The sequence below is a fragment of the Glycine soja genome, chromosome 14 (genome assembly GCF_004193775.1).
Source record: "Glycine soja cultivar W05 chromosome 14, ASM419377v2, whole genome shotgun sequence".
Taxonomy (NCBI): Eukaryota; Viridiplantae; Streptophyta; class Magnoliopsida; order Fabales; family Fabaceae; genus Glycine; species Glycine soja.
Window position 1 is genome coordinate 27265899 of NC_041015.1, and position 60948 is coordinate 27326846.

Here is a 60948-nt window from a genome sequence, read left to right on the forward strand (position 1 = left end):
ACAAATTTGCATATGAAGGGTCAAAACAAGTCATTCATCGTGGCTTGGAAAGTGAACAGTGCATTGCAGAGTCCAAACGGCATGACAACGAACTTGTAATGCCCTTGATGGGTGCGGAACACCATTTTGGAGATGTCGGATTCCACCATCCGAATTTGATGGAAACCTTGTGCAAGGTCCACCTTAGAAAACCAAGTGGCATGACCCAAATTTTTTAAGAGTTCGTCAATGGTAGGCAAAGGGAACCTATCCTTGACGGTAATGGTGTTTGAGGCCCGATAATTGATGCAAAATTGCCATGTGTTGTCCTTCTTCTTAACAAGCAAACCTGGCGAAGAATAAGACTGCGGTTGGGTCGAATGAGGTTTCTTTGGAGTATGCCTCGACTTGTTTCTCGATCTCTTGCTTCTAGAAATAGGGGTACTAGTAGGGTCTAACATTCACAGCCTGGGAATTGGGCACTAGGTGAATGGTGTGATCAATTGGTCTTATTGGGGGAAGGGAAGTAGGTTGTCTGAAAAGGGGTGAACATTGGTCTAATAGGTACCCGAGTTTTAGAAGAGGTAGGGTGGTGGTAGTGTTTGATAGGTTGGTGGTATCTTGGAGTTGAAGGTGGAAGAAGGTCCTCACTTGGGCTATGTCCAATAAGCGCTTCACTTGGCCATGCGTAGCCTCTGTTGGGCCAGGCCCAGTGCACCCCTGTAATGTGATGTTCTAACTTCTCCATGAAAGAGACATCACACTTAGCTTTTTGCACTCCTGGGCAAAATAATAAAAAAAAAAGCAAGGGACAAATCTAGAGACATTAAAGAGAAACAGACAGACACAACAACAATTACATATTTCTCAATATCTCGAGGAATGAAAAGAATGGGTAACATCCAACACGTAAAGAGTTAAAGAATCAAGGTCGTCATGAAAATCATCCAAGCATCTCAAACATGGCAAGATAGTCAATCAGCTCAAGAATGAAAAGTGATAAAGCCTCACAAGATATGCACTCTATCTCTCAAGTGTCTAGGCTACTGTTTACTCTCAGAGCACCCATGAAAACAAACACCACATCGACTTGGCAAGACTCTAAATTTGACAACCACATCACAAGCACATGCACATGATGATCAAAAGGTCTTTTAAGGTTGTAATGAGGCCAAGGACAAGGTAGATGAAAGTATGGGATAGTAGCTAAAACCCAAAGGAATAGAGGAGCAATGAGGAATAATTGGGAAGTAAGAAAAAGTAGTAAACCCCAAAACCAAAATTAAAAATTAAACCCAAAACAAAATCAACCAAGTCCTTAAACCAATCCAAGTCTTCAAACCAAGACCTCACTTATTTAATTTCATTCTTTTTCTCTTTTTTTTTCTCTTTTTTTTAATATGAACAGTAGCAATTGAAAGCATTTGAAAAATAAAGCAATGCTTAGGCAATATATGTATATACATCAAGCATGGCCAAAATACATCATCAAGCATAGCCAACAAAAACACATCATCCAATGAAACATACCCCCCCCGCCCCCCCTCACACTTATTCCCAAAACAATTCCAAAGCTCCAAAATTCCTTAAGGATAAGGTGAAATCATGGTTTTTCACTTAAGGCTTGTAATGAGCTCAAAACAAAGAAAGGGGAGCATAGGCTCAAAGGGGCTATCAAAGGAATTAACTCAGGGTAGACTCATTTGACTAGAGGCTTATAAGAATAAAATGCCTAAATCATCTCCCAACATGCATGTGAAGCAAGAAGTATCAACAAGAGTCAAGCCAAGGCTATTGTGCAAGCAATCAATGGGGGCAAAACACACCGAATAAAATAGATGATGATGGCTCAAAATTCTCACCAAGGGTAAATCTATCACCTTCAATTCGAACCTTCAAAACTAACTTGACATGTAGAGGAAAACAAGGGTTTCAATTCACAAAATGTCAAGAAACTCCTATTTCAAAAACAATTACCCATTACCTGTACATAACCCAAAATTCAAAGAGGAACATGCAATGTTGTACACAAAACATAAAACCAAAATAACAAAATTAACCTAGAACCTAACAAACTTAAACTAGAAAACCTAATAAAATTAAACTAGAATACCCAACAAAATTAAAGAACAATCTTCTCTCCCCCCTCACACTTAAACAACACATTGTCCTCAATGTAGCACAATCATAAGATCAAGAACAATCAAAACAATCAATAAATTTGGACAAGTGCAACAAAAGTAAAGAAAGAAACAGAAAAAGAAAACTCCCTAAGTCATGGCGGAAGAGAAGTAGGGTGAAGTAAGGAGGTCTTTTGAGCAAGGACAGCCCCTAATGCGTAATTGGATACATCGCACATTAGCTCAAATGGGGCTGTCCAATTAGATGCCTGGATGATAGAGGTGGTAGTCACCACACGCTTGAGGCAATCAAAAGCCTCTTTGCACCGATCATTAAAATCAAACTCCACCTCCTTTTGCAGCAGATTGGATAGTGGAAGGGCCACTTTGCTAAAATCCTTGATAAAGCGCCTATAAAACCCTGCATGACCAAGAAAAGAACGAACCTCTCGCACGCAAGAGGGGTAATGCAATTGTGAAATAACAACTATTTTTGCAAGGTCTACCTCTATGCCCCTATTGGAAATGATATGCCCTAAAACTATACCTTGTTCTACCATGAAGTGACATTTTTCAAAATTGAGCACAAGGTTAGTTTCAATGCATCTATTAAGAACTCTATCCAGATTATCCAAACATCTATCAAAAGAGGATCCATAAACAGTAAAATCATCCATAAACACCTCTATGCAACTCTCTAAAAAATCACTAAAAATGCTAAGCATACACCGCTGGAAGGTACCAGGGGTGTTGCATAGGCCAAAGGGCATCCTCCTATAGGCAAAAGTGCCAAAGGGACAGGTGAATGTGGTCTTTTTCTTGATCCTCAGAAGCAATATAAATTTGTAAATAACCAGAAAAGCCATCAAGAAAACAGTAATGAGACTTACCTGCCAAGTGCTCAAGCATTTGATCAATGACAGGCAGGGGAAAATGATCTTTTCTGGTTACCTGATTCAGCCTCCTATAATCAATGCAAACTCGCCAACTGTTCTGCACTCTTGTGGGGATAAGCTCATCCTTCTCATTCTTGATCACTGTGAGGCCTGTCTTCTTAGGAACTACTTGGACTAGACTCATCCACTGGCTATCAGAAATGGGGTAGATGATTCCAGCTTGTAAGAAGTTGGTGACTTCCTTTTTCACCACATCTAGAATGACGGGATTGAGTCGCCGCTGTGGCTGCCTCATTGGCTTAGCTCCATCCTCTAAAAGTATCCTATGCATGCATGTAGATGGGCTAATACTAGGAATGTCTGCTAAAGTCCATCCAATGGATTTCTTGAGAACTAGCAACAACTTCTCCTCTTGCTTAGCATCAAGGGAGGCAGAGATGATCACTGGAAATTTTTCCTTGTCCTCGAAGTAAGCATATTTGAGGGTTGCTGGTAAGGGCTTCAACTCTGGTGTCGATGGTGGCTGAATAGTGGGAGGAACCATGGTAGGAGAAGAAGAAGGTTTCTCAGCCTGTACCTCATAAAGCAAGTCAGAAGTATATGTACTTCCTGCAACATGGTTAGTGCATTCTGGCTCTAAAAAATCAACATCAAGAGGTACAACACCCAAAAAATCAGAACCAGACTCAAATTCAGATTCATTCTCAACATAAAAATCAGACACATGATCAAATTCAAACTCAGATTCAGATTCAATGCATAAGGAATGACAAGTATGCAAAGCAGATAAAAATGGATGTTTCCTACCATGAAAAACATTGTCAAAATCATACATATAATCATCAGCAATCTGATCAATTATCTCAACACGAAAAACAGAATAATCCTCAGATGAATGTTTCATGGCATCAAGAATGTTAAAATGAACAACAATATCACCAGATTCCATAGACAATGTGCCAGCATAAACATCTATCTTGGTTCGGGCTATTTTCATAAATAGTCTGCCTAAAATAATTGGAACTGAACCATGGGAAAATCCCTCTTCCATATTAAGAACATAAAAATCAACAGGAAAAATAAGTTCACTAACCCGAACCAGCACATCTTCTATGAAACCTGCGGGGTAAGCAACACTTCTATTAGCCAAATGAATCACCACATCTGTAGATTGCAAAGGTTCAAGAGATAAAGAACTGAAAATGGACAGAGGCATGACACTAACTGATGCTCCTAGATCTAGCATGACATTCTCAAATTTACTGTTCCCAATAATGCAAGGTATACAGAAAGTACCTGGGTCCATACATTTCTCAGGAATGTGAGGAACAAATTTACCTATCAACACTGACACATTTCTGCCCATGCTAATCCTTTCATTGCCTTTGAGCTTCCTTTTGTGGGTGCACAACTCCTTTAGAAACTTGGCATATCTTGGAATCTGCTTGATGGCATCTAGCAGAGGTATGTTCACCTATACTTTCCTGAAGGTCTCCAAGATCTTTTTTTCCGCTTCTTCCATCTTTTTGTTTGGAATTGCTCTAGGTGGGAATGGAAGAGGGATAGGAGGCTACTGTAAGTCAGAATTACTAGAAGAAGGTCCACCTGCATGAAAATTTTTGTTAGGAAGCTTTCTCTTTTGTGCAACTATCTCATCCTCTTTTTCAGGTATAGAATGAAGCTTGACAGGTTCAGGTGCAGGTGCTGCTACTTGTGGAGGCACTTGAATTTGGTTGCCATACCTCAAAGTTATGGCACTCACATTTTTCAGATTCTGCACAGTTTGTAAAGGCAATTTGTCAGAATTTTGGGACTGCGCTTGATTCATCTAAGTAGCCATCTGCCCCATCTGATTTGTCAGACTCTGAATGGAGGCTCTTGTCTCTTGCTGAAATTGCATATTCTGGATGGTCATTTGCCTCACTAACTCTTCTAAGAAAGGTTGATGAGGAGCCTCAATTGCTTGTTGTCTTTGTTGTGACTACTGCTGTTGTTGCTGCATTGGAGGAAGAACATATGGCTTGCTTGGACCAGCGACATTCTGAAAAGGAGGGATAGACTATTGTTGTTGTGGAGGACTTGTCCATCTCAAATTTGGATTATTCCTCCAACCTGGATTGTATCTATTGCTTGAAAGGTCATAATTATTTTGCTGTTGTTGGTTTTGTTGCTGAAGAGGTCTATTATAAATGTTTGCAGCATAAGCTTCAGGTTGCTCATTGATTCCAGATTGCTGCAAAGAAGGACAGAGATTTGTATGGTGATCTACAGAAGAACATAGACCACAGACTCTTGCAACAGATGTAGATTTCTGATTCATGGTAAGCTGAGTTACTAGGTTGACCAAGGCATCAAGTTTTCCTTCAAGCTTTTTATTTTCAGTAGATGAAGATGAATTCGTGGCTACCTCATGGACTCCTCTAAGAACAATAGCATCATTTCTTGCACTGAATTGTTAGGAGTTGGAAGCCATCTTCTCAATCAAATTCCTAGCCTCAGCAGGGGTCATATCACCAAGAGCTACACCACTGGTAGCATCAATCATACTCTTCTCCATGTTGCTAAGTCCCTCATAAAAATATTGAAGAAGAAGTTGCTCAGAAATCTGGTGGTGAGGGAAGCTTGCACACAATTTCTTGAATCTTTCCTAGTACTCATACAAGTTTTCTCCACTAAGTTGCCTGATGCCTGAAATGTCTTTTCTGATGACAGTGGTCCTAGATGCAGGGAAAAATTTCTCCAAGAACACCCTCTTAAGGTCATCCCAGCTGGAGATGGATCTGGGAGCAAGGTAGTACAGCCAATCTTTTGCCACTCCCTCTAGAGAATGAGGAAAAGCCTTTAAAAAGATATGATCTGCCTGGACACTAGGGGGCTTCATGGTGAAACAAACAATATGGAACTCCTTAAGATGCTTATGAGGATCTTCACCTGCAAGACCATGAAACTTGGGCAGCAAATGTATTAGTCCAGTCTTGAGAGCATATGGAACACCCTCATCAGGATATTGAATGCACAAGCTTTCATAAGTGAAATTAGTTGCATTCATATCCCTAAGAGTCCTCTCACGAGGTGGAGGTTGAGCCATGTTCTCGGTATGAAAATTAGTAGTGGAATGTTCAAAATCAGAATCACCTTCAACAGAATGCTTAGAATGCTCACAATGCACAAAATGACCAGGATGCACACTATGTCTAACTAATCTATGAAAGGATTTATCTATTTCAGGATCAAAGGGTTGTAAATCACTTGGATTGCCCCTAGTCATGCACTATTGCAACAAATAATGTGTTTCTCAACAAGCACTTAACAAGGGGGTAAAACTACATCTATACTCAAACGATATCAAAATGAGCTGAAATTTTGTGAGGAACACCCTAAAATCATGAAAAGATAGCACAAAAAATTTCAAACAAAAATTCAAAGTCTAACTATGAAAACTACCTAAGCAAAGTTTAGAAAAATAGGACAATAATACTTAAAAAAAATAGTAAACGGCTTATTTTTGGAGTCTGGGAGTCCCCAATCGGCTTCATTGGGTTGCCATAGTATAGGAAATTTTTTTCTACCCCAAATGCATATACAATAATAGTTATTCTGATACCCGGAGCAAAAGTTATGGCCGTTTGAAGTTTTGCTAAACACAAGTTCTCAAATTTTTTTGAATCTCTCAAGTCTAGCCACACCTAGTGTTCCTGGTATTTTTCACACAAAATATGAATCAAAAGAACCTACCACACAAAAATTCAGCCAAAAATAACAACCCTAACCATCAAAACAAAAATCGCCAATTAAATTGTAAATAGTCGTTGCTAATTCAGTCGCTAATGTAATGTTGTGTGAACAGTAACATGGAATTAGTCTCTAATTTCGTCGATAAGCACTATTCACAGCAAAACATAAAACTGAAACAGAGAAAACACTAAACAAGGGGTACTAATAAATTGCAAAACAGGACATCAAATAAAACAGAACAACGCACTAACACAACATACTAATACCACACTAACATGACACAAACACACTAAACAAAAGAAGTAAACGTAAAACAATTAAACATAAAACACGAATCACTAGCTATTATGAACCTTTGGACCACTGCTCCCAGGCAACGGTGTCAAATTTGATCGAGGTCGTACCAAATCAAATAAACATTAAAAATGCAGTATCTAGGAAGTGATCCTAGGTCATCTCCCAACGAGCAATGGTCAACCAAACGTTCATAACAGATTGTAATAAAACAGTAACAAATTAAGGGGGGGGGGGGGAGGTTGTTTGTTTTTGTAAATTAAACAGCGAGAAAATTTGAAATAGAAAATATCAGAATTAAAACACGTTGTTTTCCCTTGATTCACAAGCAAGTCTCTTATCCTAAGTTACGAGAATTTATCCTTTATCAGTTCAACCACTTAATCCAACCCTAAATTAAATTACTAAGTGAAATTTAACATAAGGCATTCATTATGTGATTAAGCAACACATACACCAATTAATCATGAACGATCATTAAGCATGAACGTAAATTAAGCGCAGAGACAATTAATCAAGCACTAAGCATGCATGGATTAATAGCAACAAATACAGAGTAATTGGTGAAGAGGAAAAAATGATTTGAATTTAATAGTAATAATAGAACCTCAAAGAGAGTTGTGCTTGATCCTCAAGAGAAAACAACGCTGGAGACTTAGCCTTCCATTAATCAATAGAAAACGAAGAAAACTAGAATTACTCTTCCAAAACGAAAAAGAGACTAAAACGAATTGAAAGTAGCACTCTAAAACTAAAATGAAAAAGAGAGAGAGAGAGAGAGAGAGAGAGAGAGAGAGAGAGAGAGAGAGAGAGCCCTTAAACTAGAACCTTGGTGCTGTTATATATTCTCAGCCCCAAAGCCTACAAATCTATTTTAAGTCCAAGTCCATAAATAAAATAAAATCTAGACAAGATAAGATAAGACAAAATCTAGATGAAATAATATCTAGATAAGATAAGATAAGATAAGATCTAGATGAAATAATATCTAGATGAGATCAAATCTAGATATGATAAGATAAAATCTAGATGAAATAATATCTAGATGAGATAAAATCTAGATAAGATAAGATTTGGTAGAATAAAATAGTCTGCTCTCTTTAAGTCCAAGCCCAATTCTGGATTCAAGCCCAATTCTTATAATTCTTCTGAAATTAAATTAAAAACACAAAATTAGTCCAATAGGCCCAAATGATAAAACTGCATAATTAATTTGACAATTAAGGCTAATTAGTAATTAAAATGGTGACAAAAAGGGTTAAGAAATAGGAGAAAATGATGACACATCAGTTGTCCTTCTTCTTAACAAGCAAACCTAGCAAAGAATAAGACTGCGGTTGGGTCGAATGAGGTTTCTTTGGAGTATGCCCTTGACTTGTTTCTCGATCTCTTGCTTCTAGAAACAGGGGTACCAGTAGGGTCTAACATTCACAGCCTGGGAATTGGGCACTAGGTGAATGGTGTGATCAATTGGTCTTATTGGGGGAAGGGAAGTAGGTTGTCTGAAAAGGGGTGAACATTGGTCTAATAGGTACCCGAGTTTTAGAAGAGGTAGGGTGGTGGTAGTGTCTGACAGGTTGGTGGTATCTTGGAGTTGAAGGTGGAAGAGGGTCCTCACTTGGGCTATGTCCAATAAGCGCTTCACTTGGCCATGCGTAGCCTCTGTTAGGCCAGGCCCAGTGCACCCCTGTAGTGTGATGTTCTAACTTCTCCATGAAAGAGACATCGTGAGGCATGAATAGTTAGTAGTTATTAGGTCGAGAAGCTTAAGCCATGCCATCCACAAAACCATATCATCACCCCCAAGGGCCATAACGTAAAGGTCTAAGTGAAATTAGTGACCCTGGATCGAAACGGGGTTGAGCAGCCATTCTCACTTCCATTAACAACCATGACAATGAGTCTTTGACTAGGTTGAGCAGCCAGGTTCAGAAAGTGAACCATCCGGTCTTGAACAAAGTTATAGGTACTACCCCCATCGATGAGGACAATCACATCGTGACCATTCATCGAACCTGTGACGCGCAAGGTCGCGAAAGCTGTGTGGCTCAAAAAAGCATGGGGGCTTAATTGAGCCGAAGATGGGGTATCCAATTGAAGAAGGGTAGGAGGGGAAATGATGGGATCATCGTCTTCAGAGGCAATAAGAAGGAAGAATTTCACACGACACTTATGGTTAGGGCCAGAGCGTTCGTTGCAGTTATAACATAACCCTTTCTTGCGGCGAAGCGCTATTGCTGCCGATGTAAGCTTTTTGAAGGTGGTTTCGGTGGAGCCAGGTGAAGTAGTGGAAGTTGGGATAGAGGTAACGAGTTGATGGGAGATGTCAGCAGAGTAATAACTTAACGGTGGCGAGAGTTTCAGCAAGAATCGTTGAGCTTGTCCTCTTGAAGTTTGGCTAGGGTGGCGGCTTGAACCAGTGATAGCGGTTGAAGAACTTGGACCTCGCAATGAATATCGGGCCATAAGCTGGAGATGAAACAACTAAAAATAAACGGAGGAGGAAGACCCATTATTTGATTGGTCAGGGCTTCGAACTCTGACAGATAAGTGTTGAAGGAGCCCTACTGAGAGAGTTTGAAGAAAGCTCTACGAGGGTCATCATAAAAGGAAGGTGTGAAACGCATCTCCAAAGCTTGGAGAATGTTGGACCATGAGGAAATATGATCATTGTGGAACATCCATTGGAACCAACTTAAGGCAGGTCCGTCCAGATAGAAGGAAGCGACCTAAAGGCGGTTGTCATCGGGAGTTCCATGGTAGTCGAAGAATTGAAAGATTTTGAATATCTAGGACATGGCGTCAAACCCATTGAAACGAGGGGCCTTGAAGTTCATACGGGGTAGAGGCTGCCACGAAGAATGGCCAAGGGAGGCAGTTTCGAGGGAGGTGAGACGAGAGATGACCTTGTCGAGTTTAGGATGGAGGGAGCTCTACGTGGTTGTAAGGGCACTCTGGGTCAGGATTGTAATGACTTCCTCAAGCCGAGAGATAGAGTGTGAGCGAGTGCCATCGGCCATGGGGAGGAGGCAACGAAAGCACTATTTGATAGGGGTAGATGGCTAAGAGCCTTCCTGTGTTCGAAGCCAGGAAACACCTCCAGAAAAAATAGATAAGACAGGTTTTGCTTGCTAATACTTGCCCCATTTCATTAACAACTTGACAATTTATAGGCTTACAATTAAGATAATTGCTGAAAAGGTAAAAGACAGAACTGACATAATGGTTAGAGCACTAGGGGACAACCTCTAACAAATTTCAACCAATTAGAATGTAAGTGATGAAAAGAGTGTGTTCTTAGAATTTCTCTTATTCTGATACCAAGTTTCATTGAAGGATAAGTTGGAAAAAAAATTTACTTTTTAGTTGAAATTGGTGCAATTAAACTTGGTTAACTAACTTTCTTTATGTCCCATTCGAAGTGAGTTTCCATTTTTACTTTTGAAATTTTTAAAAATCAAAATTAGTTTTAGTTTTTAGTTTTTAGTTATAGACTTTTTCTGTTTTTAGTTGCTAAAATTTGTTGCAAATTCAAGATGGATAAAATAACTCAACAATTTTATCTTATCTCACTTCATTGTGAAACAATGGTAGTGACAATAGTGACGATGATTGCAATGGATCGGGGGTGGGGATGATGAGAAAGGTGAGAGAAGCAATGGCAACGATGGTGCTGGTGGTGTTGTTGGTGGCGGGGACAAAATGATGGTGGAACTGGTTATGGTGGTGATGATAACAGCAACAACAATGCGGTGGTGGTGGTGGTGACAAAGGTGGCAACGACAGTAGTGGAGATGTTGGGTGGAATATGGTGGTGGTTGTGGAATAGTGATGGTGGTGGTGGAGATGCCGACAATGGAGGTGGCGACAATACCGTGGTGGTGGAGGTAGTGTTGGCAGCGACGAGGACATTGGTGGAATTGTGATAGTAATGAGAGTGTGTTTTTTTAAAACTAAAATTCAAATTCAGAAACGACCCAGTTCATGGTGGTTATGAGTTTCAAATTTTTTTATTTTTAAATGCAATTTTATAAACAAAACACATTCGGCAAAAACAGAGTTGAATTAATTTTTAATTCAATTTCAAAATGGTTTTACATTCATTATCAAAATCAAGAAAAAAGGTTTTTTCAATTTGGATTTTAGTTTTAAAAAACACATTTTAACCACCATCACCATACCTCCACCACCATCGCCCTCCTACAACTGTCATTGTCGTCTCCGCCACCACTATTATCATCACTACCACCACCATTCCACCACTACTATTGTCACTATTCCACCCCATCACTACCCATAATTTTAAAAATCAAACTGGTGATTGACTCAATCAAACCATTGGGCCAATGGTTAAACCTATGAGTCATTAATTGACCTGCATGACCCATTCTTTATTAAAAATAAATAAAATTTATACTCAAGCTTAATTGATCTGCATGACCCAGGCACTTCCTCCCTTGGGTGTGACTTGGCCCAACTCAGTAGGTAACCGGCTTAACCGCAAACCCGACTAAGTCGTACCGGGTTACAGCAGATTAATGCATGGTCGATCCGATAGACAGCTCGATCTAACCAAACCTCTGGGTCATAGTCGAATCGGTCCAACTAGTTGGGTCGATCTAATTTTTAAAACATTGTCGTCACCATTCCTCCCCTACTACCACCATCATTGTTCCACCACTGTCACTGTCGCCACTCCCACTCTATTACCTTTGTCATTGTCATTATTTTACAGTAGAGCAAGATAAGATAAAACAATTGGCTCATTTTATTTACCTTCAATTTGTAACATCTTTTTAAAAATTAAAACAAAGAATAAACCAAAACTCAAATAATTTTGATTTTTAAAAATTTCAAAACTAAAAACGAGAAACCACCTCGAACAAGATCAAAATCTTTTTTCTTGATTTTGAAAATGAGTATAAAATTGTTTTGAAAAATTTAGTGAAAACTCATTTTTGCTCCATTTTTGTCAAATGCGCTTTGTTCTGAATATTATTGCATTTGAAAACAAAAAGTCAAAAAATCACAGCCATCCCAAACGAGACCTAAGTTGCCCTGAATGGATTTTTTTTCTTTATATTTAATACCGAAGTGAGTAATTATCCAAATCCACTTATTATTTTAAAGATACATACATATACACACACAAGATATTGGCATACTTTTCTGTTGTCTTGAAAGCTTTTTTATTTTTTTATTTCTGAATTTACAAAGAAAATAATAATAAAATAATTATTTTTTATTATTTCTAAAAATAAATAAATATTTGTAAGTATTTATAAAAATAAAAAAAATTTCTCTAACTAGTTTTCTTGAACGCTTGGAATTTCATAATAATCAGTAAACTGAATGAAATTTTTTGTTTTGTAACTTTGTATCTGTATTTTGTTTACCTATCATAATGTCGTCATATTGAAATCAACAATAAGGTCTTGTCAACCAGATAATTTTTATTGTAAATTATATGAGATCATATTTAAAAATTATAAAGAAATACATTTTTACGTATTTCAATTAAAAAAATTCTTTTTATTTTCGTAACAGGCACTAATTATGCATTTTTAAGCCAACAGTTAACATCTTCTTTCATTATGTCTATGTACTTGAGAGCAAACTAATAGTCCAATACAAAAGCAACGACAAACAGAGGCAGTATTACTCATAAATTCCATTCAACACCGACTTCTTTTTATTTTTTTTTTATTCCATTTAGTATATTGTAAGAAATGAGTGCTGATTGAAATAACGGGAAAGTATGGATTTACATAATCCTTTGCTAAGGTTATCTTGGACTTTTTACCTAAAGGGGGTTTTTTCGAAAAATTATTACTAAAATGGATGATTTGAAAAGTATTTACTTATTTATCATACATGAGTAATTTTTTGACACGAACATGTGGAAGGTGCCAGCGCGCTTCCTGTTGAGTGGTATCAAGCAGCAGATATGAGTAGTACCATGGAGCAGATAATACAAAATAAATAAGCAAAACAGCAGATAATACAAAAATAAATAAGAAAAAAAAGATATAATATAGATTAGGAAATGTGGCGGCACCTCCTAATTAGATTATATTATATTTTTGCAAAAATTAAAAACGCAATTAATGAATATCAGAGAGTAGGCAGAAGGAATGATCAAATTAGATGGATAGATGATACTCCTCAAGTGGATACTATAAGTTATGATATTTTAAAATATATATAGAATATGATGAATCCTAAACTTTTTTTTTAAACAATAAATTTTTTATAGGTTTTATGGATATTAAGTCAAGTACTAAAGATCACTGATAGTCCACCATCTTTGGATCTTACAAAGATCTTATCTTCCTCAAAGTATCAGTCTAATCGTAAAGGACTTCTATATTTTATAAACAAACATCAAGGACACACCTTTTTATAGGCTTACATATCCTAGGTTTTTGAAGAAAAGAAATAAAAAAAATGTTCGAGTTCTAAATCATATTCACATTTTCTAAATGAAATAACTAAGACCCCTTGAGGGTACATTCGAAGAACTTAACCAGCCATGATAAAGATCATACTTACGATAAGAAGGAAAAGGAGGGAGAGGGGAGAATTCGAAGAACACTGAATATTATTAATACCAAAGTGTATTACAAGCTCTTTCTATTTCTTCTCCTTGTGTTTACAACTGAGCTCTATGGCTCTTTATATAGAGAAAATAAGAAAGAAGAAGACAAAAGACTCCTTCAGTCAAGAATAGTAAAATTACAATTCTTTTACTCTGTCACAAGGTCTACCTTTACAAAAGCTAGAAAAGACTGAAAGCAGAAGATGTTGCCAACAAATAAAGGAGAGATTCCCGCCTTAAATTACAGTTGTGTTTTGGCAAGATGTGTTTGTGCCTTATCTTCAATTTTTTGAAGACTTTGTAATGGTAACACCCTCTTCTTCTTGGATGTTTCCTGAAGATGAACAAAAAATTGTTGGTCAAGTGGCCTTAATAACTTAAGGGGGGGTGAATTAAGTTTTAAATTATTCTCTCTCCCTTGTGCTCAAGATTCTAACAATTCAAGAGACAAACAATCTCTTGATCACAACAATTCTTTTCAAAAAATACATAAGTTTTTCTCTCTTTTAGAGAAGATGATACAAGTTGAAGATCTTAGAAGAACACTCAATTGATTTGTAAGTGTTTGGCCAATGATTTGTTTCTGAGATAATAAGACAATAAGGTTCTGAAAAACTCTAAAGATTTTCATAAACAAGTCACATATTCATAGACCCTTGGTGGCTTTTCAAAAACTTTGGAAGAGATGTGACTTTTTAAAATATTTTTCAAAAATTTTCTTACTGGCAATTGATTAAAGCTTTTTGGTAATCGATTACACAATTTTACACTGAGGGGTCATGACTTTTCAATTTGAATTTCTGAAGTTTCGTTACTGATAATCGATTACAATAAAGTGGTAATCGATTATAGCATTTAAATTTCAAATTTCAAACTTCTTTTTGAAATTCCGATGTGGAAAAAATATTTATTTGTACTTATAAAAACTATTTCAAGTCTTTTTTTATAAAATCATTTGGAAATCAAGTTTTGAGGTCAAACCTTCTTTAACCAATGAGATTCTTTTAACAAATGAACTAAACTTTGTCTTTTTCTTGATCTTGAATTGAGGCTTGAATTAATCTTGTTTTGCTTATATCTTGGCATCATCAAAACCTTCATACACATACATTCACAAAAATATTTTATGAATCTTTCATGGAAAGATCAGTGGATGGGAATGAAGGAGTTTGTTGTCCATGGCAACCAGTGGCCTCATATATTTCTTTATCTTTATTTTCTTTTTGGAAAAATTGAACTAATTTATTGTTATGTTCTATGAGAAAAGATATGAAAATCTTCCCATTGTATGCAGGTAGAAAAAGTTTAGTATCAAAGGTCTCTCTTATTTGGTCAAAATCCTTTTTATCAGATTCTGAGAAAAACCATTGATAACCCTGTGTTTGTGCTCTCATGAGGTTGTATTGGTATTGTATATTGCCTTGCACATCCCAATTCTCATATTCATCATTAAACAGACAAGGAAAATCCCTATGGTCATCTGGCACTAGTTTCACAACATGAGTGGGATAATTTTGTGAGGTAAAATTACTCGGACATGCTACAATTTTGATGGAGATATAGTCCATCATTTCGGCCTGTATAAGGTTTATGGCTTCATTTATAGAGGGATTAAACCCTTCAAATCTGTCTGAGGGAGGGATTAAAATCGATTATAGATAGCCATAATCGAGAAGACTTTTTGTGGTAATTGTTAAGTCTTCAAATCCGAAGGATTTGAATTTGTCTAGGTCTAATCTAGCTTTTCCAAAAAGGTATTTTATTTTACAAGAACAATTAATTTTATCCTCGCAAAATGGAGTTTTATTAGTACACACAAATTTCTGGTTGAAGTAGGCATGGACACCTATGTAAAGGCTAGGAATTTGGGATTGGCTGGCGTGAACCTTGAACAATAATCTTTAGATTTCCTTGAAATTATTAAGGTTCAAATGGTTTATTGGTCCGGGAACATTTGGGCCGACAAAGTCTTTGTAAGTTTTGGGATTAGTTTTGTTTTGGTCAGCATTTATGACTATAGTTGTGGGCTCAGGTTCGAGGGCTTCTTTTATTTTATTTATATCTATAGTATTTAATTCAAGGGCTTTTTCAGCTTCTTCTCTTGAATAAAATCCTTTGTAGATTGGGCTTTGAATACCCTCCTTTGCTAAACAAAGGTCTTTGAAATTGACATAAACACCTTTTATGGGGTCCTAATAATAGGACAAAAGTTGTATATCCTTTCCCGGTAGGAGAGGCTTTTGTAAGGAGAGGAACTCCTTGATTATCTGCTATGCAAAAATTGTATAGGGCACAAATTATATCCTTTTTAACAGAACAAACAAATTGTTCATTGTTGTTTGTATACTTTGGAATATTCCAAATGTTGTCAATAAGATAATTAAATTTATCATTGATAGCTTCCCTACCAGGATAGTGAAACTCATTTGTAAGTACCGATAATTCTTGATTACCAAACTTCATTTTATGATTTATATTTTGATAAGAAACCTTGGAGGCTTTCATTTTGTCGGATACCTGCAAAACGAGAAAGAATATCAGAAGCAACATTCTTAGTTCCTTTTATATGTTCAAAATTTATTTTATTCCATTATCATAAACATATTCTTGGAATAAAAGTCATCTTTTGTGAGGTTTCTTATCAGTATTTATCTGTTGACTAACATAAGCTATTATTGCTTCACAATCAGATCTTATGGTGATTTCGCTTTTATTGATCAGAAAGAGTTTAAATGCTTCTAAAGCATTTATTACAACATTGACCTCATAATCTGTAGAAGTAGAATATACTTGTTGTTTCGCATGATATTTTCCTGGGACATACCTATAAATTTCTTCATCATGATTTTTTTCATATTTCTTTTTCTTTTTCTTTAGGACGACTCCCCATCCTAGTTCACAACTATTGCATTCTATGACTAGATAATCAGAATCTAAAGGAAGTGATAAATAAGGTAAGTTGTTGACCATTTATTTTATTTTCTGGACCAATTTTATATCTTCTGTATTAAATTTTCTTTGTCCAGTTAAAGAAATTTTATTATAAAGGGGAGATGTATATTTCCCCAAGTTTTTAATAAAATTTCTTGCATAATTAAGTAACCCGAGAAAGACTCTTAGAGTTTTTATATCTTTCATTTTGTCTGGAAAAACAAGAATTTTTTTGGAAAATATGAGGTTGAAGCCTTATTTTTCCATTCCCTATTTTTGTTCCTAAGAATGAAATATGGGTCTTACAAATTTTCATTTTTGACTTTGAAATAATCAATCCAAATTTTTCAAAAAATTGGAGAACTTGTTTCAAGTGTAAATAATGTTCTTCCTTTTTGAAAAAACAAGCACATGATCAATATATGTACATGTGAATTCTTTATAATTTCCAAAGATATTATCCATTTTTCTTTGGAAAATTTGTGGTGCATTTTTTAATCCAAAAGGCATTACCTTCCATTCAAATAATTCTTCTGAACAAGAAAAAGCAATTCACTTTATTGAGTCAGGATGCATTTTTACTTGATGGAATCCTGATTTTAAATCAAATTTTGAAAATCATTTGGCCTTCTCTATTCTATTTATTAACACCTCTTTGGAAGGAATAGTATAACCATCTATGTGAGTGTTATCATTAAGTCTTTTATAATTATAGATCATCCTAGTCTTTCCTCTTTTTTGTTTATTCTAAGTGCTTATTAACAATAAAGGCTAGACTTCTATGAGGACTAGTACTGGGTTCTATAACCTTTAAATCTAAGAGGGCTTTTATATGAGTTTTACACTTTTGTTCAAAATTCCCATATTGAATATCTTTGGTTTTAATAATCAGGTTTGGGTTTATAATGTCCAATTTACATATAATTGGATCTTTTTCTCAGTATTTAGTGGGGTCTTCTCCTAATATACTTATTTTATTTAAACCATCTATAATCTGTTGTATATTGTCAAAGGTTATGGTTTTGTTGATCTTAATAGAATTGTAATCAGATTCTACTATAGATAAATCATATTCTAATTCAATTTCTGTTTTTATGCTATTTAAGATAGCTTCTTGATATGTATCTTGAAGTGTATCTAAAGTGCCTATCCTAGAATACTTTTGTGATTCTTTTATCTTACAACTACCAGGTATGTCACAAGGACATTGGGAATTGAGGGTTGGTAGGGGTATCACCACGCTTTATTCATAACTCTGATGTGAGTTCGTCTATTATTGGTGACATTTGTGAGTTTGTAGAGATTAATAAATAATATTTTGTAATAGTAATTGATCTATCATCATGCATAATAAAATCAAGTCCTAGGATCATTTGTTCTTTAGCAGGTTGCAAATCTACTACATTTGTCTTATTTATAAAAATATTTTTGGCAAAAAAGTCACAATTTGTAGATAATTGTATAGTGGAATTTCTAATTTATGTATCATTGGTTATTATATCTCCTGACATAGTTCTAGTCTTGGTTATTATATTACTTCTAAAGCAATTATGTTGAGGTGCAACACTTTTGCATATGGAAGTAAAGGAACGAGTGTCTACTAAAGCTTGTAAAACTACTTCAGTCTGATCAAAATTATTTATTTTAGGAAAATTTAATTTAACCAAAATATGTAGGCTTTTATTATTCTTTTTTGTTGCAAATTATGGGGATACAATCTTTGTTTTGTAATGCCATAAGGCCACTTTTTGATCTTTAGAAAAAGTTGAAGTAGAGGTTCTATTTTTCTCAAAATTTTCGTAGAGAAAATCTACCATTTTTTCAATTTGGTTTAATCTGGTTTCCAAAGTAGAAATCCTATAATTTATAACTTTATTTTCATAATCATTTTCCTTTTTAAATTCTGGAAAATCAGTCTTCAAAATTGTTTGTAAGCAAGTTTTGCAAAAATTCTTATAACATAAGCTACAATGAGCCCTTAATGTTTTATGAAGATATCTTTTGCAAAAATAACATTCTTTATGATCAGCTCATGTATAGAATTGTATTTCATGTTTACAATCATTTAAATTTGTTTTGAACATAATGTTGTATCCCAAATCATCAAGGATTTCTCCATAATGGTTATATTTATCATCCACTGGGTAAATATTAGTATACTTATTTCTAGTGAATTCATTGATGACTTTATAGTCTTTATTAACTTTTCTTCCTTAGAAGTATAGTTAAACCAATTAACTATTGAATATATTTCTGAGTCAGTAGAAACTATTTCGTGTATGGGGATGAGATTCATCCTACAACTTTTTATCAGTTCTGCTTTTCTAGTAAACAGATTGGTCTTGTTATGACAATCTTTGGAATAATGTCCTGGTTGATCGCAAGCATAACATTCTAGTTGCTTTGTATAGGTTTTACTATCCTTGATCTTTCTAACATGTTTGTCTTTATTGAGAGTAGGTTTTCTAGAAGTAAAGGCTCTAATTGAGTATCTACGAGTTGGGTTTTTCTTTCTTGGGGGGTTTCTACTAGGGGGTCTGTACTGAGGCCTTTTTCTTCTGATCTCTTTGTGGTATTGTTGTGGAGTGTAAATCTGTTTACAGATTTCTAAATCAGCCATTTTTATCTGTTTATTAATGGTTATGTTGGTACATGTATCTTCCATTACTTTCATTATATGTTGGATTCTAACAGTTAGATTATTCATGACTAGGTCAATTTGGTCGTCATTCCAACTGTCTTTGATTTTTTGTCCTAATTTACCAGGGAGTTTTAGGAATAATTTTTCTCCCAAATATCTATCAGTAAATCCTCCTGCTATAGAGGCATACATTAGGTAGTCTTGGGTAAATTCTTTTATTTTGCCAAAGTAACTTATAGAGAGTCTTTCTAGGTTACCTAAGTATTTTGTCTAATGGTATTTACATCATTTACAGATTGGGTTGTAAAGATTCTTTGTATTAAACTACAAAAATTGTAGATGTTTGGACCAGGGTCAACTAAATTTGTTTTGATTCGTTCTAGGAAAGCTTGCTTAAAAGATTCACAGCATGCTCTAGCTATATCACCCAAATATGTTTCGGCTCTAGCTATCATGTCTTTGCTAGTAGATACATGACCTTCATGGTTTACCCTATAGTCTCTTTTAATGACAGAAGTCCACTGCTCTATGTAATTTGGAAGTAATTAAGGGTCAATACTTCCTATGTTTAATAGGAGAAAAGGCATATTAAACACTGATTCAATGGGCAATCTTTTCCCTTTTGACTTTATATTATCTCCTAAAGATAAATCTACAGAAGTAATAATTTTTTCACAGGGGATGAACCTCATTCGGTAATCTTCCATACTATAGTCAAATTGTGGGGTAAAATTTGAACTAGTACCATAAGTATCAGCCATGAGGCCTTTGTAAGATTCAGGAAAAGAAACTAATGATTATGTTTAATGATTTTGTTTCATCAATCTTGGAAGTAATTTCTAATGTGTTTTTGAAGTTGATTTCTTTTTCATAAAAATCTTGTAAATCAATCTTCTCAATCAAATCTTCAGTTCCATCGATATCTGAATTTTCTTTATTTATTGTTGAAAACAATTTTTGTCTAAAAATAGAGTCATCATCTTTGTTAGTATCTTCAGAATCTGTTTCATTGTTTTTGAAACTCTGTGCTTGACACTTCTTATCTTGTTCCCACTTTTTAACTGCTTTAATAAGTTTTGGGAAAGAAAAGTTTTTCCTAAAAAAGAATTTTCAGTTTGTTTGGGCTCCTAATAGGGGATATATGACTCAAAATATGAGCAGTGCCATAAATTCATCATAAACATCCTAGAGGGTTCTATCTCTTCTTCTGGAGGGGTTTGTATGTCTTTGTAATCAGTAAATCTTACTGAGAGACTATTTCTTCTGTTAAACCTTACTGAGAGACTACTTCTTTTGTTTGTTATTATAGCTGCACTAGGGGTGGTTATAGCACTCCTAGAGGATCCAGCATCAATATGTGTTTACCATTGGTTATTCTGATTCCTGGAGGAATCAAAAACTTCAGGTGGCAGGAATTGGATTCCATTACATGACAATGTTGTCACCAATGGATTGGTATTTATCCTGTATCTAGGGGATATTTGGTCACTTATTCTACCAATAAATGTAATGTCTAAATGTAAGTTATGCCCTACAAAGTTTCTTCCAAAACCTATGGTCTGGACTTCTAAATTTATGTTTTGTATAAAATCACTAAGATTCATTGTATAATTAGGAGCAATGTATATTACGGAAACTATTTGATTTAAATCTATTTCTATCATCCTTATTATGGCTTGGGAATTATCATCTCTAAATCTTTGATCGAAGAGTACTGCAAAAGCTTTGGCTCCTACAAAAGATCTTGCTAGAGATCTGACACCTATGGCAATTAGTCCTAAGTGTACATATCTTTTATTTGTACTAAGGAGTTGTCGTCCTGTTTGTTCAGAGATTAATCTAATAATCTCATGTCTTCCATCAGGAAGATGAAAATCATCTATTCTCCTATATTTGTATAAATTGATTCTATCTGAACTTAGCCAATTTAAGTTGTATAGTTATCTGGGATCTAATGAGTCTATTCTAGAGTTTGACCCAATATCAATGTTAGACTCTATGTCTACTATTTGTTCTAATTATCTGGTTCGAGAGTTTGTTCTAGTAAATAACCTATCCATGATTCCAGGGTATTGATTTATCGACTCAGTTACAGGGTTGTGTCCTGAAACTCTTTGTGAGGTTCCCGTAAAAGAGATAGTCCTTATTTTCTGAGTTTTGCTAAGATAAATTTATTTGAAGATTGGTTGGTATTCTTTCCTAAAGATAATTTAGAAAGTTGTGTAGTTATTTTGTCAAAATCGTTTGAAGAAAAGCGGATTTGTTGATCTTTGGACTTAAGAAGTTCCAAAATCTTAGTGACCTTGTTTTCTAAAATTTGTACTTTATTAAAAAGCAAATTTTGTGTTTTTATAAGACTCTCCAAATGTTCAAGAAGATCTTCAAGAGTTTTTGTAGAATATTTACTTAGAGAACTGCTAGTATTAGTAAGATCTCTGTGTCTATCCAAAGCAAATGATCCTACTTTTTGTAGAATATTAAAATACTGCTAGTATTAATAAGATCTTCAAGAGTTTTCCCGACTATTTTTTGTTTTTCAAACAACTACTACTTTTGGACCATGTTAAGAAGTTTTTAAGAATATTTTAACTTTTTATTTTAAATTATATTTTTTTTTGGTGAATTTTTTATTTTAAACTTTATTCCCTTTTAAAATTTTAATTTATTATAAATTATTCGATATTTTAAAATATAAAAATATTAATTACTATTTTTCAATAATTATGTAATTAATGTTATAAAACCTAAATATTAATTAACCTTACTTATGTTATGATGTTTTGAATAAGGATACTTTAATTGAAAGGGACTATTTTAATATTGGTCCTGAACTTTTGAAAAACTAACTTCGTTAAGATTATTGATTTTATTAATAAATAGAAATTATTTTTTTGTTAAGGAAAAAATATCATAGTACTATGTATTTTTTATGAAATAGGCAATTTTTCTAACATTTTTTTCATATTTATTTACTTAACCTCCTTTTTAAGGATTGGTTTATTTTTTTGAAGTAAAGGATTGATTTATTAGTGAATCCAATATATTGATTTAAAAATATCTATCTATTTAAATTATGATGTAGTCAAGTTTGGGGCTTAACCCCTTCTGAAGTCTTTAGTGTCGGCTTTTCTTTGAAATATAAAAATATTAATTACTATTTTTCAATAACAGGTAATCAATGTTATAAAACCTAAATGTTAATTAACTTATAATTATATTATGATGTTTTGAATAAGGATATTTTAATATTGGTCTTGAACTTTTGAAAAAATAACTTCGTTAAGATTATAGATTTCATAAATAAATAGAAATACTATAGTACTATGTATTTTTTATGAAATAGGAAATTTTTCTAACGATTCATTTAAAAAAATACTATAGCACTTCATATTTATTTACTTAACCTCCTTTTTAACGATTGATTTATTTTTTTTGAAGTGAAGGATTGATTTATTATTGAATCCAATTTATTGATTTAAAAATATCTATCTATTTAAATTATGATGTAGTCAAGTTTGGGGCTTAACCCCTTCTAAAGTCTTTAGTGTGACTTTTCTTTGTTAGTGTCTATAAATACCAGCAGGAGGCACCACTTAGGCTGGCGCCTTCCACTTCCACGTGTCAAAAACAATTATATTTGGTAAATAGTTTTCAAATCAACCATTCTGGTAATAACTTTTCAAAAAAGATCCATTTAGTTCAAAAAATATATTATCTTGCTTGCTTAAATTTTAGTTCCTCCTTTTCCCTCCTTCTTGGAATGTTCAAGAGTCTATAATCTATATGCAGAGGAAGATTAACTGATGTTGGAATATTAGAGAAGAAAAATGCTAGAAACACATTTGTTGATGCACTATTTTAAATACATACTTTTTTATTGGTTAAAATTTATTAAAAAATAATAATTTTGTGAATCCCGTATCATATTTAGTAATTTTCTCTTCTAATTTTATAATTTTTAATAAATTTTAATTAATTAAAGAAAAAATATTTAAAGAAATGTGTTAAAATATGTGTTTCTAAAACATTTCTCGAAAAGAGAAAGGGTGATACAAACACTTGAAAGAAGGATCTTGGCATTGAGGGAAAGAGTTGTTAGAAGCATTGGCAGAGGTACGAATATGATAGAGGGGGCTGGAAGAAAGTGGGCATCAAATCTATGAAGGAAATTGAGACTTCAAAGTCTTCAACCTTTGGGCTGAGTAGCTTTTAGCTTTTGTGAGTTTCTCTTTTATTTTACATCTACTTCTGATATTTTATTTTATAACTATTTTTGTCACTTAAATTAAATCATTGTGATGTACATGTTCCTATCAAAATCCAGCTTCATTCATGTGCCATAAAATCATTTGTATTAAGATAAGAAAGCTAGTGCATGTTGAAGATGAGGGCAAGAACACACACACTCTAGAGAGAAAATGAGAGGGGGAAAAAATTATTGATCACATAATCACTTGTACTTAGTGTGTTATTTATAGGTATTTATACACAAGTCACTTATATCAAATAGCATAAGAGAAATTACTAAGTTAATCACTCTAACAACTAGTGTTAACCACTTATCAATAAAACTATACTAACTATATACCTAACAAGGTTAAAACCTAAACACACATGAGTTAACACTTTGAATTACTCTACAACACTCTTCTTTAATTAAAAGTTTCTAAAGGTACCACATTCAACATTTTGGTTAACTTTTTAAATCTTCCAATCTTCATAGGTTTTGTTAGGATATCTCCAACTTGTTGTTCAAACTTGTAGAAACACAACTCTAATCTCCCTTTATTAACTAGATCACGAAGAAAATGATGTTTGGTTTCAATATGTTTGCTCCTCCCATGAGCAATTGGATTCTTAGCTAAGTTAATTGTTGATTTATTTTCCACCAACAATTGCATAGCACTCTTAAGTCCCAAATGCATTTTGCCAAGCAAAGATCTAAGCCACAAAGCTTGACATGCTGCATGACAAGAAGTTATGCACTCAGCTTCACATGAAGATAAAGCTATTACATCTTGCTTCTTTGAACACCATGAAATTGGTGCACCACAAAATCTGAACACATATCCCATAATGCTCTCCCTATTCACCTTATCTCCACACCAATCAAAATCTGAGTATCCAAACAGCTCAACTCTGCATTGGTTCTTTTTTTAGGAAATAAAACTCCATAATCTGAAGTTCCCTTCAAGTATCTCAAAATTCTCTTGGTTGCAAATAGATGTGATTGCTTAGGATCCTTCATAAATCTACTGAAAAGACCTACACCACAAGAAATATTTGGTATGCTATTGCACGCATACCTCAAGGAGCCAACTAATTGTTTGAACAAAGTGTTGTCAACTGACTTTTATGCCTCATCTATGACTAGTTTGATGTTAGCTTCTAGTGGTGTTGGTGCTATGTTGTAGTCAACCACATTAAACCTCTTCAAGACTTCATTAATATTTCTCTTTTGATGTAGGATCATCCCTCTATTACTTTGCAGAAACTCCATGCCAAGAAAATATGTTAACTCACCCAAATCAGTCATGTCAAATTCAGACTTCATTTTCACTTTAAAGTTTTCAATTTCTCCTTGATCACTTCATGTAATGATCAAATCATCAACATTTGTTTTGGCTTTCACATAAATTCCATGCTGCATATAACATTTAACAAAGCCCAACTCTAGTAAGAATGAATCTATTCTTTTGTTCCAAGCCCGAGGGCCTTGCTTTAAGCCATACAAGGCTTTCCTTAGTTTGAACACCATATCTTTTTTGCCTTTTACTTCAAATCTGGGAGGTTGTGACATGTAGACTTCCTCCTCAAGAGGTCCATTGAGAAAAGTTGACTTTATATCAATCTGAAACAATTTCCACTCCTTGAAATTTCCCAATGCAACTACTAACCTTACTATTTCAAGACTTGCTACTGGTGCAAACACCTCTAAAAAACTAAGCCTTCTTTTCGCAAAAACCCCTTTGCAACTAATCTTGCTTTATGCTTAGCCACAAACCCATTTGGCTTATGCTTCACTTCAAACACTTATTTGATTGTAATTGGTCGCTTATTAAGAGGAAGCTTAGCCAATTCCCAAGTTTGATTCCTTTCAATTGCGTGAAGTTCTTCAATCATAGCTTCTTTTCACACTCTAGTGTAGATTGCATCATTAAAATGGATTGCTTCTTTTGCAGCCTACAAAGCCAAGTGAACCTATTCCCCTTTAGTTGTGGTCATATTATCAAGAATCATTTGACAATCATTGAGTCTTAATGGTAGCCTCTTATTTCTTTGAGGCCTTAAGTTCTCTAACTAGGGATCATATTCTTCACTCTTTTTTTCTTCATCTATGTGATTCTCAGTTTGTGGAACACATTTTTCACTCCTTTGTTTTTCATCTATGTGATCCTCTCCAAGTGCCATAGGAACATAGGATTAAGCCTTCCAATCACAGTTTCTCTTCTCATCAACAAAAACATCTTTGCTGATTATTATTTTTTGATTTACATGATTGTACAACCTATATGACCCTACTGAATGATACCCAACAAGTATCATTGACTCATTCTTGTCATCCAACTTCTTTCTCTTTTTATATGGAATATGCCTAAAGCACAAAGATCCAAAAACCTTCAAGTGCTTCACATGGGGTTTTCTCTTTGTCCAAACTTCTTCAGGAACCATGGACTGGATTCTCTTAGTGGGATATCTATTCAAAAGGTAAGCAGTAATGACAACTGCTTCTCCCCAAAAATAGTGAGGAAGTTATTTCTCCTTCAACATGCTTCTAGTCATATTGAGTAAAGTCCTATTTCTCCTTTTAGCTAAGCCATCATGCTAATGAGCATAAGGTGCAGTCACTTCATGTTGAATGCCAACTCCCTTGCAATAATCTTCAAACTCTTTAGAGGTATACTCACCTCCATCATCATCCCTAAGTATCTTAATTTGTTTTTCATATTGCTTGTCGACAAGTAACTTGGAATTCTTAAAGACTAAAAAAACTTCTGACTTAGACTTGATTAGAAAGATCCATAACATTCTCCTAAATTCATCTACAAAGGAAACAAAATATATGTTCCCACCAAGAAAAGGAACCTCAAATGGTCCACGCACATCCGAATGCACTACTCCAAGAAGCTTTCATAGGAATATAGGAACTCAATGAATTCCTAGGTTATTTTCTAATTAAACTGTTGCTACAAACCTTATTTGGAGTTTGAATCATAGAAAGTTAAGTCACCATTTCTTTAGACTTCAACAAGCTTAGGCTCTTAAAATTCAAGTGATCGAATCTCAAGTGCCATAGCCATGAATCACTAACCACTTCTATATACAAACACTTATTTTCAACAACATTAATTTGAATCTAAAAGATCTTATTGGTGCCAAGGGAATCCTTAAGATTTTCCTTTGATTGGAGTCAAGAACCTCCAAGTAATCATTTTGCGTGTGCATAGTAAAGCATTTTTCTAGCAAATGTCTCATGTTAAGCAGATTACTCTTCATATTTACCATCTTTCCTTTTAATCATCACATTTCCCACTCCTTCAGCACACAATGTTTTGTTGTCTGTGAATTTGACCTTGCACTTCTTATTATCATCGAAGTTAGTCAACCATTCTTTATGACCGGTCATATGGTTAGATCAACTTGAGTCAAGATACATAGTTTTAGAATTCCAAAAATCAAATTTTTTTGTCACCATAAGAACAACTGGATTTGAAACCAAATCATCATCCTATGCTAAGTGAACCTCATTATCAAATTTTATTTGTTGATTATTGATGTTGTGACAATCATCTGCAAAGTGCCTAAACTTGTGACAATTAAAACATTGCACTTTCTTCTTGTTAAACTTATTTCTTCCACCTTTATTCTAATTTGACCTATTCTTGTTTGATGACCTTTCTTAGTGATCTTGATCAATATTACATTGATCTTGACCACGAGAATTGCTTCCACTAGCATTGTTGCTTGTATTTTTTCACTTTCCCCTACCTTGCTTGCTTCTTTTATCAGCACCACCCTTTCTTAAGACTTGAGCCACAAACTCTTGATCAGTTGATCTCTCTAAACTTCTCTCAACAATCCTCTACTCATGTGCTTTCAAAGAGCCTTGGATCCTTTCTACCTTCACGGAATCAAGATCCTTAAGGTCGTCCACAATAGCCAATATGATCAAACTTAGGGGAAGAGTTTGAAAAACTTTCTCTACAATCTTCACCTTTGGAATGTTTTCACAATAACCTTTCATAAAGTTAGTGAGGTTGATTACTATTGCAAAATAATCCGTTATCTTCTCATCATTTTCCATCTATAGTAACTCACATTGTCTTCTCATGGTTTTAAGATTCACCTTCACCTTTTTAGCACCCTCATGACACTTCTCCAAGATTTTCCATGCCTCCTTCACAATGGTTGTAGTTGTTATCTTGTCGATGTTGGTTGTGTCCACACTTTGGTGCAATAAGAACAAAGTCTCATAGTCCTTCTTCTCATTCTTTGTGTGGGTTGCTATCTCTACAACTGAAGAACCTTCACTTACTTTTTCACAGCCAGACATCATAATGTCCAACGCAACTTGGAACTTCAATAACACCTTTATTTGCACACACAATCTACCCCAATTCTTGTGTTCAAGAATTGGCAATTGTGAGATTTTCACTTTTATCCAAACCTATTCCAGTAAAACCGCGATCCCAGACTCGATAACCGTTGGATCGCCTTCAAATTTGGATTGCATTTTTGTAACCCACATCTTCCTGCTTTGACCGTTGGGATCTTTAAACTAACACTTTCAAACATCTCGATTAACGCACTGAGAGCAATTCTAAATCGAGGAGAAATTACGCTCAACACCAAATGTCATCGCTTTTCGTCGGACCCCCACATGGAGAGGAACATTTTAATCGAAGCGGAATCTACAGAATCCACCTCAAGGATTCGGTAGAGAAACAAGCTCCCAATCCTTTCTTTCATAGTCTCTCTGAGGTAACTTTCACTTTTGTCTTTCTCCAGGTTAGTTTCAGTTTCTCTTCGTATCTCTTGTGTTTTTGGTAGCGTAATAGGATGTTTTTACACTTCCTTTAAAAAAACCCTTGAAAATGAGACATTGTAAAGTTACCTTTTTATAAAATTGATATTATTTTTGTGACATTCGCTGAACCACGGTCACATTGGCATGATCAGAATTTCAAAATGACATTTTTTTATAGTAGAACTCGAAACACCCCTTAGCCCCTTTTATTTTGATAGAGGTATTTGACCCCGAATGTTGATATTAACCTTGTTTTTGAAATCTATACTTAATTGCCTTGATTTGGTATATAAAAATCTGTGTTTGAACTGACAAACATGAAAGGCCTCTAAGCGACGCAGAGAGGAGCTGATGAAGAGCTCATGATAGGTGAGGGAAGTTTATTATAATTTATGGCTTTGATACCTAATTAGGGTCAAAGAACCCAATTATGGGAATGTATGTTTCTCCATGTGCATGTTGGTTTTCAAGAAAGATAATGTTTTCAACTAATGGGATGCATTACATCTGTTATTGATAAATGACATTATCGTTTTATTAGACTTATGTTGTCTGAAGACCTGGGGAGTGTAAATGTCAAGCATGAAATTTATATGTACGTATGTGTGGAATGTGATTACTGATGATTTTGCTATTGATGATAGTAATTGATATGAGACGATGTTGGTGTTTATGGAAATATTGATATGAGATGATGTTGTTAGTGATGATAATATTGATATGAGATGATGTTATTGTTGATAATGTCATCGAGATGAAATGATGTTGAGGTTAATAATGACATTGAGATGAAATGTAGATAATGTTATTGTGATGATGTATGTTGTGTATGTACATGGGGGTGCAGTGACCAAGTTGGATATCTATAGTGGGGGAAATAGAGTGGTTAAAGAGTTTTAAGCATCTTTAGAGTGAAAAGATGGCTTAGAATCTTTAATTATTCATGGTCAGTGCATTGATGGTGCCCATGTGTCATACTTCATACTGCATGAAAGAGTTGATGAATAATTGTTAAGTGTATGTTGAATTGATGGATAATTGTGTATGATCATGGTATTTGTTATTGTTTATCTTGCTAATTATGGCCATTTGATAATTGTTGGTTTCCTTTATAATAAACGCACCCTTGCAATTTTGTACCGCATGGTTGGTACTTGTGAAGATCGCGAACCTTTGTTCGTCGGAGCAAATGGACAGCAGTAGATTACATGGAGGGAGATTCTTTTTGTCAAAGCCGACAAGCCGACATGATGACATTGTGATTATTTTGGGAAGATAGTTGTGTTTTGTTAATCAACTCCATCGTAGCTGGTTTCGTAATTCTTTTTTTGATTTCGGGATGTAAATCACATATTTAAATATATATGTATGAACTAATTTATTTTTCGTCATGTGAATGATGGATACTAGGTTTATATATATATATACACACACACACACACACACATACACACACATATTAAATTAAGTGTTTGTCCATTGTTTGATGAACGTGTATCGTGATAGCTACCAAATTGTTAGAGATGAGGGGAAGAATACACACACTCAAGAGAGAAAATGAAAGGAATGAAAGAAAATATTATTGATCAAACAATCACTTGTATTCATTGTGTTTCACATAGTTATTTATACACAAGTCACTTATATCAAATATCATAACAGAAACTAAGTTGATCACTCTAGCAACTAATGTTAACCACTTATCAGTAAAACTGTACTAACTATATACCTGGCAGAGTTAACCATTAAACACACATGAGTTAACACATTGAATTACTCTGCAACATTATGATGTGTTGGTTCTTAACAATAATCATTTATGGTTTTGATTGGTTAATTTAGTAACGAGTAAGGTACATTTTTAATTTGACTATTATTAGTTGTGTACTAAATGTTAACTAATTGACAACTGAATCAAATCAAACTAGTAGTAAAATGGTAGGACTGAATATCATATTTGATATATCTGGATTAATTGTATTTTGACGAGAGTTTTCATGTCATATTCATGCATTTTGACATATTTTATTTGGCAAAACTCACGGTATAGTTTAAGTTTGAAAAAGGTAGGTGCTTAAGAGGATTCAGGCGAAAAAGAGTTAAATATCCTAAATTTTTGGAGTTAATTAGAAGATCACGATCAGGGTAATTTTGTACAACCGCGATAGTTTTGTACGCATGCGGTAATTTTGTACAGTCACAGTGTATGTGGTCTTTTATGTCACCTGTCACTTAAAGATTTCAAGGATCACCTACCACATTTAAATCCTAATTGATAATATTATTTAATTAAGGAAAATAGAAGAAAATTTTCCACAAAATATTATAAATAAGAAATGAGACCTCTCTCTTTTAGAAGGAGATTATTATTCATTTTTATTCTTATCTTTTACAAATTTAAGAGAACCTAGAGGGCTTTTAAGAACTGAAGAGTGTGGACAACACCACTAGGATGGATCGTGATCATCGTTCATATCTATTGGTATGTCTATGTTTATTCTTCATAGGATTGTTAGTTTTTCTTTGATCATGTGACTAGTCCCCCTAGTCTGGGATTATGATGTAACTGTCCAAATGTACTCCTCTCTTTGTTCTTAATGGAATTCTTTATTGTTTTATGTTAATTAACTATCTTCCTTATTTTAATGTTTATTTAGAACTTGTCATTCTAATAGTCAATTGATTACATAGTAGTAATCATCTACATGTAATTGGTAGAACTAGGTAAAGAATATTTTGCACCAAATTGCATGATCAAACTATTTGGATAACTTCTGATAGATTAGTTAATATTTAATTAATTATTCTTGAAATTAATTTTATCCTTTGACTTAAATTGATAGATTCATGATCATTAGAGTAATGATTTAAGGCAAAGAGCATCTTTTGACTTTGATTATAAGCTTTAGTTGATTTTGGGAATAAGTAATTAACTAGGGAAGAAATTTAAGGCAAAAAACATCTTTTGACTTTGATTATAGGCTTTAGTTGATTTTGGAAATAAGTAATTAACTAGGGAAGAAATTTTATTAGGTCTAGGATTAGAGGAAAATTGGTACCAATGAGTCATAACCCCTAGTCATTCTTATCATAACTCAAAACCTCTCTTTATATTCATTTAATTGTTTTCTTATAAAAACCAAAACCACAAAAATATTTAAATTCTCTTTTTAATCATCTCTACTATTAGTTTAATAAAATTAACTAATTGGGAATACAACTGGTCCTTTGGTTTGATATCCAGACTTTCAAGTTCACTGTTACTATTGCGTAGGGTATACTTGCCTTTGTGTGAATCTAACATATTTTACGCATCAGTATCCACAAAGATTTCATTTGTGCAAGGCAATTTGTGTAAAACCAATTTTCAAGCAATCGGAAAAAAGATAAATTTATTGAATTTTAATGTAAACGTGTAGAAATTTAAAGACTATGAACTACAAGCAATATGTAAACAAAGAAATTTTCACATCAACAAAAGATCAAACACTTGGAATGCAAAAATTGTAAACAACAATTAAATGGCATAGCTGGGGATAATGGTGATACTAGACCAACATCTCAACAATAATGGATGTTTTTTCCTATCTAATGAAGTTCCTATATCATCTCAACTCACTATAATCTTCTAACACCGATCTCTCAATTGCTAAAAGCTAAATCACTTAGCCTCACTCCTAATTCCATAGCAAGTGTAATTAAATGATTTGGTATAGCAAGAGTCATTGAGAAACTAAAAAATATCACTTTATCCTTCGAAGAGATACCCATTAGTTATCATTCTCAAAAGTCAATTTTCAAAGCATTTTCCAATGACAAAGAAAACTAAAAAAAATAAGCATATGGTTGATCAATCCACAAACTAGCATTAAAAACAAATAATTAAGATAATTACATGAGAGTTGCTAGTACTCCAATTCCCAACTATGGGAAGACAACTAACTTCTCATTGACATGAGAGGCATGAAAGGTGGATGATGACAAGAGAAGAGATCAAGAAAAACGAAGAAAAAATGGTGGAGAACTTAATAACATGGTGTTTTTTCGCTCTACACCAAGCCCTAGCTCGATCTCTTTATGATCCCAAGAGAGTGTCCTTTAATATTGGGTCCACGACCCTTGTCTTGTCACTTCACTAGACACACTTCTTGTTGAGCGAGCACAACTTGTTGGGCAAGTTCTTTGCAAAATCCAAAAGGCACTTTACAACTGGCTTTGCTCGCTGGTGGAACCGAACTTGTTGGGCAAGTTAAGATATTGACAAAGGACTTCTTCTTTCACTCCTGAGCTACCACGTGGCCTGCTGTACACAAGCTTCCTTGTTGAGGGAGCATTCCTTCCTGTGACAACTTTCCTTTCCTTTCTGTCTTGGTGTTCTAAAACTCTGTTCAAAACAAAATAAAAACTAATAAAGGTGTAAGATTTTATTTACAAGACTATAGCTCTATGAAAGCATTAAATTTTAACTATTTGGGACAAAATTAAGCAAAAAATTAAGGAAAATATATATAATTATTGTATGTAATGAATGTCAAAAGTAATAATGCACAACAATTATCACTAAAATGACTTGTTGAATTAGTAGTCCCTTATCAAGAATAATCTCCTCCATTAAAGGAGTTTAACTCACTTGATTGAATAAGATACATGAGATGTTATAAATCTTTCGATATATATCTTTGATTCTTACAGATAAAAAAAATATACCCTTCCTTACAAGATAGACATTTACCTTTAACATTCCACAAGGACCATGATAAAATTAATGACATGAGGCGTCAGGTTATGTTTAGACACAGTGATAATTTCCGGTCGAAATCTTAATTATTGATTCTTAAAAATATTTATTCAATCCGTACAAAAAATATTTATTCAAAACATTCATCAAAATCTTGTATACAATTAAGTATGAAACATAATCCTGCAATCTGGTCTAACTATGAAATATTTATTCAAAACATTCATCAAAATCTTGTATACAATTAAGTATGAAACATAATCCTGCAATCTGGTCTAACTATGTGTATATATCATTACATTTACATAGATGGGAATTTTGTGATTATTTCTATTTAGAGTGCATTTTGTTAAATTGACAAAATGAAAATCTTAAATGTATGATTTAAAATAAATGACGAGAAGTATCGTAATAAAACGTGGTAGACAACCTCTTTAATTTTTTTCTCTCAAGTCCACTACCTCCTATATTCAAGTCTCTTGCATATCCAAACACGTCAAAAACATAAGATTTTTATTAAAACATAAAATTTGACTCTGTCTCATGTGATGTACATGATGCATCTAAAATATTTGGAGAGTTTGATGCTTGATGGAGCGAATGCCTCCAAATTCGTACATACTCTCTCCCAGCATCTTCTTATCTCAAAAGAAAAGTTTCATTAAAAATCAAGTCCGTAGAGCCAGTGTTAATAATTGGATTGTACCCCAGGACAGGGACATTGCAATTAAGAAAATTAAAAGCAGAGTACCTGCATGCAGATCCATATGATATCCGCGTAGGTTATTTCAGCACAAATTATACATGCTTATATATACTCGTATACAATTTGGTTGTTCACTGTACTTCAATACAAGTACTAATAAACTAGAAATGGTGATCAATTGGGCAAATAATTGACGGTCTACAATTTCTGCTAATATTAATATGCCCTACCACTGTACCACATGACTCTTGTTTAATTAAGTCTTTATAGCATGCCAGTATATTCACTTCACTATATTTTGATTTTAGTTTTTTAAAGTATTTTTTATATTGGTTTTAATTGGAGTTTATGTTTTATATCAACAATCAGCGTAATTCTTCAAAAAAAAAAGAAAAAAAAACAATCAACATATAAAAGCTTAGGGCCTATTTATTTCTGTTGTCACTTTTAATAATTTATAAAAACTGAAACTTTATTTTTAACTTATTTTTTATTTTCAAACATTTGCAAAGAAAATTTAGAAAAACAGTGAGAACAACCTTTTTATTTTCTTTGTGCATATAAATCTTTGAAAATTGGAAATAAATTTAAAAAAATATGCTAATTTTGTAAATTAAAAAAACAGTAAATAAAATAAAATAAAAAAAGAACTCATGACAAAGGTAAATGCAACTTTTCCTAAATTTTACCTCTGCTTATTGACGCTATTTGGTAGAGAAAAAATTGAAATGAGTAGAGAAAAAATTGAAATGAGATCGAGAGAGATGGAAATTATTTGATTTATTTGGTAGTAAATAATAGAGTGGAAATAATTTTGAAATTTGTTTTCTAGAATGTTCTTACTCATTTTTCAATCCCTCTTCTCTCTTATTTCTACTTTATGTTTCACCTATTTTTATTCATTTATTTTATTTTAATTCTTTTATTTCTATCAAACAGAACTATAAAGCAAAATTTAGAAAGCAAGAATATACGTTAAGTGTGCATTGTGTTATCTGAAATCTGAGTCTATTTTAATCAGGCCGTCTATAGATATTTTAATGTCTAAGACGAAAATGTTAAAAGAGTCTTTTTTTTACAAGAATTTTAAAGAGACTTAGTATATTATATAAAATATCAATTTTTATATTAATCTTCTAATTTTTTTAACTGTAAAATCTGCATATTGTGATATTGGTTAAATAAGACACCTTAGGGGCCCTAAAAAATCATTATTTTTAAGAAATAAAAATATAATTAATTTTTTTATTTTCTTAAGAAAATATATATGATTATCCAACTCAGAAAATATATATATATATATATATATATATATATATATATATATATATATATATATATATATATATTGCCAAATTCTAACTCAATTCTCCCTCTCGAAAAGAATATAGACCAAATAATATAGTATAAACAGCCCAAAAAGTTTCTTATATGTCCTTAAGTTTGAATAATTATCTAATCATATAGCTATCAATATTTGTTCCTATTAAATCCTCAGTGAGACAATATGATGTGGGCATGATTCATTTATCTTGTTAATTAATATGAGAAGCACTTGAATGAACGAAAAAGATATTTGTTATCTATATAGGCATGATAGAGAAATTCTTATCAACTAGATGACTACATGTGTAATTTTTATGTATTTAAACAAGAATTTTCATGCAAGGTTAGAATCGTACGTCAATCGACATTTTTTTTATCAATCAGAAAATAAAATAACGTAATAGAACGAACTAAGAGCGCAAACGCAAAGTGCCTCTAGCACATGACATTGTCAGATTTTGCTTTTTTGGGATAATATAAAAAGGGGTCTTATAAATAAAATAGGGATTTACTTTTTTGGAATAAATAAAATACTTTAAATGACATTAATTATGATATTGGTTAATTTTTAAAAAGATGATATTGATTGACTAATTTTTATGGAAGAGAAAGATTCTAAATTATTTTATTCTGATCAGTTGTGATATTAAAGGAAAGTATAAGGGATTTACTTTTTTGGGATAAATAAAGTACACATTAATTGTGATGTTGGTTAATTTTTAAAAAGATGATATTGATTGACTAATTTTTAGGGAAGAGAGAGATTCTAAATTATTTTATTTTGATCAATTAAAATTTGTTAATAGTTAGTAATAAAAAAAATTTAGGGACCTAAAAAAAATTATTTTTTTTGGGCCTTAGGCTGATGCCTAATTTGCCTTGCATCTTGCACGGCCCTGAGACTAATCACTGTGAATGCGTGTAAAGGAAAATAGGGTAAGGGTTGAAATTGAACGGTTGTTTTCTGTTAATTGTTAGTGTGCACATAGCAGTTGGTTCGGTGAGCCACCCAAGAGCAATTATTTGCAATTACCACCTTGTGAAAAACATTTTGTAAATATATGTATAGATATTAAACTCTCAAAATACCTTGTAAATCTTGAGAGAAAAGACTAAAGTGTAGTGATATATTTATATGTAAGACGATCACGTATTAGTCATAGTACAAACTTCCAATGAATCTTATTAATTTGTTTAGAGCCAACAATGACTTGGTAGGATAAAGAATATTAGGTTAAAGTCAAGCTTGGGGTAGAGCTTGTCTTTGTAAGAGGTAGAAATGATAGTGAAGAATATTTGTAACTTTTGATAAGTTAGTGGAAACTTTGTGGGTTATCAAGAACGGGAGGTAGTCTCGATGTAGAGTATAACTTCCTGTGTGTTATTCTTTACTACTTTTCTTTGTGTTGACTGACAAAGGATTTGAATTTGTTTTTAGATCTTATATCTGTTTTTAATCTGTTAAGAAAATTGTTTTCTCATCGTCTGGTAAAGTCTTTCTTAAATATCACTTATCTTTTTTTTAGTTAAATCTACATAAGACAATAAACATGTTTTTAGTCTAAGAAAAAGTTTAAAATTTTCTAAAATTACAATTTAATCCCCCTTGTTGTGTTATTTGCTTCTACAACTATTAATCTAATTGATTCATATTTTCAAAAATTATAACAATTAGATCTATAATATGCATTATGTGTGTGTGTGTGTGTGAGTGACAAAAAAAATGTAATGGTGATGGGTATGTGTATGGTGGAGTTAGCCTTAATAGTCAATCCTCTTTCCCTTTGTGTTTGTGTGTGTGTGTGTGTGCGTGTGTGTGCGTGCATGTGTGTTTTTATATATACATGATGTATGTCAATTATTATGATATTAATTGTATAGCGTAATAATGTCCTTAGAATAAGTGATTTGTTCATTGGCAGATCAAGTCGAACTTCATTGTGACTTTCATTAAATATTGAAACGTTGTTCTAAAATTATCTGTAGTCAACCATTATTGTTGACTAAGATGAAAACAATGCATTGAGGTTGAGGCTATTGTGTGAATAACCTGATGACCACGTCTCACAAGTCAGTGTTTCACATTTAGCAATGCATCGCTACCACCCATCCCATGAGAAAAAGTGATGATTCGATTTCAACCTTACTGGTAGGGGTGGGAATAGGCTAGGCCGGCCTACAGGGGCCTACGACCTGGCTTACATAAAGTCTGGCCTGACCTGGCCTATTTAATTAAAAGGCTAGGTTCAGGCTTTTTTAAAAGCCTATTAAATTAAATAGATCAGGTTTAGGCTTATTAAAAAGCCTTATAAGCCTGATAGGCCGACCTATATATATATATATATATATTTTAAAAAACTAGCAGATTCCATTCCTATAATTAAGTAAAATTTTAATTACAAGGTGTGAGTCAGGTGTTTCTTTCTATTTCTCATTATTTTTATTAGTTTTCCTATTTCTATTAACAGTTCCTTTTTCTATTCCTATTAGGTTTCTTTTTTCTTTTATTACGTTCCTATATTCTAGAGCAAATAAAATTCATATCCTATTACATTCCTATACAAAAATCATATCCTATCATATCCTATTACGTTCCTATACAAAAATTATATCCTATTAAGTTCCTATGCAAAAATCATATATTTTTTCTATCAGGTTTCTTTTTTTTTTTTTTTTTACAAAAATCATATCCTTTTCACTTCAAGCTTTTTGATAGAGGTAATTAACATTTTGTATTTAGTCTATTATAGAAGGTGTGTTATTTATTTATTTATTGGCAAAAACAACTAGGAATATTAAAGATTTAATGTGAAAAAGACTTTTAAATAGGCTTTTAAATAGGCTACCAGGCCAGGCTAAGCTTTTAAAAAGGTCAGGCCGAGCCAAAATGAAAGCCTTTGATAGGCTATAGGCCAGGCTCAGGCCTCAAAAATTAATCGTAGGCTAGGCTCAGGCCTTTTAAAGCCTGGCCTGGCCTGGCCTATTCCCACCCCGACTTACTGGTTACAGGAACAATTTCCATCATGTAGCATATTTTCATTCGTCCAAATGTCTTGATCAAACACGAGGCATAAGAGTGTCATCCTCGTTAAGCCATATCATCGATACTCGAGTGAACACGTAAATACAAATTATTCCAATATCTCATATGGACCCATTTTCGTGTGACCACACATATAGTGCATCACACTCTATCTAGAGGCCCATAATGAATTTATCCAATATAAAAGTTACTCCTAATATTTATACATGTGTTCCAATTTTATATCTCATATCCATGACCTATGAGACATAGTCATCAGTCTATTCACACAATAGTCTAAATGCATTGTTGTCGTCCTAGTCAACAATAATACTTGAAGACGGATACTTTTAGAACAATATTTTATTATTTGATGAAAGTCACAATAAGTCCTACTTGATTTATCATTAAACGAATAGCTTATTCTAAGAACCGTATTATGTTATACAATTAATAACATAATAATTGGCATGCCTCATGAATATATAAAACATATAAATGAAAGTCGAGATACAAATATAGCCTAAAATAGGTTGATCACTTGGGCTAAATCCAACATACTCATACCCACCACCATTACATTTTTTTATAATTCTTTTGTCACAACATATATATACATAATAAATATTAAAGATTTAATTGTTATAATTTTTAAAAATATAAATCAATTAACTTAATAGTTAAATAATTAAATAACAAACTTTAAGATTTTGCAATTTATATATAATTTAATGAATTTATAAAATATGAATTCATATAATTTGAAAGGACTTTATGTATTTATATGATTTTAAAAGACTATGAATTTTTAGAAAACATTTAAAATTATTAGATTCAATGAAAAAGATAACAAATAAATGATAAAGAGTCTTTTTTTTAAGTTGAAAAAAAGCTTCATTAATTAACACAAGATTTTTTTCAAATAATTTTTTTTTTAAAATCTTTTAAAATCATAATTAAATACATCTCTTCTTAATCTTTATTTTTGTTTGATTTTTATATATGATAACATGACATTTTGTTAGTCAAATCATCTATTAATGACTAGGGGTGTTCGTGGTGGTGCAGTTTGGGCAATTTTTTTTCTCAAAATTACATCCAAACCAAACAATAAATTAACATGTGGTTTGATTCGGTTTGGATTTTTTATAAAATAAAATTCAAACCAAACCAAACCAATCTATGCAGTGCGGTTTAGGCGGTTTTTTCATTTTTTTTAATTATAAAATATTGTTTATAATCATAATAAAAATTAACATGTTGTAGATCTAAATATTTCTTAAGAAAATAAAGTATAAAAACATAAAACAGTTAAATAATTCAAGTAATTCATAAAAATCTGTTACAACAATAATTCATAGAAAACAATCAAAGAATTAATATTTCTTTTAATACTCAATCAGTATTTAGTATTATTATCTTCGAATAAATGTAAAGGAGATGTGTCATCCAAATCCAAATCCAAATCTATTCATGCTTCCTAGAATAACTCTGACTAGAACAATAAATCATGTCATACAAATACCTTCACATACTAATCAAACATAAATTTTTACAAATCTCCCCTACAATAATTTTTTTCCTGAAAATCTCCCCTAACCAGCAACATATATATAGTTATATACTACATGACACAATCAATCCTTAGTAAGTTGATTAGTAATCTTATTATCAAGATCAAATGCAACAACCCAGTTATCCAAATCCAATTATACTACATGACACAATCAATCCTTAATGGGTGTGTGTTCCAATCTTCCATTCTATTTTTCAAGTAAGATATTGCAACATCATTTGAGCTAGCATTATCAATTGTAATAGTGAAAACTCTACCTATTATTCAACTCTCCAAACATTTCTCAATTTTTCTACCAATTGTTTCTCCCTTGTGATTCTTAACTTGAAAAAAAATTAAGAATTCTTTTATGCAACATCCAATTTTCATCAATGAAGTGCGCAGTAAGACAAAGATAACTCATATTTTGCACAGAAGAAGAATATTAGGGTTTAGGGTAATGGTAAGTGAAACGTGAATTGTGTAGTCAGTAGTGTGTAAGTGAAACGCAAACGCAATCCGCACCTAATGGGCAATGTCACACGTACTAAACTAAAAATTAAAAAAATATATAATATGTAAATATGGGGTTTGGTTTGGTTTGGTTTGGATTTTCAGCTAGAAACTGAAACTGAACCAAATCGCTTGGTTTCTATATATATATAAAAAACCAAACTAATCCGAAAACTCATGGTTTGGTTTGGATTTCATTTTCTTTTGTGCGGTCTGCGGTTTTCCGTTTAGGTTGGTTCGATTTTGAACACCCCTATTAATGACAGATAATAAAAAAAAATGAGATACTAAAATTGAAAGTTTGGATACCAAAATCAAAACGACCTATTTTACCGGTATTAAAAAAATTGTAAGATTAACTTTAAATGTATGTAACTTAATATTTCATGCTCAAATAAATATTAAACATATAGGTTTTTTTTTCAAACTACATCTTCTCTCTCTTATATTTTTTCAAATTATACTTGTTTTTGGAAAATTTCTCAATATACACCATTTTCATGCTGCATTGGGAATCTCGACTTCGTATCGGTCTTTTTTTAAAATTAATTTGTATGTTTAAATTTTTATTTTAATTTAAATTATTAAAATAATACAAATATTATATTATATAAATATATTTTTAATTGATTTTAAAAATACTTTTTTTATTAAAATAATTTTTTAATAAGAAAATAATATTATTTCGTATCGGTCTTTATATTATTTTAATAATTTAAATAAAAATAAAAATTTAAACACAAATTAATTTAAAAAAATAAAAAATATTGTGCGGAACCTTACTTCCCAATGCAGCACCAAAGTGGTGTATATCGAAAATTTTTCCAAAAATATGTGTAATTTAAAAAAAGATAAGAGAGAAAAGGTGTAGTTTGAAAAATAAAACCAAACATATAATTTAACGTAATCTATAGGTAATTAAAACTCATCTAATCATTTATAATTATTTTTAAGTGCAATTTAATATTAGATAACGTTTAAAATTTATAGTTGTTTACTTGGTTATTGAAGGGTAGTAATTTAATGTTAATGGGCCACGAGCATTAGTGTACTGTGAGTTCGATCCCAAATAAGAAGCATTTTGCATGCCGAACCAATTGAACATTTTCACTAACCTTATTTTTTACAATTACCCACCAAACAGGTAGACATCAACAAATCTCATCCATTCCTTTTTTATTATTAAATCTAATGGCACACATCATTCTCGTCCCATTTGCGCAAGCTTTCGCACGGTACGATAGTTCTTAGACTCCGTCACAAGGGCCCCAATTTTGATTTTTGACACCTCCCCATGATTTCCATTCGTAACATCCAAATAAATAAAGAATACTATTTTTCATTGTTTTTAATCAAACTATTACCATGGATATATTATATGTAAGGTATTTTACCAATAATAATTGTTACAAGTAATAATAATTTATTAATTTAAAATTTAAATTTTAATTAATTCTTATATATGAAATAGATCATATTAAAAAAAATATTCACATAATATATATTTATAGTTTCCAATAAAATTTAATCACTCTTCTAACTAGACAACTTTATACTAATATCATAATAATCCTATAATTGTCTAGAATTCTTAGATGAGATTATCTGACCATTGAGAACTAACTAAAGAATTGATAAAGAAGTGATCAAATTATTTATATACTCATTTGTAAGGTGAAAGTATCCTTTTATTTATATAGCATAAAGTTTATATGATTGAAGATCTACTATTAATCTAATAATAATCATAAAATCAATAACAATAGCTAAAATAAGTTTTAATATTTTTTATAATTTAAATTTATCTTATAAAATTCACTATGAAAATGGTCTCCATCTTATATATTTTAGTTTTTTTATGCTCTAGATACTTTAATTTACCATATTATTAATCGTTACAAGATCTCGGATATGTATTTTAATATATATTTTAATGTTACTTGATTGTATTTTATCCTCCAATTTTTCCAACTATCGGCTCCATGGATAATAAGTGACAGTGAGAGCACTATCTACAATGGGTCTGGGGTCATGTCATGGTTAAGTTAATACCTTTACTGGATGAGTGGTAATTGTATATATGTTTATTGTATTTTCTACGTGCTAAACTTGAAATCCTTTCATTAATGGCCCCATATGCCTGTTAGCTCGGATTTCTAAAGCAATCAATAATGTTTTGTCTGGAGATGAGGGTGCCTCCCTGAAGCTTCCTGCTAAATAAAACATACTATATTATTCATCTTCGTACAAAAGCTAACAATAGAGCTAGTGTCGGTTTGGATAATAAGTGGAATCCATTTTTAATACCGTAACCAAATTTCCAATTAAAAAAACCATAGTTATGATTTTCTTACAGAAAAACTATAGTTGTGATTAATTAGATTTAGACATTTATTTTAATTAAATTTAATAGTTCAAAATTGATTTTACTCGACTGTAAGACAAATAGGCACTTAATCCCTCCAAGGCTCCACCCAGATCTTGTTTTTTACAATGTTTTGGTATAGTTGCCCTAGATAATAGACGGGAATTGTGGGTGATTAAATTTAAATCGATTCAAAATAATAATAAAAATTGCTAAAAAAATAAAAAAGTATATTAAATCAATTTTTTTTATGACTTTGTGCTGAAATCTATCGGTTTAGTTCGTTTGTTATTGTTTGTAACTTTGAAACTCATTCAAAACAAACCAAATGGAAATACTTATATTGTTTTAATGTGTTTTATACCGTGTATATTACTTGCAATTTATAATATTTTACAACATTTTATAGTATTATGTATATGATTTAAATAAGAGATATATATAAGATTAGTTAGGTGATTAAGAAAGAAAGATAGGAGAAAAAGATGGTGTGTTCAATTTTTTCTACTTACAAAAATTAACAATTAACATTTTTTGATAAAAAAATATATATGACTTTTATTACATAATATTTAACATATTAACTTGTTTTTGTAGATTGTTATTAATATTTTTTTAATACAATTCAATATAAAAGATGAAAAGAAAGTAAAAAGCATTAATGGAATAAATATTTTAGTAAAACTGCAAGAACTAAATCATATCTAACCAGAAAAGATTGATTTGGTTTAATTTGATTTAAAATAAAATTATGACTCAACTTATTTTTAAAAAAATTATATTTTTTATCATCATAATTATTGCAATATTACTAAGAAGTGATAGTGATAAAAGTAATAATGATAAAGATAATGACAATAAAAGTTGTCAATCAGACAAAAAGGACCAACAATAATAATGATAATTATAATAGATATAATTATGTCATGGAGGAGTGATACTAAAGGTGATAAAGTTAGTGTTTTTGAATTAAATACATCAAATTAAGAAAAAAATAATAAAAATCGTATACTAACTAGTGTAATAAAACTCCTAACACGTACATCTAAACTTAACATGGAAGAATTCTTTTGGAAAGATAAAAACAAACAGAAAAAGGACTAATTCTTACATACGCAATGCCTACCGCATTAGCAAGGCAAGTATAAATTTCCCAACTTATGTATTGAATTCCAGAAATTAATAATGGAAGGCGAAGGGGTAAACTATTTAATACTGCAAATAAATACCAATATTAGTATCAAACTTATATACGTACAAGTATAAATAAAAAGATAAGAAGGGGTATAAATTTCCCAACCTTTATCTTCAATTCTAGACATTAATAATGGAAGGCAAAATAGTAAACTATTTAATACTATCAGTAAATACCAATTACAAATGTTGAGAACCGAATCTAACCGAGTGTAAAATTAAAAACCACGGAAAAATCGATGACCATTGATTTGATTTTTTTTCTTTACAAATGTGCACTTCGGTTCAATTTACGGTTGATTTGACATACAGAAACTAAATTAAACCCATCCCGATAAGTTAAATTATTATTATTTAAGTTGAATTGTTACTTCCTAGTTGAATAGTTATTATTCAAGTATTATTAAACTTAAAAATAATTAGTATTTTAAGTTTAACTGTTAAAATTTTTGTTGTTCATTTATATTATTAATTGTTAAATTAGTTATTATTTAAGTTTTATTTAATTAATAAAAAAATTAATATTTACTAGTAGAATTTTAAAATTGAAAAAACGAAATCAAACCAAATGGCAAAATTTAAATCGGACCAAACCAAGAAAGATTAGTTAAAATTAAATTTCATAAATAATTTAAATCAAGTCAAGGGAAACTGTATTATATTTAATTTTCTTGCTTGATTCAAATTAATTTTAAGTAAAAATCCCAGAAAAACCTATGCATCAAACTTCATACATTGATGTATGTGACAATGTAAGATGGGTAGTCATGCAAAAGTTGTTCTTAGACCCTAATTTCTCGCAACCATATTCTTCTCTAGGAATCCCCCAATTTACAGATCTATCTAATGGCATTTAGCGCTGTCTCTAAAGATGGACCACTATACATCATGTGCCTCATGTGGCATGAGGCAACCCAGGGTTTGAGGGTAATTAGTTTTATATATTATCATCATGTAAAAGAAATGCTTATGAGTGATCAGTTTATTATGACACAAGATGTTAAACTAATGTTACTAAAGTACGAAAGAATCTGAATCAGAATAGGCCGAGAAATTATGGTTCAGAAATCCTATCTTTCATCATCAATGAGACTACAACATCATGGGTAGAGTAAAACCACAACTAGCCAGTGATTCCCGTGACACTTCTTCACTCTGCACAAAAGTTAACAACCCCAAAACCAACCCCTTTTTATGTATGTGTCTTCTACAATAACAATAACCTCTGCTACACTCTATCACCCTACACTCCCTCTCTTGTTCCATCACTTCTCCGAGAGAGTAAAACAGTTAACTTTATAGTTTTTGGATATATCAGCCAAAAGGGGTGTGAAAGAACACAATGCAACAAAGTTCAGCTTCAGGGTCATTGATGAAGCAACTGAGTGTGAAGGAGGCTTGGAAATCAACATCAAGTAGGTGGAGTGGGAAGGACAAGTATAGCAGTGTTGGGGGAGGGAGCATTGAGGGGTGTGAGGCAAGTTTGAGCCAAATGGAAGGTTTTTCTATGTATGGGAATGAGGACAATAATGGGGTGGTGATGGGGAAGAAGAGAGTGATGGTGGTGGTGGATCACACTTCTCATTCCAAGCATGCAATGATGTGGGCACTCACTCATGTAGCTAATAAGGGTGATTTGCTCACTTTGCTTCATGTTGTACCTACTCATAGGGGTTCTGAATCTTCTTGCTCTACCTATCTTGTCAATCATCTTGGTTCACTTTGCAAAGATTGCAAGCCAGAGGTAAAATCCTGAATCATAGTCATAATACTAATTAGTAACATGTTACTCGAGTCTTGAATTTCATTTCTTAAGGTTAAGGATGGAGAACTTATTAGGCTATGTCCTTTCTCTCCATTTTCCTTTCCTTGGATTAATTGATGTGAGGGGTGGACATTGACACATTGTGTTTGGTAGATCTTGAATTCTTTATTGAAGTTGTGGGAGCTAAGAAGTTCCTTACTTTTTTTCTCTTTTACATTATTTAAAAAATTTAAGTATATTTCTTTTGCCCATAATGTTTGTTCAAACTTTTTTCTCTTCTTTAGAGGCCAAAAGGGTCTGAGATTCTTGTATTATTCCAATCTTTAATTTTCACTTTCCAAAAAGAAATTATGAGGATGCTCTGATGCTTCTTCAGCTTTTCATTGCACTTTCCCCATTTGAAAAATAAAAGTTAAATTTACTGACTCCATCTTGGTGTAACATAGGTGGAAGTGGAAGCACTTGTTATCCAAGGACCAAAACTGGCCACAGTGATGAGCCAAGTGAAGAAGCTGGAGGTTTCTCTCTTGGTATTGGGCCAAAAGAAGCCCTCTCCTCTACTTAGCTGGTAGGATTTTCATCATCCATCCTTCAATGCAATTTTCCAAACCTTCAATCTCAATTCACAAACCTTGAAACTCCTTTTTCTTTTCCTAATTTGGCTCTTTGCACTTTATGCAGAGTGATAACAGATAATTTAGAAATCAATACTTTAAGATTCTGATTAAGCCCTTGAGGATTGGTCTTATAACTAGTAAAAAATGAAGTTTGTCAGAATAAATTGAGAGCTACACCAGGAGCCAAAGTCTTATGATGATTAAAAAAATAATTAAGATTTTGATAACTTTATGATCTACTTTATTATATATTTACATCTACTTCATCACAATTTTAATTGCTGTTTCTCAGTTAACCATTATTCTATACTCTACCTTCTAAAATGCATCGCTTTTTTTTATAATGCACCGACTAATCTAGAGCAGCCAATATAGTTTAATTTTCATATATTATTGTCCTAAAAATCTTTTACATTATCAATCTATTAGAATCTAATAGAAATTACTTTAACATAATTTTTAGGATAATTATTATCAAAATTGACAATTTTACTATACAAATTTAATTATTTTACATCTAATTAAATTATTGATTTATATACTGTATTATTAACATGATGTTAAACAGTACTACATGATAATGTAACAAAAAAAAAAACAGGATATGATAAAATAATCAAATGTTATTGGAGCATATACAAACAATTTTTAAAAAATTTACTTAACGTTTGCTTTAAAACGAGTTCACTATTTGAAGTTCAATTCATTAATTTCTGCAGCCTGTGTGGAAGCAACAGTATCAGCAGCTCAGAGGAGTTTGCTGAGCACTGCATCAACAATGCAGAATGCTTGACAGTAGGAGTAAGGAAGAGAAGCCAAGGTAACAATGGCTACCTCATCAGCACAAGGTGGCAGAAGAACTTCTGGCTACTGGCTTAAAAATTTCGAGTTCTTAACTTTAGTTACCAGCTATAGTTAGGATCTCACAAACAAAAAAAGGGGTCAAATGGGAAAATTAACACAATAATAATAATATGTACCTCCTGTTCTAGTTCTAACTACATTGTCATTGTACTCATGATGTGACTCGGTGGCATCAATTTAGTTCTATACTATGATTAATGAAACATGATTGTGACCAATAACTTCTTTCAGCGTTTTTTAGAGTTTATGATTCTTCTACTTCACCGTTTGAAATTTAAGTGTACGGTATAGAGAATGGTTGAAAAAAATAACATTTTGGTGAAATCATATCTAGCACGGACCACCACCAACTATAGAGGAAGGACCACAATGCAGGAGGTAGAAGAAATCATTTACATAAAGCATTAAATTCCACCACTTCTTTTTTATTTTGGTAAGTGTAACACAACACGTATAGAAATAGTGGTAGTAAGTAGTAACCTATCTGTAACAGCTTTTTCTTTATGCAAACGAAGGAAAGCTCAAGGCATCACATCAGGGGAAACCTATTAGTAACAACTTGGCAACAAATAAAATCGAGTAAAATATGATTTTTTTTCTTTCAATATCTTTTTTTAGTCCTCATTGATTGGTTTTAGTCCTTAAACTATTTTTCCATTTAATTTTTAGTTTCTGCCATCAAGTTCTCCCTTTAAAATGATGACCTGATGATTGATTTGTGATGTTTAACTTTTCGATAGTTAAAAATTATCATAAAATTGAGACAATAGATCCACAGCTAAACAAACGTACAAATGTACAATTGCAATAGTTTCTAGTACCTTTAATCACAAATGCAATTTTTTTAACACAAACCCATAATAGAACACGTTTAGTTAAAATGGTTGTGACACACGTTTCAATGCAATTCAATTGATAAAAGTAAAATGAAAGTAAAACGAAAAAACAAAATCTTGATCCTTTAGTAAAAATACTTTTCTATCTGATTTTTAAACATATACCATGGTTTTATTCATTTCATAATTAGGTAGCCTCCATAACTTGAGTATTTTATTTAGAGTTTAACAGTCATGTCTTTTCTGTTTTATGCTATCAACCAATCAAGGATTCTTTTTAATATAATTTTAAAAAAATTATAAAAGTCAATAAATTTATAATATATTAAGATTTCAGCTTGTAATTAGTTACAGTATATAAATGTTTTACATATATTATTTATTCTTTCATTTAAGTTATAACTTTTCTACATGATACTGAAAACATATATTGTCAGTGGAGTTGGGATTAAGTAAGTGGTTAGCCATATAGAGATTTAATCTTCATTGTTACCTATATACCAAAACAATTCAATGCCAATAGATGTCGTGAATCACATGTATCAAACAGTTACACACATTATTAGTGTTGAATACTAGCAACCAAGTAACCTAACTTTATATCAAAAATCAAACAGGAACTGTTAGTTTTGTCCATTCAATTCTCTTCCCTCACCACCCCACCTTTGTCATCATCCATTCAATTCATTTGGACTTGCAAAAACAATTAGAATTATATTAACCACTGTCCTAAAATATTGATTAAGGATCGTTATCGATGTACTGACGGGATCTTAATTAATTAAGGAATACTAGTTATTATTTTTAAATAATTTTAATTACTTGAAATAACAAATATTAAATAACATTTATGTTATAATATAATAGACTTAATTATAATTTTAGTTCCAATTTAATAATTTGATCTATGCTATGATTTATTGTTCATGGAAAATCGTAGCATGCACATTGATAAGATCCTTCTAGTCATTCCACAAATTTAGTATTTTTTTCAAGAATTAGGTGCCTATTATTTTAAATAATTATATAATTTTTTATCTATTCATTAATTTGTCATTTAATATTTAATAAAAATACCACCGACTTTACATCCATCCAGATTTGCCACTCCACCACACTTGTTTGCATTTGTTAAATATTGGATATCAAATTAATAGATAAACCAAAATTATACAATTAAAATAATAGAATCAAATTTATCAACAACAAAAAAATCAAAAATTGTTGGCACAAATGATTTAACACTTGAATTCTTTAACCAAGGTCTAAGATTTAATCCCTGACTTGAACATGAAATCACAACTAAAAATATCATTTTATCTCAAAATAAGTCGACCCAATGAGAAAAGGATTAGTTGAACACCAAATAAAAAACTCCAAATACCTCTTGGTTACAACAAAAAAAATTGCCAAAAAAGAGGACCAAATTCACAAAATGGTAATAAAACAACCAAAAGTATAGTAAGTCTCAATAATTCCATTTTAACAAAAAAAAAATATTTGTTTCCTTAACGAACTAATAACTAGGTCTATCATCGCATGTATGCTGTAGTCGTATCATATCAGGATTCAGAGGCAAAATAGAAAAATGGAGACATAAAAATTACATCGAAATCAAGCCATCAAAAGCCAGACAAAAAAAAAGGGGGCAAGATAAAGTGCTTCAAAAAAAAAAAACTATGTATTAAAAACTGGAAAATCTAACGTAACAAATAATCAAAGTCACTTTTATACCCTTTAGCTATCACTGCCTTTACAAACGGCAGAAACCTCATTCATTCATAGCCTAAACTAAACCAATTATTATTAGACTTTATCATCTAATTTGTCATTTACAAGTGGAAGCAACTCCATCTTATTCCTAGGAGTCCTTGGTGTCCTTGGGGTTCCTGGAACTGGTGGCTGTTGGGAGAGCAAATGCCTCACATAACCATAGAATGTACATCCAACAAGTGTCACGGCACATCCAACAGAATTTAAATATGATATGGGGTTCCTAAAAATTAGCCAGGAGACAAGGACAGCAACAGCAACCTGTACAAAAAGCATGATTTATTGTCAATTGCTGAAAATGAAGGATAACTATGGTTCAAGACATCAAACATCACAGTTTGGTTTCACCACTCACACCCATCAATCATACAACCCTTGTGTCAATATTTATATGGTATTTGGTTTTATTTATCTACTTGCATGGGTATTATTTTGTTTTTCCTGCAAACCAAACAAGGAATCCCTTCTTTCCCTTTTTCAAACCAATCAGTACACTGGTGATTTACATGCAACGTTGAAGTGTAGAATTCAACAGCTTATATGAAACTATGGAGTAAGGGATTTATAAGGCAGAAAGTACCGTAAAAAGTGCATTACCAAGGAACAATGACTATGTGGCTACAATTTCTCCAGGTATTAAATAGGAAAATATGAAGAGTTTCTCAAGCAATACATGAATGAACCAACTGAAAACAAAATCATGAACCCAAAATTTAAGACCAAATAATGTAGTAGCTTGAAGCATTTGATTCTGCCTGATAGAACTCACCTTAAGGTTTCCAGCAACATTAAATGTTACAGCAGTGGTGGAATGAATCACATAAAAAATGGAGAAGTTAAGGCAGAACGCCAAAACTCCAGAGCTGAAAATAATGATCAGGGCTGACCAAGGATATGGATGAGTACTTAGCCACTCAAGAACTCCATTGCCTTCAAGTAACAAAGCCGGTATTGCCAAGATCATGGTTGCAAAAGGGGCCATGTAATAAACAGTGTTTATGCTAAAAGTACAAAAAAGAACAATTAGCATATGTACTGCAGAAAAATGATGCCACAGCAATGCAGAGAATGTACACACAAACAAAATAGAAGAAGGTATAGCAAAGCTAAGGCAAAATCAGGTAAAAAAAGGGAATGGTAAAGTCACCACTTACCCAGCAGCACCACTTTCCTTTTTCTTTTAAAATTAATGGATAAAATAAGATGCAAGAAAAAAAAAATATGAGGGGATTTTGATCTGAAATGTACCCATAGATGTTACAACAAAAAATCTATCTAGTAACTACAATGGGAAAGATTTTCATACTCCTCCAGGTATTTGATTGAAACCTTTGGAAGCTAATTGACACAAAAAGAGGCTAAAGCAAGATCCCCATGTAGCATAAATCTCTTATTTTTTTAATCAAGGAATTCCAAATATTAGTCCATTTAGGATACAATATTTGGAGAAAAGAAGATAAAAGCATTATCAATGAATAATGAAGAAAGTCCTCCCGCTGAGTTATGTACACCCAAGGTCTACCCAAACACATGTAGACATGTAGTTAACCACATATGACAGTCAATAACCTCATGATACTATTAACCACTCGTGAGACAAAATTAATCACCATTAGACATTTGAATAACCTCATGACACTATTAACCTCATTGACAATTGATAATTATATACAATTACAATCATATTCAATTACTCCTAACCACTTGTGTTGTGTGGCAAATTAATCATATATACACATAATTAACCACATGTCACCATATAAGTGGACAATTCCAAGTGGGTCAAATATCATTATTCATTATCAATAGGGGAGGTTTTACAATCCATCTAATCCATCCATGTATAAATCCAACCAATCCATCCAGTTGAAAAATTAAAGATTAATAAATTGGTTGGATTGGATCACCATTTGTTGTTGGACAGAGAATGAATCATCCACAACATATTTTGTAATCCATTAGATCAAGTAATCAAAAGTTCATGGTTGGGATGGGTCTTTAAGGGACACAGGTATTGGACTCTAAGGTGTTTGGATGAAAAATGTATATAAATATTGGCTAACAATTTTTTATAAATTCCAGAAAATATTGACTAACATGCACCTGTCAAATGGACTACAAATACCAAAAAGAAGGCAAGGCATAAAAAGTTTGCACCTGTCAAATTTGTATCCATGCAACAGAGACTCTGCAAGGATAGTCTTTGTAGATGTAGCCAAACAGCCCAATAAGGCAGCACAAAACCCAAATGCATTAAAGCTAAGCTCTGTAACAGACGTGAGAAGAATCCCTCCAACAATGGGGATAAGAGAAGCCCAAATACGCCAGTCAAAATATTTCCTCCAAACTAGCCATTGCAAAACAACTGCAGAAGTTCACCAAAATCAGATGAAAATGTCCTTCAAAATTCAAATCACAACATAAAGCAGAACACCAGAACCAACTATTAATCTTACCTGTTGTTGCTGGGGTGAATGATTTTATTGTCTGCATAAAAGAAACCGGTATATATCGTAGGCTCACATTCCCCAGCACAATGTTAATACAGAACACAAATGACATAGGAAAGATTCTTCTCCAGCGGTCTTCAGGGTCAACAGTTATCAGTGGTTTAAGCTTCAGCACCTTAATCACCACATATCCTCCAATGGCCGAGCAGATGAAGTGGATGCAGGATACCGACAGTGGAAACTTGAAATCCAATTTCTGCAAAAGAGAAATAAAAAAAAAACTTAAATTTAAAGGATTTGTTACAATCCATACAAATTGAGAAATTAATAAATGTGGAGGGAGCAATGAAGAGTGATATACCTTTATCCTCAAAAATAGAAAAAGAACATAAAAGATCTAAACAATCTGAGGATCAACATCATGCAAGCTCCTAACAAAAAAAAAAACCTTCATCCCACACATCAAAGCCATTGCAGAAACTTTTAGGCCATGATATAATTTGTCACTACTTAATCCCACTCACACCCATCTTGATCATTTTATTTCATTTTAAGGGCACACTACATATGTTCTGGTCACACACACTGTTCTACTTCAATATGTATTGTGGTGCTCGACTAAACAAACTAAGAATTTGTCTTGTTAGACCCCTCGCTGAGAATTGATATGGTATGGAAATTCCAAGATGGTAAGTGAGGTTAATCCTTATTCATGAACTAGTTTTTGGGGTTAAGTCCAAATCAAAATTCCAAGATGATATTAGAAATTATCCTTATCCTAATGGTTGTTGTTGGGCATATCAGACCATCCGTTGTCGGGTCGTTATTGAATCAGCCACAAATGTCGAATCCTACAAAAACTTCAAACTCAATATGTCTGTAAGGAGTATACAATTGGAAGGCAACCCTCATCTCATATGAGCTAGCTTTTAGGTTTAATTAGGCTCAACCCCAAATTCTAAGATATATCATTAAACAAAACCACTCCTTAGACATTGCAACGGACCTAGCTTACTGACCAAAGATGTATAGTGCTATAACCAAAAAGTGTATGCAGCTTCTGAAGTTTCCTGATATCAAGTGTTCAGGCTTTGGCATGCTAAGTTCCTAACGGGTGGATCTTATCAAAACTCCAGAGATCATAAAAATGTTCAGATACAAACCCACACACACAAAAAAAGAAAAGAAAAAAAACTCCCAAACAATCCCCACACAATATAATAACATTATTATTAATAGTAAATTATTAATATCATATTATCATTCCTTATTGTGTTGAAATGTAATTACATAAAATGATCAAATTTGCAATTAATTCAAAAGAAAAAGAAAAAAAGAAAACAGAATTGTGAAGGGATTTGAAAGAAGCAATAAAAAAAGTGTGAATAATTATTATAATTATAACAAGAATTGGGTAAAGAAATAACGAGAGAGAGAGAGAAACCTGGAAGATCCACTTGTTGATGATAATGACAGTGACATTGAAAGCCCACCACTGAAGGATAGCCAAGAGAGATCTAAACACGCTCCACTGGCAAATAACCCCTTCTTCCATCACCCGACCCAGATGGTTTCGGTGCCCCCACTACCTCGGAGAAAAACGAATCTGTGTTCGGTAACGGTGAAGACAAAGGAAGAAGAAGAACTCTTCTTTCTTCCACTCTGAATATTGGGTGATTTGGGAATTGGGACACAAATAACTTTTTATTTAATGTGGTAATTAGTATAATCCCTAAACGTTTCTTTCTTTTTGCCTCCTCGTATGTTTCTTTCTTTCTCTTCCTGTATAGTGTCTTAGGTTACTTTATTAGGCCGTGGAAATTATGCTTGAAATTAAATGCTTAATCCCGTTCTTTCTCTTACACGCAGTCCCTAATCCCTATTCCTCCCAATGTTTGAGACCTTTTAGGTTTGGTCAAATCTAATTAATCAAACCTATAAATATATGATAGTTTTAAATTCTTTTGTCAATTTTCTTATGTTTGAGTAAAAAGTGAATGTATTTTATATTTTTCTATAAATATAGGATAATTTTAAATCCTCTTTTTATTTATAAAAAATATTAAATAAAAAATTATTATTATTATGTGTATAATCTTGTTGTATATAATAGGAAGATTAGTAAATAATATCAGTGGAGAATTTAAAATTATTCTCTTGTTTTGGACAAACCTTAGATATTTTTTTCTTTTTGCTGGACAAACCTTAGATATTATATTAAATACAGTATTAAATAAATTTTCAATCTCATTTTCAGAATATTACTTTCTCTTTTAAATAATCATTCACACATTATAAACCATAATGAGTAATCCGTTAAATGTCACCGCAAACCTCCAAAGCATAACCCCTCTCAGCTCACCTGTGTTTCCTTCCCCAGTTTGGTTGAAGACCTCAACACCTCGGATTTGAACTCTTCCCTAAATTTTCCGTAATCGGATTCGTGTGTTTGGTTCTGCGTTCCTTCTCATCAGACGCGCGTTACTGACACTTGGAGGTGTCAATTTTGGTTGAAAGACCTCGATTTCGCTTTCGACACCGTTGATGGTGGCTACGCCGCAAGCGCCTAAAACACAACATCTCTTCCCTCACCCATGTTTCCTTCACCAGTTTGGTTGAAGACCTCGACACAAATCCGTGTGGCTCTGGTTTGTTAATTTACACAAAACCTCCGAGAAACCGTGGAAGCCGCTTCTACGAAAATTGATGGTGCCGCCGCCTTTGAGATTTCAGATTTTAGGTTCGTGGCCTATACTAATATTGATACAGTTACATAAACTTAATTGTTGTTTATAATTCAGGTATTCCTCGATTTCAATTATAGGTTTGGTGTGGTATCAATTTGGTTCGACAATTGAATATCAATCGGTAATTTACATTAGTGTCATGGTTTGGTGCAGTATTTCTGTTAGTTGTTTACTTCAATGAGGGTCTTAAATGGTATTTTACAATAAGATTGCATGAATGAGTACAATCTGTTCGAAGTATTACGTGAACCAAATTGATTTTGCTCTTCTTGTGTTTGTGAATATGAGCTAAGAGCGGTAGACTTATCCTTTATACTCTGCCTTCCATATCTTTCCATCTTGTTACATCAAAGAGCGCTACATCTTTTTTTTTTCTTTACTCAGCTATTTAATCCTAGATACTTTTTAATTGTTTCACTTCAAGTCTTTCGTTATCTATCTATACCGTATTAATTGGGCTATTCTCCATTTGATCAACTCTTATAATTGAAGTTTTTATTCATCTTCTGGCTATTTTTTTCCTTTCTATATAATATCAAATCCAACACACCATTTTCATATATTCTACTCTTATGCTCTTGTTGGCATTTTATCACTGAACATATAGTATCATAAAGTATTGCTTGTCTCATGGGCCATGGCTATACCGTAAAGCTTTCCTTTTAGCTTAAAAGGCACCTGTCTACCACAAGTAAAACTTGAAGCATTCATTTGTTTCAATGTCTCTATTGCTTTGTATGATAGATGTAACACACCTAAACTGTATTACTTGTGATATGGTATGATACCCAAAGTTCACCTCCAAGCCTATGCTAGAGCACGTCATGCTGAATTTTTGTTTCATGTACTTCGTTTTTGTTTCTACTTAAATGGAAACTTTGTGATTCCCAGGCTTTTCTCTATAACTCTAGTTTACTTTACTATTTATTTCCTCTATTGACTCTTCCGCTACAACTATATCATGTGCAAAAAAACATATATTTGAGGCACTAGATCCTGGATACGTTGGGTATGAATGTGCAAACCAAGGTAAAGATCCAAGGGTTCAAATTTGACCCTTGGTGTAAACGTATAGAACACACATAGATGGTCTGTCCATGTAATGTTACAAATATTGGACAAAGTTTAATGTTGGTTATCTATTGCCTAACGTTATGCTCTTCTTTGATCTAGGCTTGTCTTTGTCTATGTAAAAATTTGCAACAAAGCAGAACATAGATGGTTGATACAAAGAGAAGGATATATGTCCTTTTCAGATCAATTTCACTTCTTAACTTTTCCATTATAATAACAATTCTTATGTTGGATTTTCATTTTGTTTGAGTTTGTTTGTATTTGTTTAGAATTTGAAGTGAAATGTATAATCTAGAGCATGGCACACTGCGTGAAATATATAATTAGAAATTTCATTGTTGGCTTCCTAATATGACACATCCAGTTCCAATAGAGCTACACCTTGCTAGCAGATATAGGTGGCCAAGCATATATGTGTGTGTGCTTTTGTTCTTATTGGTATGTAGCATTTAATAGTTGTTTTTAACTAACTATTTTTTTATGGACATGACCAGGTTATTGAAACTATAATTCATAATTCGTAAGTCATGATCATTGGAAATTCTTATGTGTTACTTATTTGAGTTTTGTTTGGTATGGTTACAATCTCTGAGAATAGAATTTTACTGACAAGGATCGAATAATTTACGTCAATGAGAAAGTATTATATAAACTAATTACTCATTACCTTTCGTGTGTTTCGTACACTAGAACTTCATACTATATAACAATTTTGTTTAAGTTATAACTGATTATAATGAAGTTGTTTTATTTTAGTGACATGTAGGTAGTTGAGCAGTCGTCATCCTACATAGTAGAATATATGGAAGATAACAAAGGCACACATGAGACTTGTGATGTGGAAGAAGGGTCTGATGAAGAATCTCAAGAACATGGTGAAGAAGAGTGTGAAAAAGAGATGGAAGAACATATTAATGAAAGGGATGAAGAGACTTGGGATGTGGAAGAAGGGTCTGATGAAATATGAAGAAGAGATTAATGAAGGGGGAATTGAATGTAATGATGCATTTCAGTCTAAGGAACCATTGATAATTGAGGATATAAATGATATTTTCAGTTTGGGTGTTGAGGGTCTAAAGTGTTGGTTTGCAACTTTGGAACTTGCTTATGATTTTTATAACTAGTATGCGAAAATGAAAGGGTTTGTTGTTTGCAAAGGCACAATTTTGAGAAACAAGAAGGGAGAAGAATTGCAGCAGACATTTGTATGTCATGACCAAGGATATCGTGAAGATAGAGGGTTGACACCTAGCAAGTGAAAGCAGCACCCAAGGTCTGAAATAAGATGTGGGTGTAAAGAAAATTTCCGAGTGCATATTGATGCTAGTAGCTAGCTATGGTACATCACATGCTTGGTTGATGTTCACTGAGGAAATAACTTGGAGGAATTGGAGACAACTAGCAGAACCATTGCCTAAATACAACCCTGAAGTTGTCTTGGAATGTTATGCGAATGCTTGGCCTACTAAGGAGGGAGTTATTGACCAGGGTTCTAAAGTGTGAGGCCAATGGTCCCTTATGACAGAGATGCAATTAACCAGTTTTTGGGGAATCCAATGATCTTGGAGGAAGGACAACAATGCAAATATACTTCGAGGAGAGAAAGAGCCACAGGTTTTGATGAAGAAGCTATTGTAGGGAATGTTTTGAAATTGAGAACTAAACATAGAGAACTTAACTGAATGAATGATTTTTATTAGCAACATCTCTAGCTTAAATAGTCATTCAATACACGTTTGCATATTAACTAGAAAGCAACCCACTTAACAAATATAAAGGCTAGTGGTAACAGAAAATAGATAAACTTAAACAGAAAAAGTATCTAAACGGAAAAATATCCCTAAGGACCAGGACATTTTCGGTAACCAGTTGTCATACCCTAATTTTGTTCAGGGACCATATTTGTCGGCATGTGACATTCGTTTGACCACTTCAAAATGTTTAATACTCATTGTCGTGGAATCCGTAAAGTTTCAGGATGTTTCGGAAAGAAAACAATCAAAAAAAAATAAAATGGGGGTGAACTTATCAAACACGGGGTGGTGCGCTCAAGACACTTCATCTAGAACACTTTGGAAGGTGGGGTGAACTAATCAATTGGGGGTGTGCTCAGGAAACTTAATCAGTAAGCAACCCTAGAGGTGGTGATCTTATCAATTAGGGGTGCGTTAAGGAAACTTAAGTAATAAGCAACCTTGGAGGGGGTGCACTTATCAAACACGAGGTGTGCTCAAGAAATTTCGTCTAGAACACTCTGAAAGGTGGGAGTGAACTAATCAATTGGGGGTGTGCTCAGGAAAATCAGTAAGCAACTTGGAGGGGGTGAACTTATCAATTGGGGGTGCACTCAGGAATCTTCCTCAAGAAGCCTCTGGGCAGCAACCACCTCCATTTCTCCTATAAATAGGGGAAGGGGGCTGAGTTTAAGGGTCCAGCATTTTTTTGCAATAAGCTTTCACTTGATATTAGTGAGGAGAAGAAGAAAGAAGGAGAAAATTTAAGCCAAGGTGCTTCGGTAACGCCTGAGACGTTTTCGTGATCGATTCCGTGGACGTTCTTCGCCGTTCTTCACCGTTCTTTGTTCGTTCTTCGTTGTTCTTCGTTCTCCAACCGGTAAGTTTTCAAATTTGAATCTTTCAATTCATTCTATGCCCTTCAGCGGTCCATTCTTGTTTTGTATGCTTTCATTTTTATTTTGCTTACTTTCAATATTCTTTTCTTCCGCTTTTAATGAGCTTTCAACCGTTTATTTAAGTCGTTATCTCGCTTAATAATTGATAAAATTAATTTCAACCGATCATTTGTGTTGTAATCTCGTTTAATCACTGTTAAAATAAAATTCAACCGATCATTCACGTTATAACCTCGGTTAAATCAAAAAATGAAAAATATTAATAAAATAATAAAAATATCTTGAAAAAATAATAATAATAATTATAAAATAATCAAAATATCTTTAAAAAAATAATAATAAAATAATAAAAAAAATCAATCGGACATTTTTCTTTGAAAGTTTTCTATAATGAATTGACTAATAACCAAAGTGAAACTAAGGCTAAAATTAACTCACAAATCAAGCTTTGTCCGCAAAAAGTCACTTAAAACCGTTTTAAGGTCCAACGCCTTAAACGGTCCTCTTTGCTTTTACCGGTTAACATGGGTCGTTCAAAAACATAAAATCAATACATAAACTTTACCGCTTCTCAAGAACTAGGTAAGTCTGAGTTCCTCATTGCAATTGACGATACGTAGGAGCAAAAACCCTGCTTTTGTCGACCACCCCCAAGAGATCGTTAATGGTCCAACGCCTTGACGTTTCTCTCCTTTCAAAACCAAGAGATCTTTAATGGTCCAACACCTTAACGTTTCTCTCCTTTTCAAAAATCAAAAGATCGTTTAAAGGTTCAATGCCTTAAACGACTTTTGTTCGGTTAAAATATATCTTGCGAAAAAAGGATAAAAATAACTTACCAACGTTTAGTTCTAAAAGAATTACATAGGTCTGATTTCCTCATCACACCCGAGGATACGTAGGAGCGAGGGAAACACCCTTGTCGACCACAAAAAAGTAAAAAGCATAAAAAACACACAAAAGTAAAATACATAAAAAACATAAAAAGGGAAAATACATAGTTTTGAAGTCATAATTGCACATTTGATTAAAGGTTGTTGTCCCTTGTGACGAATGCGTGGGGTGTTAATATCTTCCCCGTGCATAAAAACAACTCCTGAATCTTTCACACTTAAAAATCGTAGACCACACGTTTGGTTTTTCTGACATTTTTGTCGAATAAACCTTGGTGGTAACTACGCGCGTTTTCCTTCCTTGGAAGACGCCCCCGTGAGCCTTTGCGTCGCCCTCTCGCTGAAGGGTAGGTCGCGACACCAGCATATTATTCGAAACAAAAAAAAGTACTGCATTGAACCCCTTTAGCTATATGTCATTTGCTTTGCTTCCCAAGCTCTGACTTCGTTCGTAACATGTCAGGAAAGCGGTTGCGGATCATGAGAACACATATGACCACAATAACTCAAATCTAGATGATCTTTCTCCTAAGTAACATTATTCCATGTGATCACAACTCTGATTTGACTTTCCTTAAATGGCAACTAGTTTATAGTTTCATGGAGAAAATCATTATTAATGTAGCCCAACTTTTCTGATGTCATCCACCAATTTGTCATAGTAGAGTCTTTTAGGCACCCAGTGAACCCAAAAAAATCAAACAAAGTATAAGGTTTTCCAACTTTAATAACAGGCCTCTACAGTTTCTATGGAGTGCAAGTCACAGCAACCAAACCCATTCGACCTCCCATCAACTGATCATTCATTGACAAGAATTGTCTGCCAAGGCAATTGCAGCAACCACAACAGCTTCAATAGCCTCAACCAGCAGCAACCATCTCTAGATTCCATCTCAGCACACCTTCAGAGGATGAAGCTCCAAATGCAAACATGCATGCATCATTTGGTTGATCAGCAAGCAACCAACCATAGAGGCCAAATACAGTTGAATGACAGTTTTTATCATTATACATTGCACCAGCATAGTTAGGATCTCAACCCCTATCCTTGGCCCACCCTAAAGCAGTTTAGAGTGACCATTGCATGGCCTGGGGGTAGACCTATTTTTTTGGAGGATGTGGGTCTTGCAGATGACCAAGGAGAAGGTAGACCAGATGAGGATGAATACATAACAAACCCTGTTAATGATTACATTGGAGGCAACAATGAAGATAATGACTGAAGAGCTTAGTTTCCTCCAATGTAATCATCAATAGGATCTATCATGTCTTCATCCTCATTTGTTCTACCTCCTCCTTGGTCATCTGTAGGACTTGCCTTCTCTGGAAAAATAGGCATGTCCCTAGGCCATGCAATGGTGGCTCTAAACTACTCTAGGGTGGGCCAACGATAGGGGTTGGGATCCTGACTATGTCGGTGCAATGTATAATGATAGAAATTGTCATTCAACTATATTCGGCCTTTGTGGTTGGCCGCCTGTTGATCAGCCAAGTGATGCATGTATGTTTGCATTTGGATTCCTCTGTAGGTGTGCTGAGATGGAATCCAGGGATATCTGCTACTGTGGTGGTGGAGCATCTGCTACTGGTTGAGGCTGTGGTTGCTACAATTTATTTGGCAAACAATTCTTATCAATGAATGATCAATTGGGGAGA

The 60948-nt window shown here is 33.0% G+C and overlaps 2 protein-coding genes and 1 long non-coding RNA gene across 3 annotated transcripts; 2 read left to right on the plus strand and 1 right to left on the minus strand.

Annotated features, from left to right (window-relative positions):
* The first annotated feature begins 44605 nt into the window (after nucleotides 1–44605).
* Nucleotides 44606–47112, plus strand: LOC114383762. The gene is made up of 3 exons (XM_028343491.1): nucleotides 44606–45385; nucleotides 45853–45974; nucleotides 46743–47112. The coding sequence occupies exons 1-3, from the start codon at nucleotides 44984–44986 to the stop codon at nucleotides 46900–46902; spliced, it is 684 nt and encodes a 227-aa protein (XP_028199292.1). The 5' UTR covers nucleotides 44606–44983; the 3' UTR covers nucleotides 46903–47112.
* Nucleotides 47113–49306: 2194 nt separating this feature from the next.
* LOC114384809 (UDP-galactose transporter 1-like) lies at nucleotides 49307–53848 on the minus strand. The gene is made up of 5 exons (XM_028344609.1): nucleotides 53391–53848; nucleotides 51953–52202; nucleotides 51654–51861; nucleotides 50266–50497; nucleotides 49307–49757 (listed from the first exon to the last, which is right to left on the minus strand). Exons 1-5 carry the CDS (start codon nucleotides 53499–53501, stop codon nucleotides 49530–49532), a joined length of 1029 nt encoding a protein of 342 aa, XP_028200410.1. The 5' UTR covers nucleotides 53502–53848; the 3' UTR covers nucleotides 49307–49529.
* A 331-nt stretch (nucleotides 53849–54179) lies between these two features.
* On the plus strand, nucleotides 54180–57488 carry LOC114384811. The gene is made up of 2 exons (XR_003660777.1): nucleotides 54180–54686; nucleotides 56524–57488. It is a non-coding gene; the product is annotated as an uncharacterized LOC114384811 (long non-coding RNA).
* The last annotated feature ends 3460 nt before the right edge of the window (nucleotides 57489–60948 follow it).

What these genes read in the sequence shown, in the direction of transcription:
- LOC114383762 (XM_028343491.1), top strand. Translation starts at nt 44,984, where the DNA reads ATGCAACAAAGTTCAGCTTCAGGGTCATTGATGAAGCAACTGAGTGTG. An exon ending in GCAAAGATTGCAAGCCAGAG is followed by an intron (nt 45,386 to 45,852) that starts GTAAAATCCTGA and finishes GGTGTAACATAG; the next exon opens with GTGGAAGTGGAAGCACTTGT. An exon ending in CCCTCTCCTCTACTTAGCTG is followed by an intron (nt 45,975 to 46,742) that starts GTAGGATTTTCA and finishes TAATTTCTGCAG; the next exon opens with CCTGTGTGGAAGCAACAGTA.
- LOC114384809 (XM_028344609.1), bottom strand. Translation starts at nt 53,501, where the DNA reads ATGGAAGAAGGGGTTATTTGCCAGTGGAGCGTGTTTAGATCTCTCTTG. An exon ending in CATGGATACAAATTTGACAG is followed by an intron (nt 50,498 to 51,653) that starts GTGCAAACTTTT and finishes TTGTACTTTTAG; the next exon opens with CATAAACACTGTTTATTACA. An exon ending in ATGTTGCTGGAAACCTTAAG is followed by an intron (nt 49,758 to 50,265) that starts GTGAGTTCTATC and finishes CTTTTTGTACAG; the next exon opens with GTTGCTGTTGCTGTCCTTGT.